Source organism: Pseudorasbora parva, chromosome 16, assembly GCF_024679245.1.
Source record: "Pseudorasbora parva isolate DD20220531a chromosome 16, ASM2467924v1, whole genome shotgun sequence".
Classification (NCBI taxonomy): Eukaryota; Metazoa; Chordata; class Actinopteri; order Cypriniformes; family Gobionidae; genus Pseudorasbora; species Pseudorasbora parva.
Window position 1 is genome coordinate 2716959 of NC_090187.1, and position 72089 is coordinate 2789047.

Consider the following 72089-nt stretch of genomic DNA (forward strand, 5'->3'; position numbering starts at 1 on the left):
ATCATGTTAACAAGCATGAATTAGCATATTCTGCTAAGAATGAAGTAGCGTTTTACTAGCATGTTTTTTGCATTTTAACACACTGTTAATATGAATTACCATTAGTATGTTATCTAGTAACATAAGGTAGGTAGTAAATACCTAGTATGCGATTTGCTAGGCTTTGTTAGTAATGTGATAATTCATGCTAGCAACATGCTAATTTATGTTAACAACATGCCCGATGGATGCTAGCAAACATGTTAAAACATGCTAGCAGTGTGCTATAAAATACTAGCAACTTGTTATCAACATCTTAATTAATGCTAAACAGTGTTAGCAAACATGTTAAATAATTGTAACCCCCCCCCTTCCCCCCTTCGAAGCACAAAGAGAAGCTACGGTGGCCATCACAGGACAAAGGTGTTGTCATCTGAGACAGCAGAGCGACTCGCGCTCTGTCGAGCAGTTTGTCCCTTTAGAGCCACTGTAGAAACATAACTTCAATGTAAGGAGACCTGCGGTGCGTGTAGATAGAAACGGCTCATTCTAAGCTAATAAAAACATTCATTAACGGTAAAAACGGTTCCTTTTGTAAGGTCTGTATACACATCTGAAGTTACGTATATTATAATGTGTTTCTGTCAATAGATCCTCAAATATACTACACACTGCACCTTTAATAATACTTCACGATATTACAGTATTTACAGCATTTTTGATCAAATAAATGCAGCTTAAGCAGAAGATACTTTTTCAAAATAATCATAATTATTCCAAACTTTAGACGGAGAAACACTTTTCTTATATCTTTGATTTCAGTTTGGCTGTGGAATATGCAAACATCACCCATACGTTCCTCCGGTCATGAACCATCTTCTTATCTAGTGTTCAACATGTCTCAGAGATTAGTGTGTGTTTTGGGCGTTTTCTATAATGCACTGTGAGTGTTTGCATGGTATGCTCAACAAAATCATGAAAATATGTCTGTGTATTATTTGTTATTGTCACCAAGTTAAAGTTGTAGATCTGATGACTTTGCAATCCACGCTAAAACGCAGCACTCTACAACATGTACTCTCTGAATGTCTTATGTGTTGGTTATCGGCAATCAAGTATGACTCCCATCTTAACCCAGACAAGTTTAGACACATCTGCGGTATCTGGTCTGTGACTGTGAAACATCTGTCGTTATTCACTGTGAACTCAGTAACCTTTGCATTTTAATAGACTAGATTATAAAATAGATTATTTCACACACACACACACACACACACACACTCACACACACACACACTGTTATTTCTGCACTGTGCCTAATCAATATTTCTGTAATCGGATTCTGTTATGTTTGTGATGTTCTTTTAAGAAGCAACTATGCACTGTGCCCAAGCAGAATTTCCCCTCGGGGACAATAAAGTAACCAAACCAAACCAAACCAAACCACACGCGCACACATAACTAAGGCCACATGGTGAGGTCGGTGTATTTTTGTACATGGCTCTTACAGAGATAAACTACAGGACGTTCCATGACAATGATTCTGCAAAACCGACATAACCATCTGTTTAGAAGAGATGAAACACAGCCACCCAACACACGAGCGTTACGAGAGCAGCGGTTAGGCTTTTGTGGTGTAATATTTACTGTGTGTAACCTTGATAACTTTTTATCCATTATTGAGCAATAAAATAATCCTCTGGGGCTCCAGAATGCTAAAAGAAAAACATGCACATGAACTGGTGTATAATTTAATTGCTTATTAAGAAACAACTTATGCAATTTGTGAAAATCCACTCTTAAGTTTTGAGTGTTAAAGCAGAAAAACAGCACAATTATCACAAACATTGTGATATTGCTTTTATACAGTTCAATAAACAAGAAGTTTATATTAAGTACTTACATTTTAGACACAATATTCAGGGATGCCAGGTTGTCACAACACAAAACCTGGCCAACTGATACTCAAAACTAGCCCAAAATCATGTTAAATCAGTATTTTTAGGAGGGGTTCCCCTTCTAAAATGTATTGTAATCTCGAATCGGAAGAATTCTCGGTTGGTTTCTTTGCCCGCTCATAAATTGGGCCGGCAGACTCACCCTTTTTCTTCATTTTTTTTTCTGTATGTCTAATATGTCTTAAGTTACAGGCTAATATAACACAGCTAAATACAATAGATTTAAATTTAAATCAGGGCTGGGCTGAAAATGGGTCCCTCTCTGGATCTGGTTAGCAGCAAGTTATTTCATTAGTTTTATTACTACAATTGCTTTATTAGTGGTGCTTCGGTGGACAGCATGGGCAACAAACTGAGCTGCTCTGTGTATTCTGACACCTTTCTATCAGAACCAGCATTAACTTCTGGAGCAGTTTGAGCTCCAGTAGCTCGTCTGTTTGATCGGACCCCACGGGCCAGCCTTCGCTCCCCACGTGCATCAATGAGCCTTGGCCGCCCATGACCCTGTGGCCGGTTCTCCACTGTTCCTTCCTTGGAACACTTTTGATAGATACTGACCACTGCAGACCGGGAACAGCCCACAAGAGCTGCAGCATATACATTGACAAAAGCAGCGGCCCAAGGACAGACCCTGCACGTCAGAGGAGCCGAAGAGGACACAGCATTACAAACCTGTAGTGAAAAACTTTGGCCTTCCAAATAGGACATAATCCAGGCTAAGGCCACCCCCTAAGGGACAATAGGACTTGGTGAACAACTGCATCAGGCGCAGCGACCAGTAGTTAGGATCATATATAATATGTAGATGCCTCATTTGGCCTATCTGTGCAGGCACTAATGAGGGTTCTATGTATCTATGATCACGCCAGTTTGACCTTACCAGACGGAAGTAATAGCGGATGGAAACACTAGATGAGATTTGTCTGGATATGAGGTTAAAAAAAAGAAGAAGAAAAAAAGAAAATACTGTTGTGTTTCTCACAGAAACCGATCGGTTGTGACATCACCGTGTCTCCTCGAGCAGCAGGTTTTTCTGCATGTCTAAGCATGCGTTGTTGTTTTTTTGCTCTCATAGAGTTATTTCCCATTCACATGATTATATGACTAGCAGACTGCAACGGATAAAGTATAAAATCTTCATTTGTGTTCTACTGAAGAAACAAACACACCTGCTGGTCAGCAGACTAACATCAGTCTCATGTTTGGGTGAACTATCCCTTTAAACCCAGACTGGAAAATTTCAGTTATACAATTATCAGTTAAAAATGTGCTCAGCTGCAGATAAACAACTTTCTCTACAATTTTGGAAAGCAGAGGGCGCTCTATTATTTTGAACAAGTATTAACTAAAACATGCTGGGTTAAAAACAATCAAGTTGGGTTGAAAATGGACACACCAGAAATTGGGTTGTTTGAATTCACTGGGTTCAAACCTAATTTCTGGGTTTGTCCATTTTCAACCCAACTTGGAAATATTTTAAAACCAGCATTTTTTAGAGTTTAGACATTATTAAAGCATATTATATTAGCTAAACTATTAGTGTCTTTTGCCCCGTGTGTCTGTGGGGTATATGTGCCAGCTCATGCATTTATTTTTAGATTAAATTAGAAAATTATTAGAACACTTGACATCTGTGAGTCGTCTTATTGGGCCTGGGTTTATTTTCCAAGAGGACAATGACCCGAGACATTCTTCTGAATATTGAAGGAATCTGCTGGAATACTGAAGATGGCCCCCTCAGAGACCGGACCTCAACCCCATCGAGCACGTTTGGGCCCAGTTGGTAAATAAACTGGGCATGAAAGCCTTCGGTTGCAGAAGGCATGAGATAACATCAGTGATGAAGTTCTCAGAGGAAATATATTGACACTATGATGAGCAGCTGAGATCGCTGCAGAAGGTGGACCTTCCAAATATTACAAAAGTGGATAAAGCATCTGCATGTTTCATGAACATTATGACATTAAATCATGTTTTGGAGGGGGAAAGGGCAATATTGTCTGGTGTTATTATAATCTTGACAATATTTGTTATGGGAATAGGTAAAAGCACTTTTTTTTTTTAATTTTTTAAGGTGTGTCTTTATACCATTCTTTGATTACATTTTACTGCAACCCCAAATATGAAAACACTGGATAACGATCACTTTGATCTGAAAATTATATTGCATATCCTATAGGCTTTTAGAGAGAGAGAGAGAGAGAGAGAGAGAGAGAGAGAGAGAGAGAGAGAGAGAGAGAGAGAGAGAGAGAGAGAGAGAGAGAGAGAAGACACCTAGGCTAAGCTTACGTGGTGAGGATATGAAGAACAGTCCTGACTTGCCCCCTTTTTTTTTTTTTTTTTTTTTTTTTGCATTTCTTTGACAAATGGCTGAGTCGTTGCTAAATTATGTTGCACAACCCACCACACAACAGTTCAGAGGAACATCACACACACTGGAGCAAATGACAGAAACTTCCATAAAGAAGACGAAAATGGGGAACTTATGGCCCATGAATATGTTTATAAACTCGGAGCGGATATTTGGGTGAAATGAATCTGTTTCGACCAGTCATATCTGAAGAGCTTAACGGATTATGAACTGCGCTTTTGATGTTCTGTCGCGATGTTTTCAAGAGGTAGGCTAAACTTTTATTTCTTGTATTTTGTCTGGCATTTCCCCTTTAGCCCAAATGTCTTGTGGGGCTATTCTAGCATATCATCAAGTATAGCCTCTATATTTACTTTCACTTTCAGTTGTTTTCAGGTCCGTCGTTTCTTGTTATAACCAATCCATGCATATATATCAGTGTCCATGGTTTACGGGACATTATGCCATTATTTTGGCAGCAGAAGTCTCATGTAACTGGACTGAAATGTGTCTAAATGTTTCTTTAAAACGAGAGATCGCCGAGATGGAGGGTGCGCTGGGAGGTGTACCGTTATAAGCGCGAGCGCACTCACATTAGCATACTATAGCCTGCCCTACTGTAGCTAATGTAGCCTAAGAATATTATACATATATATATACATTTATATATTTGTTTCATCATTTATACAGATTTACAAGGCTGAACTGGGTGAAAGTTCAAGGATATTTTCTTGTTGTGCAATGGTATTAAATTAAAACATGTGAGAGTAAAAAGAATTGGGCTTTACAAAATGTTTTTTATAATTTGACATTTTAAAAAGTTAATTAATGTAATAATACTACACTGTAAGAAGCATCTACTGTATCTGGGCCCTGTATAAACGTGTAGAGGAGAGCATGGCACAATCTAACACTTATGACTGTCTCAGTTTGTGTAAATCCACTTTACTTAAACATTTTTCCACACAATAATTTGACACAGGTCTATTGTATGCCTATGTGGTTGTTTCATTAATAGTGTGTACTTTTTTTGTCTTGATTCACTCCGAAGGAATGAAACTGAAATGTGACAGCATGTCCCATAGGTGGGGTTCATTGAAATTGACGTTTGCTATGATTAAATAAATGTTCAGTAATATCTTTTCAAAGTTTAAAAAAAAAAAAGTGCACCATTTTGTCTCTAGCATTCTATTGTGTAGTCTTTTCTATTCCCTATATGTGTTGGTATGGCAGCTAGTAGGCTAAATACACACAGTTTCGTAAGGTTAGCATGTGTGGAAAGTTTTAAGTGTTACAGCTAACCGCGTGTTAGATTGTGCCTCTCACCTCTATTCCAGATTCTTGTAAATACACTTTTGAGAGCAAGTTGATGGCTTGACCATTTCAGTGTATTTTTGGCACTCAGAGAGTGTTTTATGCAAAAAAAAATTTGGTCACTCTTAGAAGAAAAGGTTCTATCGGTGCTGCGTAGTTGGAAACCCTAAAAAGTTCACTGCAAAAAAAATGCTTTTCTTAGTATTTTTGTCTTGTTTCTAGTCTAAACATCTAAACACTCTTAAAAACAAGAAGTATTTACTAGACAAGCAAAAGTAATTGTCTTATTTTGGGAAAAAATTACTCAAAATTAAGAGAGTTTTTGCTAAGATAAGATTGTGTTCTCTATAGAACCCTTTTAAGTGCCAAAGGGGTTCTTTCTTTCATTATACACTAAGGTACAAAAGTGAAAAGGTACATCTTTGTACCTTACTATGGCATATTAGTTACTAACCCCTAACCCCCATATTAGTACCTTAAAAGGTACATATCAGTACTTTAAGAGTGCAAATTAGTACCTTAAAGGAACATAGTAGTACCTTTTTGGTTTTGTACCTAGGGTACCGCCCCAGTGACAGAAATGTAAATTTTTTTCTGACAGTGTAGAACCCTTTTAGCATAAAAGGCTCTTTGGAGTATACTCAACTATATTTCTATATAGAACCTTTTAAGGGTTCCAGACGCGTAGCGCCGATATAACCTTTCCTTCTAAGAGTGTAGAGGGAAACAAGATACATTTATAGTTATAACATTATTTATTCTTCAGACATTCCCCTTTAAACATAAGGGCCCTATCATACACCCAGACTCAACTCAAGTGTTTTCTGCTAGCTTCAGCCGATGCAGTTCTCATGTTCACGTCCAGCTCCTCTGTGTTTAAATATCAAATGCACTGGCGCATCAGAGTGTGTGTGTGAGTGTGTGTGTTCACCCATGGGTGTCTGGACTAAACCAGGTGTGTTCAGGAGCACTGTTGGAGCGTTGCTATTGTGAAGAACTGAAACATTTTACATATCCGCCATGGCGTTAGCACAACTGTCTTTTAAAGGGAACGGGAGATGAGACTCTGATTGGTTTATTGCACATTACACCCAAAACACACCCATGATGCTGACCCTTTTTTTTTTTTTTTTTTTCATTAAACTAGCTAAAGTGGATTCGGACACACCCTAAGGGCACCTGCACCATGAGCTTCATGAGCTCTGATCATTAAAATAGCACCTAATAAGTATCAGCTGTGTGCAATGTGAACCACATTTGGGGTTTTTGCCCTTAAAAATAGGTCATATTCAATAAATTGAACACATCTCTTGTACAGTAGAAAATACAGAACAGACTCCCCAGACAATTGTTCAGTCTTAAAGGGAGATTGAACCCAACTATAGTTATATATTATATAAATATATATTTATAGTTTACCCAAAAATGAAAATGTGATGTTGATCTGCTGACCCCCAGGGGATCCAAGATGTAGGTGTGTTTGTTTCTTCAGGAGAACAAAAATGAAGATTTTTAACTCCAACTGTTCATTCGGATTAGACCCCATTGACATGCATTATACGAGCAACGGTTGGAGTTAAAAATCTTCATTTGTGTTTTACTGAAGAAAAAAACACACCTACATGTTGGATGCACTGGAGGCAAGCAGATAAACATCACATTTTTAATTTTTGGGTGAACTATCCCTTTAAATTGAGCTAGGTCTGACGATAGCCAAACAAACACACAGGGCCAGCATATAAAACCATATAGAGATATCTTTAATCATTTTTGAGTGACCGGCATGCAAAGTTTGGAAGAATAATATTTATGGTACTTGAGTTGTTGTTTAGATATTCCACTTTTAAATATTAATAAAAAAAATTAAAAAGTATTAACTGTATGCAAAGTTACCCACATTTAGCTTTCGACCACTGTGACAAATTACTCATGGAGCCACATTAAGATCTCCATATCTCTGGGATTGGGCCTTTAAACTAAAATACCTCAATTAAAATGTAATTAAGAACCAAAATATATAAGGAAATATCTTTTATCACTTTTAAGATATAGCCCTTTGAAATTAAGATGTCAAAATCGAACGTTTTAGGAAAAAACCTCTGGCGCCTAAAGGGTTAATTCTGTTTTTCGTACATGTAAACTGGGGTAAAAAAAAAAGGGAGGGGGGGGGGGGATTTTTGCCATTTTTGAACAGTCTCCGTTGGCGTACAATGCAAGTCAACAGATTTTACTAATAGATCTACCAATCTCTGTGTAAAAATAAAATTATGCTGCCATTTTTTTTACTCCCCTGTAATTTGGCTCCAACCCTGAGGGGAAACATTGTCATTTGACCCCAACCTTTACAAATCAGTGGATTACTCAATAAATATAGCCTACACTGTAAAAAAAAAATTATATGTTCAATAAGTTATGACAACATATGTTTTTACATTCTTTTAAATCATCAAAATAAGTTAATAGATGTTAAACTTGTTTTTATCAGTTATACAAGATGTAACTCATTTTAAAGTCAGTTTAACATAATTTAAGTTGAAATAACTGAAACATCCAAGTCGACTGTACTGCAAAAGTTCAAAATTTGCCTTTTTTTACAGTGTACATAGCTTTCATCACTGTTAATGTTCTACTGAAGCAGAAAGACATGAAGATCAGGATAAAGTTCAAAGAGCTACAGGGGTTAATACTAAATCAAAAGGCAAATAACAGAAGGTAGTAGCAACACTTCATACTGCCTACATTTAAGGTCATTTTACAAATATTAGAAGTAAAAATGAAACATTCAGAAGTACTTTAAGAGTCTCTGATGTCCCGTTTCCACTGTAATGGGTTGTTTATGGACAAGTTGTGGAGTTAGATCTCCCGCTGAACATGACGAGCTCTGACACGAGATCTTCTAACTCCACCTGTCCAGTGGCGGAGCTAGACTTTAAAAACAGGGGTGGCAAAGGGGTGGCAAGGTGTTATTTTGGGGGGTCAATATACAAAGTGTTCAATTACACTAAAAATAAATTATTTCCCACAAAATGTAGCGAATCCGCCAGGGTGCAAGCGCAACTGGCTTTTAAAGGGAATGGGAGATGACTCACTTATATAATGCACTTGAAACTTAAATCTGAATTTAAGACACAATTTACTGCCTCTGCTCACTGCTCTGACCTGCTGGTGATACACTGGGTTCTTGTGTGTCATTATCTTTCTCTTCTTGACTTCCCTGTCCACCACCTACATATGGTTCACTACAACAGCTGACACTGGCACTGGGATCTGTTTGGCCCTGATCTGCACCTGACTTTTGCTTCTTTAGAAAGAAGTTGGTGATAGCGCTTTTTCTCTTCATTCTGCTGTCTCTACTCAAAGAAAAGCTTGGTTACACACCTCATGAAGAAACCATAATTTGGAACAATTTGCTTATTATTATTATTTACCATGTGTACACCGTTACTAATAATAATACAAATATTAAAGTAATACATTACGACAAAATCTGAGTATATTGAGGTCTAGCCTATTTGACAACACAAGGAAATTGCTTAAAGACATAGACATGTATGTTATGTTAAGTAAGGGATAATGTATAGCGAGGCAGTTGTTATAGCGAATACAACACCGACAGGTTGTTTAGGAGCCTGGCGTGAAGCAGAGGGATCTTAAATCAGCCTTAAATCTTAAATCTTGAAAGGGGTTGTATTCGCTATAACAACCGCCTCGCTATACATTATTGCGCTTATTACATGGCTACTACCTACCAAATAAATAAATAATTTGACACAACATATTGATTTAAAAGGGAGTTTATTGATTTAAAAACTATTGCTTCCGCTAAAGAAAATAATCTGTTCGGTCTCTAAGGTTAGAATCCTACGTCCATGGCAACGCTCTGTTTTTCATGACAACGGTCTGTTATCCTAAGATTAGTGCTGCATTACACATGCCAATTTGAACTAGATTAAAAAGTTTGAAGACAAACTTTAAGTTGGCTTGGAAGAGAGTTGATCAGAAAGTTTGAAAAGGTTTGAAATAAGTTTAGTTAGTTTAATAAGTTTAAAGCTGTAAATAGTTTGATAAGTTTAAAGTTTTAGATAGATAGATAGATAGATAGATAGATAGATAGATAGATAGATAGATAGATAGATAGATAGATAGATAGATAGATAGATAGATAGATAGATAGATAGACAGATAGACAGACAGACAGACAGACAGACAGACAGACAGACAGACAGACAGACAGACAGAAGAGATTCAAAATATCAAAATTTGAATTATGACAGACACACACGTTTGTTTTTGTGAAATGTGGGGACATTTCCCCCCAACACACACTCTCTCTCTCTCTCTCTCTCTCTCTCTCTCTCTCTCTCTCTCTCTCTCTCTCTCTCTCTCTCTCTCTCTCTCTCTCTCTCTCTCTCTCTCTCTCTCTCTCTCTCTCACTCTCTCACTCTCTCACTCACTATTTCTCTCACACACGTTTGTTTTTGTGAAAAGTGGGGACATGGGTAATGTCCTCACACACACACACACACACAGTAAATAAATAGTTTGATAAGTTTAAAGTTTTTAATAGTTTGATAAGTTTAAAGTTTTAAACAGTTTGATAAGTTTAAAGTTTTAAATAGTTTGATACGCTTAAAGTTTTAAATAGTTCGATAAGTTTCAAGTTTTAGATAGATAGATAGATAGATAGATAGATAGATAGATAGATAGATAGATAGATAGATAGATAGATAGATAGATAGATAGATAGATAGATAGATAGATAGATAGAGTTTTAAATCAGCATTTTTAGAAAAAACCCTAAGTCGGATCAGTCTGAAAAGATAAGGCAACCCGAGTCAGAACAGTTTGAAAGTCTGAGCCGAGTTTGTAGCTTGAACAGTCTAAGAGGAGTAGCAATTCGTTTTTTAGCCTTAAGCTTTATTAAGTTTTAAGCCACCCTAATGTTTTTGATTGTTGCTGAACATTTGAACATTAACGACATGTTTTAAGCATATTTACGCAGGCGCCACTGTATTAGTCAGTCAGTTTCACGACTAGTAATGCTCATTGAAGTATTAATGCTAAGCATTAAAGTGCAACGTCTCCCTTACTTCCCGTTAAAACAGTACTTCGTTTAATTCAATTCCAATAAAAGCCGTACATACCAGCAAAATGCTCTTCATCGATCCTGTGTGCTCAGGGTTGCCAGGTCCCAGAAATATTTCTAGCCCAATGACAACTCAAAACCCGCCCAAATGGAATGAAAACTAGCCCAATTTTTCAGTGTCCAATCAGATTAGACAACCACTGGATTCCCATAAAGGGCCCACAAATAAACTCATATATAAAATTGATATAAAATGTATTGTTTTTTAAAAAAAAAGTCTCTTCTGCTCACCAAGGCTGCATTTATTTGATCAAAAATACAGCTAAACAGTATTATTGTGAAATATTTGTACATAAAATAAATAACTATTAAAAATAACTTTTTTAATATAATCTAAAATGCAATTTATTTATGTGATTCAAAACTGAATTTTCAGCTGAATTATTCCAGTCTTCAGTGTCACATGATCCTTCAGAAATCATTGTAAGATGATGATTTGCCCCTCAATAATTATTTATTATTATCAATGTTGAAAACAGTTTTTTTTTTCAGGATTATTTAATGAATAGAAAGTTCAAAAGAACAGCATTTATCTGAAATATAAAGCTTTTTCAACTTTATAAATGTCTATACCATCACTTAATTAATTTTTAAGGCATCCTTGCTGAATAAATGTATTCCTTTCTTTGTTTACCCACCCCCTACCCCCGGTAGTACAATGTTACTAAAGTTTTCTATTTCAGATGAATACTGTTTTGTTTTTGTTTTTTACTTTCTATTAATTAAATAATCCTAAAAGTGTTTTAACATTGATAATAATCATATGTTTGTTGAGGAGGAAATAATTATATTATAATGATTTCTGAAGGATCATGTGACACTGAAGACTGGAGAAATGATGCTGAAAACACAGCTTTAAATCACAGAATAAATTACACTTTACTATATTCAAATAGAAAACAGTTTCTTTATATTTTAATAATATTTCACAATATTACAGTCAACATTACTTTTTTATTTTTAATAAAATAAATGCAGTTTTGTTGAAGATACTTATTTCAAAAACAATCAAAATAGTCGATTCCAAAATTGTGTGTGTGTGTGTGTGTGTGTGTGTGTGTGTGTGTGTGTGTGTGTGTGTGTGTGTGTGTGTGTGTGTGTGTGTGTGTGTGTGTGTGTGTGTGTGTGTGTGTGTACAGTTTACAATCTCAGGGCTGTCTTCATTTAGACATATGCTAGTCTCTTCCCCACCCTTCTCATGTGGTGCTGAATAGATTTCAGCAGTAAAGAGAGAAAGCATCTGTGGTGATGGTTTTCTCCATTTACCTGACATTTTATAGTGCTGCTTGTTTATCCACGGACAACCGAACCGATGCTTCAACCACCAAAGGCATAACTTATGTGACGTGATGATGCTTGATTTGTGAAATGCTCAAGTGACGTGTCTACTCACGTGCAGCGGTTGTTGCCAAGTGAATTCGTTCCCGGGGATCAATACCCACTAATAAACCGTTCCATTTAATTTTTTCTTTGGCTCTTTTATATTGTTTCGCGGCCGCGGTACTTTTTATTTGTAGCCCAAAAAACCACAACCCGCGGCTCCGTAATTTTTCCCGCAACTCCTTTTTTAAAATAGCCCAATTGTGCGGGAAAACCGCGACCCTGGAAACTATGTGTGTGCTGCTTCCCGCGTTGTTTTGGAGTCGTTTGGGGCACGTCACGAAGGAGCTGCTTGTCAGCTTAACCAATGAAAAGTGTAGCAGCAACAGCACGCTGCAGCTGCACGCTTATGAGCGCTGCCAGGATGTATTCACGTCCGCTGGGAGATTTGGGAAATGTTAGTAAAATTCACACAGTGTAATGTTTTCAGCGGGGTGGCAACAGGGGTGGCAAGGACTTCGTCTGGGGGGGGCAATTGCCACCCCAACTAGCCCTCTGGCTCCGCCACTGCACCTGTCCATAAACAATCCGTGTACACTTCTGATAACATATTAGCATCCGAGGTTCTGTATCTTCTTGAATAAAATCATACAATTGTCCGCAAGAACAAGCATCAGGCGATTCCATCACACACGTGATCTGGTGACTCGATCCCCGTATGTTGCGCAATGATGTGATTTTTAAAAATAAAATTTAGAACAAAAGATAATTACACTTAAGGGCAAATGACACACACTGGACATGACAGGTGTTTAAAACGGCTTACACACTAAAAGTGTAACCATTCACTCATAGGCTACCTATTGAAAATTCAGAACAAAACTGCAAGCACGCTGGCTACGCCTTTACACTCCTTTTGCAAATTTTCTTTCTACATTAGGCTATAGACACATCATTCAGAGATGACTGCTCTTAAAACCACGAGGGAGTTCCCCTGTTGGTCAAGTCACCTTCATTTATAGCGCTTTACACAATACCAAATGTTTCAAAGCAGCTTTAGTGATAATAGGGAAATTATGGAAGATAGATTATTCTGGCGCACATCAGGAAAAAGTGTGGTCTATTGTTCAGCAATAGTAAGCTACGTTTTGATTGATTCATTTCCCTTGTAAATAATAATCATAGGCTACTTTGGTGCCACTTACACAACACTTGAAACTAAAATAGAAATGCGTATCGTCCATTAATCTGCACGGCTAGAGAACGCAAACACCACAATACAGGAATTGAAATTGAAAGCCTACCGTTATCATCTTTGTGTAAACGTAAAAAACGTGAATCTGTGAGAACGCGGCGACGGCATGCACGTAAGCTACGTGTGTATAGGCGAGCGCGTTTGAATGTGCGCAGGCCCGTAGTTTTTCTTTACATAATGATCGCGTCTTGTACGCATAATAGCGTTTTAGTCGTTCTGGATCATTTCGACAATGTTTCCATCACAGAGGGAAGGTGAAGTGAAGGAGGCCTTCACAGGGGAGCGCCTTGACACGATTACACACTGGCTGTCCGTTTTTATCTCGGCCCCAATGTTAACAGGTAAGAGCACACTGCCCGCGTGACGCGCGCGGCTCGAGCCGCACCGAAAACGCGTGCATGCTAGAAATGCGAGACACGCAAGCACAAGCATTTCCTAGCAATATAGAAAACACTAGCAAACGAGTAAATTTTCACTCTGGGCGACTAAATAATATAGGCTATATAGTTAGCCATTGGTTAATAAATTCTTGATTTTACTCGCCTGTGTGTTTTCTCTCGCGCTGAACACTGACTGAGCGAGTGAGCGTGTGAGAGTTTCTCAGCTCATCTAACGACATGCCGTAAACTCTAGTGCTAAGGCGCACTTGCTGAGCGCGTTTCTCACAAACACACACAGCAGGCTCGCGAGATAATCTCCACGCATAATCTACGCGCTATAAATTAACAATATTCATTTATAATTATTCAGTTTTGAAGAACAAGCTGCGATATGCGTTTTCCGCCGTAAGTGGGCGGGGCTAATGCGCAAATGGCAATTTCAATGGCTACAGGTGTTATGAGATTTCGGTTTCTGGGCGGGGCTTACATGAATATTAATGAGTTTCCCGAATGAAACTGAGAATTTTACTCAGCATGTTTAATGGATTATCTCGATAAAGGTAAATAATTTCGGCGCGAGTTTATGGCTAAACTATTTATCGTTTCAGAACAGTTTATTATTATTATTATTTGCACGTTTTGTGCAATCGTCCTATGCTACAATTGTCCCTGATGAATGCAGTCGTTCACTTATAATGTTAGGAGAAGTAAACTTATAATAAGCGAATACATTAGCTATTTCATTTCATTGTTATTTTCCTTACTTTTGAGATGATGTCTTTTATCAGTTTATGAACTGCCCGTAAAAACTGAAATAAGCCTGTTTTATTGTATCTGGGGACATTATAATTTTTGTAGCATAGCCTACTGATGATGTGCTAACTTCCCCTTTAATGAGCCAAACAATTGAATATTCTCCATGTTCTCTGATTATGAACTGTTTGCTGTGTGGTTGTACAAGTCACAGCGCTGAAAAATGTCGCTGTTTTTTTTTCTCCCATGTTTCCCATAAAACAATGTATGAATTAAATAATTTAAAAGTATAAAATGAATTGTTTAACAAAGAAATATACATTTACAAATAAAAATGATGACACGGTTTAAGGTTCCACTTCCACTGTGAAACCAAATATTCCAGAACACATATTACACTGATTTCCAATAGAAGAACAGATAAATAATATTCTTATGAACAGATTATCATTTTATTTATTGTTATGCACTTCTGTTAGCTTCTCTTATAAAGCTTTAAAACTGTTATCCCTCTGCAAATGTCTGAAATAACACCCACAACAATGTCAGTGGCCTAATAAACATTTTGCAGCCTCTACTGATCTGTCTACTCTCTGTCATCTGCTCTTTCTTTGACCATGTGTTGCACTGCCTGGATGATACACATTGATGATCATTTATATCGGATCTATGTTGATGCACAACAAACACTCATTTATCAGTCATAAAGGCCTGGTTTCACAGACAGGGTTTAGATTAACTAGGCCTAGTTAAATTAGGACATTTAGCTTTAACATTACACATGCCTTAGAAAAAGACATTAATGGGTGCATCTTGAGACAAAACAATGGAAATGACATATTTTAAGATATGCTTTCAGTTATAACAGCTAAAGACTTTTCTGTGAAACCGGAAGTGGCTCATAAACATGTAGGTTCTTAATTGGGCTTCATAGAAGCACTTTTGACTTTAAATCTTGATAAATTAAACATCTTTAAACTATTGAATCAATGTTAAAACATTTGACATTCTGTCATCTTGACTTTTTTAATCACTCTTAAGATTTGCAAGACAAAAGTTTGGAATCGCTATGATTTAAATGTTAACTTTTATTCAGTAAGAATAGATTCTATTGGTAAACAAACAACAACAAAAAGACAGTAAAGACATAATTATTTATATTTAAAATAAATGCTGCTCTTCTAAACTACCTATTCATAAAGAATCCGGAAAACCAACCCAATCACACATAAATGCGTATAAATAGTACGAGTGTGCAATGTCGTGGAATGTATACACCAAAACTCACTTTATGGCGTATATATGACACGCTCTTGGGTAGGTTTAGGGTGGTGGGGTTTGGGGTTCGTATGTATAATACACCATAAAATGCGTCTCATATGCACGCGAAAAACAGCGTGCCATAGACACGCCAAAATGAGTTTTGGCATATACATTCCACGACATTGCACACTCGTACTATTTATACGCCACAACCATTTTCAACTGTGATGCATGTTTATAGAGCAGAAAATCCCCATATATTAGTGAATATATGAAATTTTTAATGAAATGAAATTCAGAAATAATGATTTCTGAAGGGTCATGAGTCATGGGACACTGCAGACTGGAGCTCAGCCATCACAAGATAAAAAAATAAAAAAATATAGAGAATACATTTGGTTAAAATATTTAACACATTTTTTTAAATCAGATAAATGCAGCCTTGGTGAACATAAAAAAGAAGGACCGTTGAACAGTATGATTAGCCTATAGAAAAACAGACAGGTTATATAGCCTATACATAAAAAAGAAGGACCTTTAAACAGTTTTATTAGCCTATAGAAAAACAGGCAGGCTTTTCTCATGACACTTGTAATTAAAATTGTACTTCTGTAGACCTATAAAAGTAACACGTTTAGGCTTGTGTGTGGTTTTAAGTTATTTGATCAATAAAAATGAACATGAATTTAAGAACAAATCACACCAGGATAGATTAACTTCTTAGTCCACATATACAAATACAGGTTTATGAACAAATTATGACAATTATTAAAATACCGTTTTAAAGCATCATGGTACAAAGAAAGGAAAAGCACAACGGAATGAAATCAGTACGACTAGTTGAAGTTTGCTTAATGCCTGCAATCTTTCAGTCAGGTAGGCTTACGACAAAACTTGCAAACTAATAAATATTTAATAAACGCAATAAACAATTGAAGTTTAAACAATTGATGCTCTGGGCATTAACTGTAATAACTCTGTGTTGCCAATCCGGTTAGTTTTTTTTCCCTATAGACTGTACTCACAAAGATATAACGATCAAGATAAACTTAAAAATTTGCCGGAGTTGTCCTTTAAAGGGGGGGTGAAACACTCAGTTTCAGTCAATCTCATGTCAATCTTGAGTACCTATAGAGTAGTATTGCATCCTTCATATCTCCGAAAAGTCTTTAGTTTTATTATATTTATAAAAGAAATATGGGCTGTACTGAGTCTTTCAGGAAAAAAACGAGCGCCTGGAGGCGTATCGTGTGGGCGGAGCTAAAGAATGACGAGTGCAAAGCGGTGATGTCCTCAAGCGTGGAGAAACCCATCTATCTCAGCTAATACAGATAATGATCCACAATCAAATCTGAGGGAGAAATAAATTGAACAGGAGAAACGGCAACATCAGGACGTCCGTCTCTGTGGTATGTAAGTTACTGTATTTAGTGGCCTCTCCACATTTCTGTGTGTTTACTCGCAGTGTATGAGGACATGATTCGGTTTATGGACTATTGTATGTGACTAAACCTTAGAAGTAGCAAGCAAACCGGTTTTGCACGTCAGAATACTGTAACGTTATACAGAACAACAATGGAGTCCGTTAGCGCATTTGAATGACGAAGCACGCGATCGTGTCGTTTACTGATGTTTACTCATGCGACGATAGCCGACAGCACAGACATTTGAAGCAGTTTTACTCACCGGCTGCTTCCAAAGCAGGACTGAACCTTTATCGCTGGGACTGCTCCGTCAAAAACACACTTCTTTGGTATGATTTGGTAAAGTCCTGACAGCAGTGGCGTGTAAATCCACTTTGAGACGCGACTGAAACGATGTTGTGAAGCTTCCCGTCATTTCTGCGTTCAAATCGGTTCAAATGCAGCGCTGCCTTCCCGGAATGCTGTGCTGAAGCGTTGAAGTCGCTCGACGTCACCCATAGGAATAAAGAGAAGCGCGGCGCCACATAAGTGTTCACGGACGACTGGATCTGCAGCTGAGCGAGTGTTTATGGCGTGCATTTCCTCTCTCTCACTCTAGTTACGCGCGCGCGCACCCTACCGGGAGAAGAGCCGTACGGCCCATACAAGGACCTTCCGCTCTATTAACGTCAAGCCAACCCATACTCGAAAAAAACTCGCCGAAACTTGTGAGAAACCGGAAGGAGTATTTTTAACACAGAAATACTCCATCAAACGTCCAACATTAGTTTTTGAAACTTTGTCTATGTTTAGGATGGGAATCCAAGTCTTTAACAGTGTAAAAAGCTCAGTATGCACGAAACAGCATTTCACCCCCCCTTTAATGCAGCAATTATTTAACTGATTTGAATAATATAAATAGATAATGATCTATGTGTATGCCATAGTTAAGAGATGTAGCCTGACAAGCCAGACCCACATCAAGATGTTTGGTCTGGAAACTCACCATTGACGGCTCATCTGAGGGGCGGATAAACGGTTGTCTTTCAAACTCCCTCTGCACGCGATAGGATAGCGCTACAACCAACCAGAGCAACGAAGGTGAAGCAGAGCTAACTGAAGCTACTAAACATGTAAAGATTAAACATTCGCCGTATCCGGTCGGCAAAAGTCAGAATGACTTCAGTGCCGTTCTTTGTTCTTTTCTCAGAGAAAAGCTTAACTCCAAGTCTTCCAGAGTCGCGGTCAAAGCTGATTCGAAAGACCGCCATTCGCCAGTTTCTGCATTTAATAGAAGCACACAAGCGCAACTCAGCCGTCATTATGTTAAGCCCCGCCCACCGACTCTATACACGATGTGATTGGCCAGACCAGAGTTCGGCATTTACAGCTCAGAAGGGTATTGAGAGTTGCTAGACGACACTCGCAGGCAGAGTGTAGGTGCTTAATAGGAAAAGGATAGGCCACGTGCAGTTGATTTTGATATTCACGTTATCATCTGGCCAGAGTTTATAGACCGCAATAGATGTGAATGACTATAATGTGTTAAGAGCTCGCTCAAGTACTGGGGAGCCAAACTATTTAGTGCTCTATAGGTTAAAAGTTAAAGTTTTCTGCTGTTTCATTATCAGCCAGCTTCAAGTCTCACAAGCACCGCTCACTCTCTACCGTCTCGTCATACCGTACATAACAATTGTCCTAACAGTTATACTATTTTCAAGGTCTATCCACGTCATTACTGCAAGGTGGATGATTCTAATTGGCTCAGAGAAAATGAACAGTCATGGTAAATTCCCACACATTGTCAGTTACTCAGGTTCAGATGTCCATAGAGCGCTTGTTGATGCTTTCACCCCGTAATTAGGCACGTAGTGACCTTCCAGGTCTGGAGCAGGTGCCAGCTTGCCCAGAACAACAAGTTCCCATCTCTTAGGATGCCCATAATCCACCTCCAATACTGATCTGTAACACAGAGTACTGCACACATCCACAGAGACACAGTCTCTCCAAGGTGTGAGTTGGTTGAGCTCTTGCCCGAACCAGAACGTTTCCCAAAACATACTGATAGCATGTGCTTTCTCTTAGTAAGAGGTACAGGCAATAGTCATTTTGATTCTTTAGTGTTTCAGTCAAAATAAATATAAAATAAATTAAATATACTAGAAATGAAAGACATCCATATTTCATATCTGGAAGCCAGACTAAGTGATCAAGCACGGTTACTGCACTCCTGGCATGTTAGAGATTGTGTGCTACATATATATATATATATATATATATATATATATATATATATATATATATATATATATATATATATAGGATAGATTATATATATATATATCTATAAAATATATTTTTTTTATTTATTTTATTTAATTTTTTTATTAATCTTAAATTAAAATTATTACACTGGGTTACACAACATAAATAGGGGAGACCGGGTATGGTTGTAAGACTTTTTTTCTTCAGCACCTAAAACTAACCTTTTTTTAGTTACACGTCTGAAACTTTTAGGCAAAGTACCCACATTTGTCTACTAGAAATGGCAACCATTTAATTTTCTTAAACTATATCACAGACTTTGTGAGATACAAATTGGTCCTTTGTTACAACCTACCCCAGACCAGGAACACATACTCTAAAAAAAAACTAAGGGTTCTCTAAGTGACACAGCAACAGATTTATGTGTGAAATATGTGATTATGGGGTGTGTATGTGCATATTGTGTGTGTGTGTTTGTGCATGCATGTGTGCATTTGTTTGTGCATATCTGTACGTGTGTGTGTGTGTGTGTGAGAGAGAGAGAGAGAGAGAGAGAGAGAGAGAGAGAGAGAGAGAGAGAGAGAGAGCAAATTAACATAAACATTGGCATTCTGTAGAAATATTAAAACCAAAAAAAAATGTTCTTAGTTTTATGTATGTGGATGGTTGTTTCAAAACACGTTACAACCTACCCCGCCACTGTCACCCATTGTTGAGCTAGCATGGTGCTTTGAGCAGGAAGTTGATACACCATTCTTGACCAGATATAACTAATACAACATTATCGGCAATGGTAGAAGTACTAAACGAAATATCATCTTGTTTTTGTTTTGTTTTTACCTCGAGAATGAATTAGATCTAATCAATCAGATTTTCTACTGTGTCTTCAGGAGAGATAGCAACAGAGACTGGAAAACCTCCATGTGGGATCGTAATGTAAGCCAGAGGAAACTGAAACTGTCATATTGGTAGTGTTACACGTGGTCTCCCTATGAATAAAATAACATACCAACAACATAAAACATTCACATATGTACATTCTTAAAGTGTCCCTATTATGGATTTTTTTTAAATCCTTTAAAATGCCCCTAAACCAACCAATCACACACACACTGCCCCTAAACCTACCCATCACACACACAGCCCCTAAACCTACCCATCACACACACTGCCCCTAAACCTACCCATCACACACACAGCCCCTAAACCAACCAATCACACACTGCCCCTAAACCTACCCATCACACACACTGCCCCTAAACCTACCCATCACACACACAGCCCCTAAACCAACCAATCACACACACACTGCCCCTAAACCTACCCATCACACACACAGCCCCTAAACCAACCAATCACACACACACTGCCCCTAAACCTACCCATCACACACACACTGCCCCTAAACCTACCCATCACACACACTGCCCCTAAACCGGAGATGATGGTTCGTTTAGGCGTAGACATACACGTGGAGATGATGGTTCGTTTCGGCGTAGACATACACGCGGAGATGATGGTTCGTTTCGGCGTAGACATACACGCGGAGATGATGGTTCGTTTCGGCGTAGACATACACGCGGAGATGATGGTTCATTTCGGCGTAGACATACACGCGGAGATGATGGTTCGTTTCGGCGTAGACATACACGCGGAGATGAAGGTTCCTTTAGGCGTAGACATACACGCGGAGATGATGGTTCGTTTAGGCGTAGACATACACGCGGAGATGATGGTTCGTTTAGGCGTAGACATACACGCGGAGATGATGGTTCGTTTAGGCGTAGACATACACGCGGAGATGATGGTTCGTTTCGGCGTAGACATACACGTGGAGATGATGGTTCGTTTCGGCGTAGACATACACGCGGAGATGATGGTTCGTTTAGGCGTAGACATACACGCGGAGATGATGGTTCGTTTCGGCGTAGACATACACGCGGAGATGATGGTTCGTTTAGGCGTAGACGTGGAGATGATGGTTCGTTTCGGCGTAGACATACACGCGGAGATGATGGTTCGTTTCGGCGTAGACATACACGCGGAGATGATGGTTCGTTTCGGCGTAGACATACACGCGGAGATGATGGTTCGTTTCGGCGTAGACATACACGCGGAGATGATGGTTCGTTTTGGTGTAGACATACACGCGGAGATGATGGTTCGTTTCGGCGTAGACATACACACGGAGATGATGCTTCGTTTAGGCGTAGACATACACGTGGAGATGATGGTTTGTTTAGGCGTAGACATACACGTGGAGATGATGGTTCGTTTCGGCGTAGACATACACGCGGAGATGATGGTTCGTTTCGGCGTAGACATACACGCGGAGATGATGGTTCGTTTCGGTGTAGACATACACGCGGAGATGATGGTTCGTTTAGGCGTAGACATACACGCGGAGATGATGGTTCGTTTAGGCGTAGACATACACGTGGAGATGATGGTTCGTTTAGGCGTAGACATACACGCGGAGATGATGGTTCGTTTAGGCGTAGACATACACGCGGAGATGATGGTTCGTTTAGGCGTAGACATACACGCGGAGATGATGGTTCGTGTCGGCGTAGACATACACGTGGAGATGATGGTTCGTGTCGGCGTAGACATACACGCGGAGATGATGGTTCGTTTCGCCGTAGACATAATCACGGCGAATCTGACCAATCAGAGCAGAGCAGCTTGTGGAAAGGAGGGATTTAGAGAGATTCGTCTGTGGAGTCGTTTGAGGATCATTGAACAATGTGGTGATGTGCAATGTATATTATGAGAAAATGAAAGTGTGTTTTGACCTTTGATGCATGTAAACATGTTGACCTCCAAAACAAAATTAGGAAACTTTAAAGTAGCATAATAACATGTCTCTACATGTTGAACTATTTAGGCTTCCTCAGAAACCATAATTTCATACAAGCTAACATGAAAAATGAAGTCATATTTTTGTGTAAAGAACATTTTTAATAGCCATATTTCTCTCTCAAAAAGTCTCTCAAAATATCTTCGTGCTTTGCTGTTTGTTTTTCTACAGGTGAAAAGTAGCTCCACGTGTGTGTGTGTGTGTGTGTGTGTGTGTGTGTGTGTGTGTGTGTGTTGTGCGGCTGTACGTGCTTCTCAGTCATGTGACCCAGGCCAGCTGAAAATGTCACAAGTGATTTGGAACAATCATTAACAAAAGTATTGAGAACATTTGAAAGTGATGTAGAAACTCATGGTTTCTATTAATATCAATATTTGTAAGGAAATGATAGAAAATAAGACAAGAAAGTCAAAACAAGATTTAGAAATGAGGGCTTAAATGTTTGACTTTAAAAAAGCACATTTATTGCAATCGGCAGAGAAAAAACATAATGTAGCTAAGTGTCACAAATGCATGTACACAGTCAGCATAAAGGGGAAGTTGCGATTGTTTTTTTTATTATTTTATTTTTATATCCGATAGAAACGGCATCTGTGGTTTGCTATTGGTGGATTTCATTCCCATGTGAGTGACAGGTTGCCCCGCCCTTATTATCAGAGAAGAGAAGTCACTGCAAGAGGGAGGAGGAAGATTATAGAAAACCATTCTTTAAAGGTCCCGTTCTTCGCGTGTTTTCGAAGCTTTGATTATGTTTACAGTGTGCGATATAACATGAGTTCATGTTTCGCGTGTAAAAAAACAGTATTTTTCACACAATTGTCTTATCTGTACAGCGCTGTTTCCTCTGTCCTAAAAACGGCCTGATGATTTCCTTGTTCTATGAAGTCCCTCCTTCAGAAACACGTAACGAGTTCTGATTGGGCCAGCGCTTCCCGTGTTGTGATTGGACAGCAGCTTAGCACACGTTGCCCGGAAAGGTCCCGCCTCTTATCATAACGGGTAGATACGCACGCTCAATGTTATTGCAAAAATGTCCATATTGCCTTATCAATTTGAGCCGGAATTAGACCCGGAGAATATCGAGGAGGATCGATTACAACCTGCTCAGGAAAGACTTTTGCTGGATGTTTCAGAATGGTAAGCTGTCTATTCAGGAGTTTAAACTGATCATTACAAACACCAACAATCAATGGTGTCTGAATAAATTACTACACTTTTATATGCTAAGTTTTTCGGATTAGTTTCAATTACCATCTAACGTTAGTTAACAAAGCTAAACAGCGTTGCACTTTGTGTCATGAGTTACATAAACTGTTAAACGGACCGACTTAAATAATAAAATACACTTACCGGTTGTGGTCCATAAACAACGCTTCCTATTCTCGACCTGCGAGAGCAAAAGGACAACGCCCCCGAATTTGCATGTTCTTTTGGGCGGAGCTTTAGTCAACAGACGGTTCTAGTGACGTCATTACAGCAGGAAGTGCAGCGGCTGTAGTCCAAACCGGCCGCTCGCTGTCGGCTTCGAAAGGGAACTTCTGTTAAATAAAATATCTCGCTTGGCATTGGATTTTGAGCTTTATCATTTTACAGGTATTATTTATGCTCTAACAGCAACATTACACACTAACTAAAGTATGAAAGATGGAATCGCGAAGAATGGGACCTTTAATAGAAGATCTGCACAGACAAATCATTTATAATAACATTCCACAAATACAAGACTTGTCCATTTTAGTTTCATGTGGACTTTCCACACAGCTACAAACAAACATAAAACTAACTATAATTATAAATTATAAATAATTATAAACAAACATAATCTTTTAAAAATCCCACAACCCAACCACAAACTCTAGATCTGAACAACAAACACTTGCAGGTCTTTCCCTTCACTCACAAACACATAAAATAACACAACATTTAACTTCCAGTTGAATCCTATGAAAAACATGCAAATGCACTGCTCGGTTTTAGGTAAAGGGGGCAATGCTAATTTCATTTTTACATTGTGTTTGAACATAAATGTGTGTAAAGGGAGTGTTCTTTGATCACCTACACCAGGGCTATTCAAATCTTATCCTGGAGGGCCAATGCACTGCAGAGTTTCGCTCCAACCCTGATCAAACACACTCACCTGTGATTTTCTAATGATCCTGAAGACATTGATTAGCATTTTCAGGTGTGTTTGATCAGGGTTGGAGCTAAACTCTGCACCGTATTGGCCCTCCAGGGTAAGATTTAAATAGCCCTGTCCTACAGGGGCGTTTCTAGGATTTTCATTTTGGGGGGGCTCAGCTCCCAGTGAGGGTAGGCCTGGAGAAAAAATAGTAACACTATTAAGTTTAGGGTCCAAATTGCGCTATTAACTAATAGCTTACAAAGATGCATACCCAGAAGATATTGGCTGTTTATTATTACTTATAAAGCAAATATTAACACCTTACTGTATGGCCATACTGTACATGCATTAATCATACCCAATAATGTAGGCAGGTTTATAGATCCCAAATGTTAGGGGGGTTCGGGGGCATGCTCCCCTGAGAAAATTTAGATTTCTATGATCTACATATGTGCATTTTAAGATGTTCTGGAGGCCAAAAAAATTAGATAACAATAGCTTGAAAACCATGTCACTGGGCAGTAGATTATTTGTCTTTCTTATGTCCACATCTCTCTTTTTCTCTGTTTTTATCTTCCCCTCCCTGTCTCTTCCCCTCATAACGCTGAGCTTTGACTGATATTTTGTTCCGATATTTATATGTTTCATAAATAATTTTCTTAGACACGTTAATTTACTGTTTATTAAAGTTTTAAGTTTATTAAATTCACAATATGAACACATTCATTACTAATGCCCAATACAGGCTGAAAAAGCTGAGTTTTTTATTTACTGAATGTTACGAATAGAATTATATTAATTTACAATATATACACATTCATTATTAATCTTATGCCTAATCTGATGAAAATGGCTTGGTTAATATTTCTTGTTTGTTAAGGCCTACATTATGAATCACAGAGGCATATTTTCAGTTAAAAATGGTGAAATTAGACAAAAGTTTATTTATTTGCCTAAAATTGTTTTTCTTTCGTTTAACAATTCTGACTTTGAGCAGCAGCTATTAAACATGAATGTTTAGTTTAGCAGCATATATCTTACTTGACGTCGAGTTGCGCTGCTAAAATTTGCGCTCAGCCTCAGCCGTTTCTGTGGGAACAAAGCCGCCTACTCTGATTTGATTGGTTTTATCAAATATTTTGACATTGACGAGCGGTGACAGACCAATGACGCTCAGATTTACACACACACACGCACACACACACACACACACACACACACACACACACACACACACACACACACACACACACACACACACACAAACACCTCTGCTTCTGACATGCACTGTGGATTGGAGAGACAGACTAGAAAACGGGATGAAGCCGAAGCCTCCCGCCATTTTCATGTTTTAAAGGTTAATCACATATTTTTTCGGGGGGGCTGAAGCCCATGATCACCTATATTTAATTTAATCACAGTTTAAATAACAGATTATTTTCATCTACTAAGAGAAACAATGTGAAGTTGAGCGTTTAGTCACTGGTTTGATTTACTGACACATGGACAAAGAGCATCTGACTGTACATGAATCATTACATATCAGAAATCACTGGCCTCAGATCAGGCATTAGAATGAACATGGTCATTACTGTCGAGTCCATATCGTAAAAGTCTGTTTGCAAAGACTACGGCGAAATTGCGTCTGATTTCCCAAAGAATCCACAGGGAAATGTAGCGAATACACATAAATAATGCTCATCTGAGACGTTCACATTGATGAGAATAAATAAGCACAGTCCTAGCATTAGGATCCTTTGGATGTTAATGATATTTTTAGTCCAGTGCTCCTGTATCTCTTCTCTCCTCGTCATCTCACTAACACTCCAGTGGGCGGAGCCTGAGCTGTGATGATGAAGTGGGCGTTGATCTTCTTCTGCAGAGGCGGGCCTTCACTGATATAATACATGCAATAAAATACAAAAAAACAGATACAAAAAAAAGCTGATACTAAATACTCACGGGATGCTCTGTCCGATATCCAGCTTTCTGTGCGTGTGTTTCGGGTGTATCCAAGGCACGAGCTGTACAGGCTCCGCCCTCTTCTGGAAAGTGGGCCGTGGAGCAGCAGCTCATTTGCATTTAAAGATACATGCACAAAAGCAGCATGTTTTTTCTTCCACTCAAAAATGGGGATTTGCAACATGGAATAGTAAATGATCTGAGGGGTACTTTGACCTGCCACACACACACACACACACACACACACACACACACACACACACACACACACACACACACACACACACACACACACACACACACACACACACACACACATACATTCTGGGGAAACCTGAGACTTCTATTACATCATTTTAAAAGGGGCATAGGTCTCTTTTAATGTTTTAGGTAAAGTCCCAACACAAGTGCTCTAAGTTACTTATGGAGGTGGATTGAATTCATTGAAATGTAAAAAAGCTGCAAAAATGTCTGATTCTTGTCTTGTGTTTCATATGTGCCGGAGACCAGAGTTTGCATCCCACTCACAAGTGCATGTGTCCATTAAAGACAAAAGCTTTATTAGATGCAACCATAAAATGTGTTTTCTCTTTCTTTTCTCTAGGGAAATGTGATGTGAAATATGACCCGCTGAAGAGTGAATCAGAAGTAAAGGCTTCAAACAAGAGGATTTGTGCACTGAAAATCATTTATTCTTCTGCCATTTTTGTTGTGGTTTTCTTTATCATCTTCATTTCTAAGCTGGATGACTCTAACACAGATAATGACAGACCAAAAATGGCAAATGTTATTATTCAACACATCAACCACACATCCACGAGTCCTCCTGCTCTGAAAGCTTGTGGCGTTCAGGTGAACAACAGTTCTGTGATTAAAGTTGGGACCCTTCACACATATGTGACCGGCTCCTATATGGATCATCGCTCCGAAGACAAACAAATAAAGACGATTGCCATCGTTCTCCGTAATGAGGATCCGACGTACAAGTGTGTGATGTGTTGCAATGGGAGAAACGTGACCACACTAGCGCAATACACAATTCATGGCGACCACTTTGGCTTTGACTACGGCACTGCTACCATCACGTGCCAAATCAGGAACTTGTGTAAGTCGCCGACGCATGTTGCATTAACAGCCAGCGAGATCTCGGACCGCATAACATCCTTCCTACCCATTAGAAACATAGACTTTCCAAAAGTCTTCCCATATACATTTACAATCTGCATCTCTGTCATGTATAACTACAAGAACGTGTTGAACTTAGTCGAGTCGATGGAGATGTTCAGACTTCTTGGTGCACAAAGGGTGGTGATATATAAAACTGACTGTGATTCGGACACGCAGAAGATTCTGGACTACTATGTGAAAAAAGGTTTTGTGGAGATCATCCCATGGACGATTAAAAAGCACATCAGCGTGTCTAATGGCTGGAGGAAAGACTTATCAGCAGGTCAGCTGCATTACTATGGCCAAATTCCTGCCCTTAATGACTGTGTTCATCGTTACATGTACCAAAGTCACTATGTGGCTCTACATGACTTGGATGAGCTCATTCTGCCTCTGAAGGTGAAGACATGGACGGAGCTTCTCCCTCAGCTTGAGGAGATTTACGGGACTTCTGTGGGCTTTGAGTTTGAGAATAACGCATTCCCTTTCATTGCAAAAGCTCATCTGGATTACGAGCAAGACACGTGGAAAGACGTACAGGGAACAAATATTTTAAATTATATCGAGCGAGTACCCAATAATCCCAATAGTTTCAACAATTATAAGATTATAGTAAATCCTCGACTAGTTTATCAGGCTACTGTACACGGCCTCCTGGATCCTAGTTCCGCCACAGTGAGGGTGGACAACTCCATCGCTCGCATGTACCACTCGAAAAACTTCTCATACCCAACAAACACAAACCTTATAAGAGATGATCATCTGTGGGTCTATGCCAACGATCTTATACCTGCTGTATCTAAAGTCCTACATGACTGTGGATTAGTAGGTAAAGCCTGACTTGTCATGGGGTACTATCTGTCTGTCACTGATTTCAAGTCAGTAAAAAAAAAACAATAAAAGCACGTTTGAAAAACTTTCCACAGATGAAGTGTGGAGAAACTGGAAGAATACTTCCCTCGTCCTTTTTTGAGGACCGTCTGCGTGAGGTAAAGTTTGTGTGTGCAAATCTTGTGGACCGTTATTTTTAAGCGCTCAAATCACTCACACCTGCACTGTTGTCATCCACACGGACATACAAATCTACTGATTTGAGCGCTTAAATATAACAGTCCACTAGATAGTGCACACATGGAAAATGTGATTGAAAGGCATGTGCGCTCAAAAGACGCAGCGGAAAAATGGCCTTTATACATTCCTACAATTCAAAAGAGAGATAAATGACTATTTCTCTCAGATAGCCAAATACATTCATCACACAAATAATTCATATCTAAATAGATGCCATTCATATTAGGCTATATCACCTGACAGATCAAGGGATTCTGTTGGGGAAAGTAGGAACGCAACATGACATCATGACTTTACGTAAACATACACGGCACTTTCTAAAGCCATGTGGCGTGTTATCTGTACGCATTTTGAGCTATCCGCGTGTATGTCTACGCCTAAACGAACCATCATCTCCACGTCTACGCCTAAACGAACCATCATCTCCACGTGTATGTCTACGCCGAAACGAACCATCATCTCCTATGTCATGTCCATGTCTACGGCATGCGATTCTGCCAACCTGATCTCACAGAATTAACATTTATAGCCTAAATTTATACTTTGGAGAAACTAGCTCCACTCCTACCCTAAACCTACCCACTCTCAACAATATAAAACACGTAACAGGCAAATAAATGTACAGTCACAGTTATTTTTTGCAAAAACGGACCAAAAAACTGTATAAAAGTAACTCATGTCGCATTCCAAGTCTTCTGAAGTCATACGATATCTTCATGTAGTTGCTCTTAATGTTTTAGTCGTTGAAATGATGATCGCGCCTCTTTGTGAACAGAACACACACACACACACTCGTTGATATTTCTGATTCAAATGATACACGAGACGACTCTTAAGAATGACGCGATCGGTCACGAGACACACGACAGCCAATGGCATTTTACAATCAAAGCGGACGTATTTGACACACGACCATAGACAGTAAAAGAAATGGACCGAGCGACCCCATTGATGTCAACGGCGAAATAATGAAGTCAACTTAGGGGCACTCACTTCCTGATGGCTGAGCGAACTGCGCCGGCTCAGACTGAGCTTGACGACGTAGATGTGACGTGAGCCTCCTGTCTGACAGCTGGAGGTCTTCTAGTAGATGTGGAAAGCGAAAGCTGAATCACGTTGTTTCCCCTTGACTTAATCAGACTTTATGTCTCCACGTCCCCCCGACTGTCTCATAGACAGTAAAAGATTGCCTGCCAGCGTCTCCTCAGGTCTATACGGTAATTTCTCAACTGTGCGACAGTCGCGTTGGTTATGACGCAATCGTTAGCCTATTTTTACAAAAACAGCTTCTGAGGGGCGATTGTGTAAGATACAAGGTAATGGAGCCTTTTATGCATTGTCGTGTTTCTTTAGAAATAAACAATGGACAAACGTCTCAGATGTAAAGTTATTCACTGTCAAAGTGACTCAAAAATGAATGGGAGTCAATGGGATGCTAACAGCAGGTGATGGCTTGGTTAGCAATGGCAGCCCCTATGGGTGGAACGCTTTCCGAGCGCTAGATTACCCGCTTGCACACAACAGCCAATGCTGTCAAAGCTGACGTGACGTTTCTTCCGGCGGCAATATTTGAAATGTATTATTAATCTTTGGCAGATGGGCTCAACCTTACTGATCGCTGTTGGGGATTTTCTTCACACAAATCAATCGTTTGGATATTTGTACTTTCGGAATCAATTGTGCCTGCAGTTGTATCTGGCTGTCATATCCTGTGTTTTATAATACACAAATGGGTAGGTTTAGGGAAGAGTTTGAGTTACGTGTTCAAAATGTGAAAATTTGAAAATGTAAAAATGCAGAATGTCTCTTATGATTGGTAGGTTTGGGGGCAGTGTGTGTGTTTGATAGGTAGGTTTAGGGGTAAGGGGATAGAATTAAACGGCGTTGATAAACACACTAAAAAGCGATTATGCGTCTTGATAGCACGCCAAAATGCCATTTCATGAGATAAGTCTGACAGTTGCAAGAAAAACTAAATGAACTGTTGCAGAATCTGTAACATGCCCCGGCCCTTAATGCGTCGTGTTTCCTAATGGAGCATCAGTGAATGTTTGAACATTTATTGATAGATGTGTTCGAGTCCCTTAGTTGTCCTCAATGTGAAAAGATGGATCTCAAATCATTGCTGGAGAGGGTTCAAATATGCAAAAGATGCTGGAAAACTGAAAAATGCACAGGAGCTGTAGGATTTTCCTGAACAACGTTAATCAGTTTAAAAGCTCAGGACAAACAAGGGACTCGTGAACAACCATCACAAAAAACAGCCGGGGATCGTCGCAGGACTAAGAATCAATGCTTCATAAACTTTTGAACAAAGTCATTTAAATAAATGTAGCTTTTTTTGTCTTGTGGACTACATGTAAAAAAAAACAATTTAAACAAATCATGTCAAATATCTTATTCAGGACAGTACTACATAAAAAAATAACATGCATTTTTTTAATGTTTTTTTATTTATTATTATTTAGTTAAGAATAATTTCTTAATCATTCACATTTTCAGATTCTGCAAGCGGTTCACATACTTTTATATATATATAGTATCTCACAAAAGTGAGTAAACCCCTCACATTCCAGCAACTATTTTATATTCTCAAGGGAAAACTATAGAAGTGAAAATTGGATATACTTTAGAGCTAATGTGCAGCTTGTATAGCGGTATAGAATCACAGTAATCTAAAAAAAAACCTCGACATCAACTCAACGAACAGCCATTACTGTCTAAATAATCGAAATAATAAGAACGTATACTAAAATGGTTGCTGAAATGTGATGGGTACTCACTTTTGTGTGATACTATATATGTTTATGAGATATGCGAGATACTGTATCATCCAGTGAGAAGCCAAACAAAGTCAAATAACAAATGAAGAACATTGTTGGAGATATAGCCTAATAATGACTGATCATTAGCATATTTTACAGGTGCTTTTATAAAATCATTTTGAGAAGAAATAGGCTACTTTAATTTATTGAAGATACAGGTTACGTTTTATACCTTGGACGTTTGCCCAATTAAACAGCCTAATAACTGTTGAATAGACTACTGAAGTTAAATGAGCTTAGAGTAAAAGAGAAACTACATCTCACGTAGTGCTGATATCTCACCGAGTGAGTTTATGTGTCATAATGGCAACTTTAAGTAAACGAGGTGTTCCTGATTGCATTCAATGTCCATTTTTGAATTTTATATATATATTTGAAGTACTTGCAAATAATATATTACAGAAATATACCAAGAAAATTAAAAAGAGATATTTCTTCTTTTTTTTTTATTTGTGAACTTTATATCTCACAATGAGACTTTAATTAAACGTTATTTTACCTTTGTAGCTCTGAGGGACAAACAGACTTGTTAATGTGTGACTTGATAAAAGGTTAATGACTTCAGGGCCAGGGGCTCAAATGTAAAAAAGGGGCCATATGTAAAAGAATAACATTATTTGCCCGGTCATCCCTCATTAGTTTAATCTAGTCCTGCTGTGTTGATCTGTATCACCTGTCCCCTCGTTATGGTCATCCTCAGTGTGTGTATCGAGTGCCTTGGTTTTCACTTTGTCGACGTCTCCATACACGTCCCTTTACACGGCTATGTTTACCAGTGTGTGTGGAGTCTGTTAAAGTGTTATATATTAAAGTCCTGTTCCAAGTTCTTCTTCGTCTTCGTGAGTTGTGTTCACCACTGGTGCGTGACGTGTGTGTATGAATCCATTCTTTATTTGTGGCGTCCCTCTTCTTAACAGTTTAAATTAACTTTAAATACCCCAAAATTATAAAATATGTTCATGGTTGTATTCTGTAGGATACACTCAAAAAAATAGCACATTGGTTGAACATGATTTAATGGTGGACAGTGGTTCCACGTGATTACACCACATTATCTTAACAACAGTGGATGATGTTCAACCAGCTTGAAATATTTGTGTTCATTTAACATGGACAGATAAGTTAAATCAGGTTAACATTCTTAATTTTGTCCAATAATTGTTATTTGCAGAGCCTCAGCCCAAGCACATGCACAATGGTAACGTCCAAAAACACTAACATAACACACACTTTTAAATACCAACAAAACATTAAACATTAAAAAGTCTCTCCATTTTCTCATCTCGTTAGAAATGCATAAAATAGCACTTTATTTAAACATTTATTCTCCAAATTCAGCCCATCTGCAAAGCATGATGGGAAGTGAAAGTCCTGTTTGTTCGGCTTACTTAATTGAATCATGTTATTTCAAAATAAACACATCAAGTTATGTCAACTTAAATTTTAATCGATATATCATACTAAGCTAATTTTAAATACATAGCAATTCATTTTATATATATATATAAAAAAAATCATTTTTACAATTTCTGCCTCTCATGAGAGAGAGAGAGAGAGAGAGAGAGAGAGAGAGAGAGAGAGAGAGAGAGAGAGAGAGAGAGAGAGAGAGAGAGAGAGAGAGAGAGAGAGAGAGAGAGAGAGAGAGAGAGAGAGAGAGAAAGAGAGAGAAAGAGAGAGAAAGAGAGAGAAAGAGAGAGAAAAACATATTGTCTATTGCAGGGGTTTTCAAACCATTCCTGGAGCCTCCCCAGCACTGCACATTTTGGATATCTCCCTTACTGGACACACCCAGCTCAGGTCATGGAGTACTAAACTAATCAGCTGATGAGTTAATACAGCTGTGTTAAATAAGACACCCATCCATCATATGCAGCGCCTTTTACTATACAGAAGCCTAACCCTTTAAGAATCTGAAATCGGATTGGAAAAGTAGTGCAAGTAAACATATCTATTGAGATGCACTTCTTAGGGGGCTGCATATGTTGGACGAGTGTCTTATTTAACACAGCTGTATTAACTCATCAGCTGATTAGTTTAGTACTCCATGACCTGAGCTGGGTGTGTCCAATAAGGGAGATATCCAAAATGTGCAATGCTGGGGAGGCTCCAGGAATGGTATAAATACAGAAAAAAGTAGTAGCCTAACATTGTGAAATATTATTACATGAAAAAAATGTATTCATGAAAAATGATCTCATAATTCTGAGATAATTAAGTCATTAATTCAGGAAAACAGGAGCATAAAAAAATGTTTTTCATGAAAATGTATCTCGTAATTCTGAGATAATTTAAGTCATTAATTCAGAAACACAGCAAAAACAAATATTCATGAAAAAATTGTCTCATAATTCTGAATAAATGATGGGGTATTGGTGTGGGAGTTGTTTCCGCTGTCATAAAGAGAGGAAAAAATACAACCATGCTGATATAGCAAACAATAATCATAGGCAGCTTGTCTAAGATTATTTGAGAGTAAAATAATCTCTGTTGTAAACCACAGCTCACTTCAGCGCAACCGTGCTCATGTTAAAGGGATCCCCTGGTGTTGAGACTTGTATGGCTTAATATAACATAAATGATGTCTCTTACTGAATTATGTAGTAGAAAACCCATGAAAGATCTACGTTATTTTAAAAATCGATTTTATATTTTTACCATGGGCGGCGCCATTTTGTTTGCGTTCTAGGTTGATGACGTAGAGTGGTTGAACTCCTCAATCAGCTGGCATTACCCGTAGCTATTTTTACCACAACGCAACTCGAAAATTGTTTCAGAGTTAAACAAAACCAATGAATTCCTTTGTAATTATACTTAAAACACACTCAAACATACATGTGCACACAAACTCACCTACACAAGTCACAAACAGATCGGCGGGCGCGCACACGACAGGCTCTGTCTCAATCGAGATGTTGGGCTGCTCAGTCTCCACGACAGGGGCTGAATCTGAAATCGACCCTATACCCTTAAATAGGGCATTATTTGAAGGGACGGACATGTGTAGTGTTGTCCGACACCATAGTGGACATGTTCGAGTGCAGTCATTCAGTCTCACGTTCCACCGCAATAACGATTGTAAAGCCGATTTACAAACAGCTGTCCGACTTCACGCACTCAAACATACATGTGCACACAAACTCTCTCTCTCACACAGACTCACACACACCCCAACAGATCGGCGCGAACACACACACCCCAACAGATCGGCGCGAACACACACACACACCCCAACAGATCGGCGCGAACACACACACACGCACGCACTGCGTGCGCGTATACATAACCCTCAATCTATTCCCGTGTTGATATCCTGTTCAACACATCCTGTTCCCCAGATAGACTGTTGATAGTAGATTAACTATAATGCCTAATGTGACCAGCAGAGGGAAATATCTAGGTAGGACGATGGGATAAAGTAACGTGAGGAAGAGAGGCAGGATGTTTTGGTGATGATGCATGCGATTGAGACAGAGCAGTCAGAGGTGTGTGTGTGCGCGCCCGCCGATCTGTTTGTGACTTGTGTAGGTGAGTTTGTGTGCACATGTATGTTTGAGTGTGTTTTAAGTACAATTACAAAGCAATTCATTTGTTTTGTTTAACTCTGAAACAATTTTCGAGTTGCGTTGTGGTAAAAATAGCTACGGGTAACGCCAGCTGATTGAGGAGTTCAACCACTCTACGTCATCAACCTAGAACGCAAACAAAATGGCGCCGCCCATGGTCCAAATATAAAATCGATTTTTAAAATAACGTAGATCTTTCATGGGTTTTCTACCACATAATTCAGTAAGAGACATCATTTATGTTATATTAAGCCATACAAGTCTCAACACCATGGGATCCCTTTAAGGTGCCACCAACCTCTGGGCTGAAGGCCTCTAAAACCTGCTACCAACACCAATAAACAACACTAACCATTCTCTCTCTCTCTCTCTCTCTCTCTCTCTCTCTCTCTCTCTCTCTCTCTCTCTCTCTCTCTCTCTCTCTCTCTCTCTCTCTCTCTCTCTCTCTCTTTCCTTCCGGTTTGTGGGAGAGGTGTCACGGTGAGAGGGAAGTTTCATGGACTTTTTCTTTTTTCGATTGTCTTCATACTTATTTGAATAAAATCGAAATTTAAATAGATTATTAAATTCCGAAGTTAGGGTCTGAGTTTGATCGAAAATTTGTATAGTTTGCTGATCGCGTGGCGACTACAGGGATGGCGTTGCACCTGGATGTGCGAACGCCGTCTCTGTCGCTCCGTCATGGAATCAGATGCATCACTCAAGCGGGAATAGCAGTCGAGGATGTGTTACTGGATGTAGCTGAGCGAGTGGGACATGAAAACATAGTTTCAGCGTCCCGCATGAACAGAGCAGTGGTGGTGTTTCTGAAGGAGGAAGTTTTGGTGAACCGGTTGGTAGAAAGCGGCATTGTGGTAAGTGGAGCTTTTGTCATTGTTCAGCCTTTAATATCCCCAACGGTAAGAGTAATAATTTCAAATGTGCCGCCGTTTATTCCGGATGAAGAAATACAACGCGAACTTTCTAGGTATGGAAAATTTGCAAGTGGAATAAAGATGGTACCGCTAGGGTGTAAACATGAATCTTTGAAGCATGTGTTGTCTTTTAGACGGCAGGTGTTTATGTTTCTGAATGCTCCGACTTTGAACGTTTCTTTTCGGTGTGTGTACGAGGGGAAATCATTCATGTTATATGCGAATGCCGGGGAAATGCGCTGCTTTGAATGCGGCTCTGTAGGACATGTTAGGTTATCATGCCCACATAAAGAAGAAGGAGTGATAAACGAGACAGGGCAGAGTAATGATACGAGTGATAGTATGGAGAAAACTGTGGAACAAGGGGTGGAAACTGAAGATCAAAATGTGCAGAATGAAAATGATTCAGGTAGTGTTAGCAGGCCTACTGAGGGCGAGACCAGTACGGAAACGGATAAGATGGTAGAAAATGCCAATGTTGAATTACAGGTGGTTGAAGAAATGGTGATAACAGAAGTTGAGAAAAATACAGAACAAGCGGAAAAGGTAGAAAGTGGTGAAAAAGTGAGGGATGTTGATGGAGATCAATTAGGAAAAGGAGGAATGGTGACTGTAGAGGATGAACAGTCAGGAGAAATGGTTGAAAAGGAAGGTGAGGAGGAAAGTGAGGATGGTGCTTTGTCAGACGTTTCAGAGGTGTCAAATTTATCTCAGATGGGATGCGAACAGGTTTACTCTTTGGAAGAAATAGATGAATTTTTGGATGAGACATTTGGGAGAATAGCAGAAGTGGAGGATTACTTTAGTGACACTAAGAAATTTGAACGTTCTGTCTTATATTGGATGAAGAGAGTTGGAGAAGACAAACTAAATAAGAGGAAAAGGTTTCGATTGAAAAAGTTTGTTACGAAAATAAGGAAGGGGAAAACCCTAAAGAAAAGGAAATTTAAATGATGTGTAATTCACTAATGGTGTTTCTTTTTCTATCTTTTCTGTCCCTCTTTTCCCTCTTTTGGAACTTTATGGAGGTTGTTAGAGTAGGATCATTAAACATCAATGGGGGAAGAGATAGGGTTAAAAGAGCAATGGTTTCTGAATTTATTAAATTAAATGATGTTAAAATAATATTTTTACAAGAGACACATTCTGATAGTAATAATGAGGTAGAGTGGTATAGATGGTGGGAAGGAGAATGTAAATTAAGTCATGGAACAAATTTTAGTATGGGGGTAGCAATTCTCTTTTCAAAATATCTTGATGTAAAAATTGTGAAAACAATAGAGATAGAAAAAGGTAGAGTTTTATTAGTTATAGCTGAAATTCAAAGTGTTAAATACCTTTTTGTTAATGTGTACGCTCCAAATATAGGTTTGAATCGTGGAAAAACATTTCAAAAGTTAAATGAGGCAATAAAGCAGAATGATGATGGAAATGCATGTGTTATAATAGGAGGCGATTGGAATTGCACAACAAATTTTGTATTGGACAGGAATGGGGAAGAGCCTCACTTAAAATCTAGTAAGTTATTACTTGACATTATAAATCATTTTAATTTAGTGGATGTGTGGAGAAGTAGGAATAAGAGGGTGAAGCAATATACCTGGATTAAGATGCAAGATTCTGTTGTGACAGGAGCAAGATTGGATAGATTGTATATAAGTAAATCTGAAGTAAATAGAGTTATCAATGCATGCATACTACCAAATGGTTTTTCAGATCATCATATGGTGATTTTAGATTACAATATGGTAAAAACTTCAAGACCTACATTTTATTGGCATTTTAATGTAAAATTATTACAGGACAAGGAATTTTTTGAGAAATTTTGTAGTTTTTGGGATATTTGGAGACAGGGGAAAGACAATTTTGAAAGTCTGACTCAGTGGTGGGAGGTTGGAAAGGCACAGATTCAAGTTTTTTGTCAACAATTTTCTTATAATGCTACTGCCACAGTGAAGAGAAATGTGAAAAGTTTGGAAGTTGAGATTAATGAAATGGAAAAAAGAATGATTGATGTTGCGGATTGTGGGACAATGAATATAATAAAAAATAAGAAAATGGAGTTGAAGTCATTGTTGGAACAAAGAGTGAAAGGTGCACTAGTTCGAGCTAGAATATCTTCAATCAAAGAAATGGATGCTCCAACTGCTTATTTTTTTGGCCTTGAACGGAAAGAGGCACAAAAGAAGTGTATGCTTCATCTTAAAAGAGACAATGGAACAATTACCTCAGATCCAATAGAGATGAGAAAGCTGGGTATTGCTTTTTATAAAGAACTGTTTGGCAATATGGACTGTGATGCTGCTTCTATGGACCAGTTCTTAAAGGACCTTCCTAAATTAAGGCCTGAGGAACAAAAGACATTGGACAGAATGATTTCTCTTGATGAACTTTCAAAGGCTGTGCAGCAGCTTTCTACAGGAAAAGCACCTGGAGTGGATGGGTTACCTGCAGAATTTTATCAAGCATTTTGGGGTGTTTTAGGAAATGATTTGTATGATGTAATTTGTGAATGTTTTAAAAGAGGTTGTCTACCAAAAAGCTGTCAGAGAGCTGTGTTGTCACTACTACCAAAAAATGGTGACCTGGGGTGGTTGAAGAATTGGCGCCCAGTGTCGTTAATGTGTTTAGACTATAAAATACTGTCTAAGTGTTTAGCCAACAGACTAAAACAAATCTTGCATACTGTGGTGGAAAGAGAACAGACTTATTGCATTCCTGGGCGTACAATAATGGACAATTTGTTTCTTATGAGGGATGTGATTGAAATGTCTATTAGAAATAATCTTGATGTGGGTTTTTTATCTATAGACCAAGAAAAAGCTTTTGACCGGGTAGGTCATGAGTACCTTTTTACTGTGTTGAAAACTTTTGGATTTGGGGAGAATATTATTTCATGGATAAAAATACTGTATGAAGATGCCACTATTATGCTCAAGATAGGAGGAGGCTTGAGTTGTCCGATCCCTGTTAAAAGAGGAATCCGGCAGGGATGTCCTCTATCAGGACAGCTTTATAGTTTAGCCATTGAACCCTTATTGTGCAAGCTAAGAAAAGAGTTAAGTGGTTTAATGATACCAGGTGATAATTCAGGGCTAAGGTATTCTGTATCTGCATATGCAGATGATGTTAATATTTTTATTACTGGTCAAAATGATGTTCAGATACTTAGTAAAAATTTAAACCTGTATGAAAAGTCATCCTCAGCCAAGGTTAACTGGGCAAAGTGTGAGGGGTTTGTTGTGGGTTCTTGGGTTGAAAAGGGGTCACCTCATCTTCCTGAAGGTCTGAAATGGGGGAAGGAAGGCATTAAAGTGTTGGGGGTGTTTCTGGGGACTGAGAATTATAAAGAAAAAAAATTGGGAGGGTCTGCTTGAGAAGGTTGTGGCCAAGTTGTCTAAGTGGAATTGGCTATTGCCCGAACTATCGTATAGAGGCAGAGTCTTAATCACAAACAATCTGACAGCATCTATGTTATGGCACAAATTGAATGTACTTGAGCCACCAGAAGACTGTATTAAGAATATTCAGAGGAAATTAGTGGATTTCTTCTGGTCTGGTCAGAAATGGATTCCAGGGCCGGCACTTTATCTACCAGTGAATGAAGGAGGGCAAAGTTTAATAGATGTACGAAGCCGTATAAATGCGTTTCGACTACAAGCGGCACAGAGACTGGTGTATGAAGAGGATGCTGGGTGGATAAATGTGGCTAGTGCGCTTCTACGGAAAACATCGGGCCTATTGTATGATAAACAGCTGTTTCTACTGGAAATTGATGAAGTGGATTTGAAGGACTTAACCCCTTTTTATAAGTCAATGATGACAGCTTGGAAAAAGACTTTTTTTATACAAAGAGACATTTTAAGACCAGAGGACTGGATAATGGGAGAACCGTTGTTCCATAATCCATTAATACGAACAAATATTCTGTCCTCTAAATATGTGGAAAGCTGTTTTGTAAAGGCTGGTTTGGTAAAGTTGGGGGATCTGAGAAGTGGAAATGGCTGGAAAACATCGGAGTCTCTGCAGAGTGCGACGGGGCTGAGATCTCTTCGCCTTCTGAGAAGAATAATGGAGGAAGTGTGGGCGGCTCTACCTGGTGCCTGTCGAGAGGCACTAACACAGGGTTGGAGCGAGGAATATGCATTTCCACCCATTAAAGTTTCTGCGGCTGTACAAGAGGAAAATGAGGAAGCTAGCAATTCGATTCTATCATTTGAGTACCCTGAGTTGGGCAGTTTTCAAGAAATAAAGAAGAAAGAGCTATATATCACATGTGTGAAAGTAACTCATCAGACTGTGTTGAGAGGAGTAAAGCCCTGGAAGTGGTCAGAAGTGTTTGGGACTGATTTTAAGGCATCCTGGAGGTCTCTTTATAAGCAGCCTGTGGAGAAGCGCACTGCAGACCTGCAGTGGAGGTTGTTGTTCAGGGCTATAGCAACGAACAGACACGTGGCACACCTGAATCCGGCAGTGGGGACAGAGTGTTTATTTTGTGGTTTAGAGGAAACGGTTAGTCACTTATTTATTGATTGTTTTAGGTTGAAGGGAGTTTTTAATTTCTTGACGCAATGTTTTATAAAGTGTGGAGAACTTTTTTCGCATCAGATTTTTATAAGTGGACCAGTATATAATTTCAAGGAAAAAAGGAAGAAATGTTTACTGAATTTTTTGTTAGGGTCGGCTAAATTGTCGATCTGGAAAACTAGGAAAAACAAAATGTTGGGTATTGGTTCAACAAATGCTGAGATGGTTTTAAAAGGAATGATAATGGCTAGAATAAAAATTGAGTATACATATTATAAACTGGTAAATAACATTGTAATGTTTTCTGAAATATGGTCAGTGGGGGAAGTTCTTTGTGAAATTGGAGAAAATGAAATGTTGATTTTAAATTTGTAGAATGTAAATTATTTTGTAACAATTGTATGATTTGAAGTAGAAAGACAAGTGGTCGAATAAAGAGATTGTTAAGCTCTCTCTCTCTCTCTCTCTCTCTCTCTCTCTCTCTCTCTCTCTCTCTCTCTCTCTCTCTCTCTCTCTCTCTCTCTCTCTCTCTCTCTTACACACTAATTAAATACATATTTATTTTATTTGTACGAATTTGTCATTTTTCATATCAGACCCCCGTACCCGGCAGAAATCTCACTCTGAACTCAGTTCAAAACTTGAGAGCCCTGTTTTAAGTCATTAATTCAGAAAAACAGCAAAAACAAATATTCATGAAAAAATTCTCTCATAATTCTGAGATAATTAACTCATTCATTCAGAAAAACAGAGTATTTTTTTCCCCAAGTGAATGCAATAAGCTTCCGTAAGAACCGTTTCCGAATAGACTGTGGAAAATCAGCCAGCCAGTAAAACCTTTCACAAGACTGTGTTCCTCAATCCTTCCTTCAGAGGCCAGGCGGCTCCTCTTTAGCATTCGGACAACACGTAGTGCACGTTATTACGTCAGTGAAAATGTATGAACGACAAGAAGGCAAAAAATGCTGCACTCTAAAAAATGCTGGGTTAAAAACAACCCAAGTTGGGTTGCAACTGCACCAACCCAACAATTGGGTTGTTTTAACCCAATGGTTGAGTAGTTCTTACCCAGCAATTGGGTTGTCTTAAGCAACATTTAACCCAACCACTGCGGTTAAAACAACTCAACCATTGGGTTAAAACAACCCAATTGTTGGGTTGGTGCATTTTCAACCCAACTTGGGTTGTTTTTAACCCAAAATTTTTTAGAGTGTGTGAATGGTATAATATTAACGTTACATTCATGTGTAGGCCTACAACATAACTAGTTATTTATAAAAGAAATGCTGGTGATGCTACCAGCTTAGCTAAATGACAGTCTGTTGGCCATCAATAACGTTATGTGTGTTATTTGTATATTTTAAAAAATATCAATACAGTAGTAATTTGTACATTTAAACGTTAAAATACTTATATTTACAATGGTTATAACAAAAGTTTGGTAACGTAAATATACTTAAATGTAAAAGCATTGTGGCTAGCAGCGAGGCGAGGGACCGTGAGAGCGGGCCGGTGGAGTGATGATGAGCGGCAGCTGATCACGCCACACCGGTCTCGGCTCACGGCAGTGACGCCTTATGGCGTTTAAATAAAGTCAAAAGTCGCGCGCACGAAAACCACGAGCACGCGAATAAACCCAAGCGCGCAAAACAGACCCACGAGAGGAAAATAGCAACGCGAGAGCGCATCTGTGCAGCCGCGAGCGCATCTGTGCAGCCGCGAGCGCGCATTTGTACACCGCGAGCGCGCGAAACAGTATTTAGGGGCGGAAATGAATACTAGCGCAAGGCCCTGCTGCCTAGCGCGCACAACTGCAAATGAGTGCAATATATTCAATATATGAAATTGTATTGTACAATTTCAAAGGTATTTTGTTTACAATCATCTTGAATAGTTTGTATAGGACCTTAACACCAAAAAAGATAAGCTAATTTAAGATAAAGCTGACTAACCCATAAATCTAGGATGTTAAAGGTTAGTTTTGACCTACATTGACAATATACAGTAAATAAATCATCGCTGAGTAGCATTTCTAACTACTTAACAAAACTAGTATGCTAATGTACTAAACAAAGCAGCGTAAATGCAATCTTTGTGATTTATTCCAACCACAGCACCGACCCCTATTGCCCTATTGCTATTATCGTAATGCCGTTTATAAAATGATTAGAACACATTACAAACGGCATTAGTGAAACTTAAGGGTTACATCACTGAAAGCGGTTTTCTGCTGATGGTCTATGTGACCCTGTAAAAAGTGTAAAACAAACAAAAGTGACGTTTTGATGTTTTCTGTCATCCTATATGCAAACAATTAAGAAAATAATTTTGATATATTTACTACTAAGACCATGTTTGAAATAGGGAAATTAGTAAGTAAAATCAAACTTTGATGCTCATTATCTATTTTTTTTAATACTTTCCTGGACTCAAAGGATGAGTAGAGATAATGTAACCCTTTCAACTTTTGAAGTGTGTTTATCACAACAGTGACATGGTATCTTAACATCTCATTAATTATTCTTTGTTCTGTCAATAGCTAAGACACCACTTTTTGGCAAATCTTTTACACAAGTTGCAACAGGCCTTCAGCACAACACCACTGGATTTAGATTATCTGGAGTTTCTGTGTCGTCAGGAGCTGTATATTCTGGAGGCCCTGTCCAGTCACATACAAGTACCCCCTGCTATCATTTACATTTACATTTAATCATTTAGCAGACGCTTTTATCCAAAGCGACTTACAAAAAAGGGGAGAGTAATAGAAGCAACGAAACAGACAAGGCCAACAACCTGTAAGAGCTGTAAGAAATCTCAATTAATTAGCACAGTACAAATATATATATATATATTTTTTAATAGACATGTACAACAAAAACTCACGTACGCAAAATACAAAACACTGGATTTTGATAGCTATGATAACAACCCATTAGGACTAAGGCTGTTGCCCCAGCTGTTGTCGTTAATGCAGATTCAGTGGCCCAATGGGTGGTATCACCCAGGCTTTGCAAGAGCTCTTTGACCTTATACGGGCACAAGCGGAACATCCAGCACCATGTGTCAGATAAATAAATCACAAAGATTGCATTTACGCTGCTTTGTTTATACATTAGCATACTAGCTTTGTTAAGTAGTTAGAAATGCTACTCAGCGATGATTTATTTACTGTATATTGTCAATGTAGGTCAAAACTAACCTTTAACATCCTACATTTATGGGTTAGTCAGCTTTATCTTAAATTAGCTTATCTTTTTTGGTGTTAAGGTCCTATACAAACTATTCAAGATGATTGTAAACAAAATACCTTTGAAATTGTACAATACAATTTCATATATTGAATATATTGCAATCGAAACACAAAGACTTAAAAATTAAATTACCTACTCAGGGTCCGACATAATGGTTCCTTAAAACGTGCCTTGTCCTAGTCCTGCTACATGTTTAAACAAGAGTGAAACTGATTAAACAAATGACCAATCACAGGTGGGAAGACAAAAGTCATTGCCCCGCCCTCAAAGTGTCAAAAGTCAACTCGAGGAGCGAGCGAGTGTTGAGTAGTCACGCGAGCGCTCATTTGCAGTTGTGCGCGCTAGGCAGCAGGGCCTTGCGCTAGTATTCATTTCCACCCCTAAATACTGTTTCGCGCGCTCGCGGTGTACAAATGCGCGCTCGCGGTGTACAAATGCGCTCGCGGCTGCACAGATGCGCTCTCGCGGGTGTACAGATGCGCTCTCGCGGGTGCACAAATGCGCTCTCGCGTTGCTATTTTCCTCTCGTGGGTCTGTTTTGCGCGCTTGGGTTTATTCGCGTGCTCGTGGTTTTCGTGCGCGCGACTTTTGACTTCATTTAAACGCCATAACGCCTGCCCTCCCACGCTCCCCCTTCCCGTGGGAGTATAAAAGGAGGAGCGTGGAAGACGACAGAGGGCCAGGCCTGGATTCTATGTCATGGGTTTTTTATGTTTTATTATATGTGTGCGTTCTATGAGTAAAACCATAAAACGCATGCAACCCATAGAGACGCGTCACGGCAACGCCTCGCCGACTGATAATGAAAAATAAACGGATATTTTCCGACTTTTGAGCCGTTCTTTACTATACACATGGTCATGTTATTATAAGTCAAATTTATTTAGTTTTATTGACCACAAATATCATTAATATTTGTCTGAAAGGGGCACTTTTGATTTATTTTGAAAAAGGGCAGTGGCTCGAGCACCCAAAGCTCTGCACGTGCCTGGTGTGCAGCATAAGAAAGTTGAGAAATAACGCTGAAATGAAAAATCACAGACATGTAGGGCCTACTCCTTTCACTTCCTGCCCGAAATGCTGTGATGTGTATAAATTCTGATTGAAATATAGTGCAATAAGCCTTTACTTATTTTACATATTGCACATGCATTTATCAGTAGAATGTGAATCTGAATTTAATCAGTATATGAAATCAATACAACTGCACATGATTAGATGGTAAATTCAGCAGTCACACAACTGTGCGGTTGACATAAAGCACTAAAGACCAGCAAAGCTAAAAGGCTGATTTAAGCTTCTTCTTTTGTTCTCGGAAGTGGGTAGGCTACATTTGAAACTGAGATTGCAGCTGCAATTAATAGAGCGAAACAATTTTATACGAACAGAAACTGAGAGGCCTTTTCTGAGCCGTGGGTTTAGCAGGTGAATAGGTTACTATTTTAACTATCCGCAGTATTTTCCCAGTTGATTGATCACCGTAAACCGTTAAGACATTTTGTGTTGTAAGTTTTTTGAAATGTTATCTTTAAACAGTGTGGTGATATCTGGTATTTATCTCAGGTCCTGATTAACTCTTAGAATACAATGGTAATGATTGCAGCTGAGTTAATCAATAATCAGTCAATATTTGAACAAATTCATGCTTACCCTTTGTATGGTTGGTTGACCTTGGCCTTGTAAGATAACTAAAATGCTCTTTCTATTATTATAGAACTGCTGTTACAAGCTGAAGTAAGATTCGAACAATACTTTTGTCTTTATAAAATAAAAATGTATTTATACAAAAGATAAAAGCACTAGTTAAACAACGATTAATATTTGTAGCAAAATGACAAAAAGTTACAGATTAAAATAGCCTACTCTAGCTTTTCCAATCTCAGTCCTGCATGAGTGGAATGATACAGGGGCTAATTACCTTGTATGCAGTTCGAAGCAATAGATGTAAAAAATAACTCATTCTCAAATGAGTATTTCAAGTAAAAGAATGCAGCAGAGCAGTTCGAGGAGAATTTTGTAAAGAACCAGTCTTCACAAGGTTACACCTATCAATCAAATCAAAAGATGCACATCAAAGAGACAAATAACAGAGGTAAATACAGAATCTAGTTCATTGGTCTCTATGCAGTTCCAGACGAACTAAACCTGCTGACCAGCTGACTTGTGTCAGTCGATGGCAGTTTCTTCAAATCTTGCCAGTTTTGGATGTTCTATCTTCCCTTTTTTCCTCGTGGCTCGGGGTTTTGTCTCATGTATGTGTGTGTGTGTATCTGGAAGTGTATTTGTAAGTTCACAATACCTTTTAATATTTATATTATGATTTTCTCTTACAACAGGTGAAGTAGCTTTTATAATTGGAATTTGTCTATTTAAACGTGCAGTATGCAACTTTTGGCCACTAGGGGTCACTCATTCAAAATAATAACAACTGACGTACTTTGATGACGTCGGGAAAGTGCGTGGGCTCATGGGAGTTGTTGTCATTATTGCCACTGTCAACCAGCGAATTTGGCATCTCCAGCAGAAAACATGTTCACTGACAAGGTAATTGATTGTTATATTACATCTCTATTATTGTTAAGTTTAGTTACGGCTTTTCACTTTATGTAATGTCAATCTAATGAAATAGCAGCAAGCTACCGTTACTTAACAAACTTATCAGTAACGTTAGATAATGTGCGAGACAGAATGTTGTGCGGGCGGTCGCTATGCCAACATACCTATAAGTTGGTTGACATATTAACCGCGCATCATAATTTGAGTTACTCAAATTATAGATATATTGACATGGCATCCGCGATTGTCGAACATTCTGTAAATCAACTGTTCAATAAGGAAATAAATTTCAATTTAGTTTATCATTACCAACATAAAACATAGTAAATGAGAGAACCAGCACCAGCAATACGTTGTTCATTGGAACACGCGCTGTCGCTTCCCACGTTCATCAATCATTCTAATAAACATTTATTTTGGAACTCAGAGATATATGAATACGTAGATCATTATTAAATCAATATTATATGTAGCTAGTATTAACATATGATAAAAGTGACGGTCACCTTATATTAATTGACCAAGATAGTGGCATATTACCTTATGAAGCTAACGTTACCTTCTCCAGCTACATATAAAACCAATAATAGCTAGTCCATCTGCGTTTTACACATGACATCATCGTGTCACCAAATATACGGATAGAAATATACTTTTGAATCAGTTTTAAAAAGTCTCCGTTTCAGTCTCCAAAAACACAGAATCCGCCTGTTTGAAAAGCCGATACAATACAAAATGTATACGTATTCAGCTAAACGCGTCTCAATGTGGTCAAGATCGCTATGCAATATGCAAACATACAGCATGTTATGATTATATGATTATTATGTTAGCTGAATGGTTACTTAAATGACCTGTTTATTAAAACGAAAGCGAGATCAGCTGCAGTCCGAGCTTGTCACGAAGATTTCGCCATCTTTCAAAGGCTTCTCCAAGGTTTACACGTCTCTTGCTTCTTCTACTGTCCCAAAATCTTCTCGGGTCATTTTTTTTCACCCCTTACGTTTGCGCTTTGTTGAGCTGGCAGAACGTACAGGCAAAGAGTAGTCATGATCCATTATCATACAGACTTTTTTATACGGGTGTTCCCCTTATACTGTCTGTCAGTGTTCCTCTTTGAGTTTGGCGGTTCCGCCGAGTTCCGCAGGAAGCAAGACGCAAACGTGGATATGACGTGAAAGACTGGCGACATAACGGAAATAAAGACACGGTCCGTGTCTTCGAATTAAAATATTAATTTCTCTGGATTTAGAAGTTAATTGGAACTGTCGGGATAATGTAAACACACAACTTTAAAAAATATATAACATAGATATAGTGATCTTTTATATTTTTAATGCTGAAACATTACATATTGTGCCTTTAAATATGCACTCATGAAGCCAGCTCAACATTCATGTTTCATTTTGACACATTAGAGATGGTTTTTACACTGGGAATTTTGGATGGCTCTTTTATGAGTTCAAAATACTGTCGACTGCCAGAAACAAAAATACCTTGGCCTGTTGAAGAAATTGCGTTACAGAAATGATGTGAATTCAGTAACACTTTAGAATAATGGTCCGTTATTAATAGATAACTATGCAGGACTGATGCGTAGCACTCCATTAACACTTTAGCTACTACTGTTAACTAATATAGAAACAAGCTGAACTAATCAGTAAGTAATATTGAATTCGGGACTAAGATAGTATTTTTAGAATAATGATCCGTTTTTAAGTGTCACCACTTTCTTTTGCTCATTTTAGGACTGTTTAGAGATCCTAACAAAACTGTTCACACATTAATATCCTAACTGCTTATGTTTCTGTGGCTAACATTAGTTTTATCACACTTTCACCATCAGCTTGTGATGTTGTGAAGACAGGGCAGTGATCAGGCAGATTTCTGCAGTTTCAGGAAGGACTGCACAGATGGTTAGTAGATTAACGTCAGACTCGTATACTTGAATCGATTCAAAAGTTACATAGCAAATCCATTTATTTACCATTGACGTCTATAATAGTAACTCACGGTAGCCTTGCATTCAAAACTCCTGAGAACATCTGTTTATTTCATGTACATTTTAAGAAAAACTGCAATTGACCCTGAAATGTTAAGCTAGTTTATCCTTCATCGTCGCAAGAAATTGCATGGCATTAAGACTCTTTACGCATCTGTTAGATCGGCAACAAAAGCGAGTGCTTTACTAGTTTAAAAGCAATCAACAGACGAACACAACAGACGTCGCAGAACCGCTTTCATTCGGTTTGTGGTCAGCAAACAGTTAAATACATGACAGGCACAGCCATAGCCTCAGGACATCCTTTCTTTGCAAACAAAGACATTCACTCTTTTTTAAAATACAATTACACGGTACATCATACAAAACAAAAGCCAACAAAACTCCTAGAAATGTACAAACCATAAACATACAAAAGACAGCTGGGCAATTACAGTTCAGATAATTCATATTGTGCTATGAGTTTGCACAACGTGTGTCCATTGGTTTATTACATGAGTGCAAATAGGCGTATGTCTCTACAGACGAGGAGCTTTCGTAAGTGACCGAACTGTGACCGTTCCTCATCTGCGGTTCTTATCTGACCAGATGAAAGGTCAGCCAGTACATGAACACCGGCTGTGCCGCAGCGATGGCCATGGTCAGGTACATTCGCAGCTGGTTTTTGGCTCCCCGCACTAACCGTCCCTCTGCAGCGGCCTCAGACAGGATCTTTAACCGCAGTGTCCGAATCTGTCAGCGAAACAGAAAGAAGATCAGGAGATGTCTAACAGAACTTCAGATCAGGGCGGTTGCATGAAGTACAGGTTAAAGACAAAGGTCTAATTTGATAGATTGATTACAAAATTTGAGCTCATTCGGACCACACAGGCCAGCCTTCGCTCCCCACGTGCATCAATGAGCCTTGGCCGCCCATGACCCTGTGGCCGGTTCTCCACTGTTCCTTCCTTGGAGCACTTTTGATAGATACTGACCACTGCAGACCGGGAACAGCCCACAAGAGCTGCAGTTTTGGAGATGCTCTGACCCAGTCGTCTAGCCGTCACAATTTGGCCAAACTCGCTCAAAACCTTACACTTGCCTATTTTTCCTGCTTCTAACACATCAACATTGAGGACAAAGTGTTCACCCACTAACAGGTGATGAAGAGATCAGTGTTATTCCGTTCACCGGTCATAATGTTATGCCTAATCGGTGTATATGCCATATTAGTGAATTCAGACAGCAATAGATGTTATAGAAATTTAGAAGCACTGTCTTTTTTATATGAACATGGGTTGCAAAAGATGGAAAGGAAAAGTGCTAAAAAATTGAGAAATATTATTGCTATGTAAAGCAGCAGTTCTCTATGTGAATATATAGTAAAGTGTAATGTATTCCTGTGATCAAAGCTGAATTTATCATCATTACTCCAGTCTTCAGTGTCACATGATCCTTCACTAATCACTCTCAGATGAGGATTTGATGATCAAGAAACATTTATGATTATTATCAGTGTTAAAAGCAGTTCATCTTTTTGTGGAAACAGTGAAAGCTTTCATTTTTCAGGATTTTGTGATTAATACACATTTGTGATATTATAAATGTCTTTACTGTCAGTTTTGATCAATGTAATTCATCACTGCTGAACAGGGTTTCTGCAGGTTTTTATGGAGATCAACTTAAGATCTTTTTAAGACCAATTCAAGAACGTACGGAATAAATTGGCGGGAACACAACACGTCACTATGTTCTCTAAATGTAAACGTCTAAGAGTTTTATTAGTGAGACTTTAAAGTTTGAGAATACAATTTCTAACAGATCTACATCACTTTTTAATTCATTTGACAAAAAAAGTTAAAGTTTGAGATATAACATTTTTGGAAATCGTGTCAAACTGATTATAAGATTAAAACAAAATATCTGCCAATGGGTTCATAAAAATAAACGTAATACCAATGCAAGTAATTGTCATACCCAATGAGATATTTGTTTTTGTTTTAATCACAAAAACAAAGTTCCTGAGGAAGAACAGCATTTTTGCAGTGCATGCGATTCATTTCAGGGCCCTATGAAATATGTTTAAGGCATTTTTTGTTTATAGCGTGTGTTTTAATTTTTGTGGACTTTAAATTTGACTGACTTTCATTCATCTTCAGAACACAAATGGAGATGTTTAAAAAAATGGGAAAGATTTCTGTCCCTCCACTGACGGTCTAAGCAGCTTCCACTGACGCTTTCAGAAAGTTCATAAAGAGATCGTAAAACTGATCCATTTGGATCAAGCGTTTATTCCAAATATTCTGAAGAGACTCGATGACTTTATATGATGAAGGAAAGTCATGATGGGTTTGGAATGATTTTTGGTGAACATTTTTTTCATCATTTTTTGGTGAACTCCTTTTGATTTATTCATCCAAAATGTGACAAATTCTGGTGACATTCAGTAAATCCAATTTTTATGAATGGATTCTGCCTTTCCATCCATGACTTCTGCGTCATAGCGCCCTATTTTCCACTTCCTGTTTTGTTTCTTCTGGAGAGTGTGTGGCGGCGCTTGATAGCTGCGGGCCGGAGCCTTGCTCCAAACAATATTTCACTGCAGTGTACTTGTACATTTGAAATGACAAATAAACTTCTATCTATCTAATTTAATGCCACGAATTTAAGACTTTCGACATTTTTAATGCCTCAAATTGTGGAAGGTCAAGTATTAATTTCTTGTAAAAATAAAATCAGGTTGCAGGCCACATATAAATGTCTTTTTGATCAGGCAAGTCAAAAATGTCATGCTTTTTTGTTTTACTTTCCAATTTGCTAGAAAAAGTCTGATATGCAAAATTATTATATATTTTTTTACTGCTTTTCTAAAGTAAAACTGCATCAGATCATGGGACACAACAGAAGCACGACCTCAGGGCGCTTGACCTTCAGTACAACGATGAATATACCACTTGTATAAAACACAAGCCATGTCTCGATACACACCGTAAAGACAAATATAGAGACGCAGCACCACAGCAGTGTGAGGTAATATCCTGTCCGGCCAAACAGAAGTCCTGCCACAACTCCCACAATCATCCTGAGGACACAAACAGGAATTACATACAATTAAATATTAAATGCAAACTAATCTCATTTCACCTCATGTTTCAGTTGCATTTGAATTTGTAGCAAAAAATGCAAATATACATTTACATACATATTCTATATATATTTATTTATTTATTTATTTTTAATATGCAAATATTACCCAATAGCACCACCTAGAGGCCAAAGCACCAGCAGCTACAGTACTGTGATATTGACAGATACAGAGATATTGTGGTGTAAAACAAAGACTAACCAATGGCCTCACCCAACATATTTGTATCCAGAAAAGGCCACCAGGTCGATGGTGGTGAGGTCAGTGTTAACGGTTACCAGATAAAGACTGAGGAGCACAGTCAAAACCTCGATAATGAGCCACACCATCGCCGAGCTGGCCTGAATGCCCAGAATCTCTGGAGAAAACCTGAAAACAAGAAAAGAGACGCAAAATCAGGAGGAGAAAAAACATTTATGAGGCCGAGAACAATGAGGAAAAGAGCAGTCCGGACAACAATTGCAGGAAGTTCCGTTTGCTGATCATCAGCTCAGCGTCTTCCCTCTGAAACTCCTGCCGCATTAAACCAGTTCCTCTCAAGCCAACACATCTGAAGCGTCAGGAGATGGTAAAAACACAAACTGAGACGTGATCGTTTGGACTGTGTAGTGGACAACACATTCCAGGGCCCAGTTTATGGCCAGGCTTGCTGTTTGATTGGATCTTATTGGACTAGCAGAAACTAAATGTCCAATGCCATCAGATAAAGATGCTCAGACAACAGCCAGACAACACTCTTTTGTTCTAAACCTACTCTACACACACACACACACATACACACACACACAGAACCTACCCAATACAGGAAACATTCTGCATTTTTATATATAAAAAAAACATAATTTAGTGGGGATCACTGGCTGGTGATCTCAGGTTTATATTACATTGTGGGGACACTTGGTGCTCACACACTCTCACACACACTTTTATTTGGATCTGAAAGGCATTACAAAGAAAACAAGATCTTATACTCTGGCAATACTCATTGACAAGATGACAGATCTACAAATCATGGCTCACATACTTCTACAAGTCCTTTCATTTATAATACTTAATAGATTTTATTTATAACACACTTTTTATTCTGAGGAATATCAAAGTGCAACAATGGAAAAGGGAAAAAGAATAAAAAGTTAAAAAATAAGAATACAAAATAATAAGTTTTATTTATATAGCTCCTTTCCCATACTCAAGGTCGCTATACACAAATAATAATAATAAGTTTTATTTATATAGTAGTTACTTAGCACATTAAGGAAAAACAAAAATAAAAGCTGAAACAGAGCAATATTTTGCAAGCCCTTTTGCCTCACACACATCACACACACACCTTTAATTTGAAGATTTAAATATAATATTGTGCTATAACAAAGAATAATAAGTTAGTGTATAAATTAGTTAAGTAAGAATCCCCTGTGTAATGTTGTGTAGCCAAAACACTGCATTTTTAAGGTGAAATGTAACTTATCAGCTAAAATGCTATCAGTAAGTAAAAAATTCCTCAGTTGTTGAAGATCTTTTTAAGGGCTCAACCTGGAAAATCTTAGCTTGCGCAATATTTACATATTTAGCTTGGTATAATCATTACATTCCCACACTTGAACCCTGCCAGTAACTGCAGTAGATAAGCGGAGCGCGGCTCTTACCGGTTCTGTGTGCCCAGAGCCAATCCTGCAACCAGCACATATGTGATGAAACCCATCACTGAGAAACAAACACACAGACAGACCACATCATTTCCATGACTGTACACGTTCCCATGGAAATACAATAGGATTATGACTTTTTTAATTGCACATCACTCAAAGATGAATTAAAAAGATGTTATTATAAAATATGGTTGGAGTCATACTGGGAATGTACAGGTCAGGGGCGTTGATATCAAACCGCGGCGCCACTGGTGTATCCTGCTGATAACTCACCTCCCAGTTCTACAGAGAGACAACAACACAGAAACATTCATTCAGAAAGGAAAACAAAAAATAAGTCACCAGAGACTCCAAAGATGACAGAACGCACCTTTAAAGTCCATGTGATCTCATGGTCATGCGTATAAATAGTACGAGTTTGCAATCTCGTGGAATGTATACGCCAAAATGAGTTTTGGCGTGCGTATGGTACGCACTTTATGGCGTGCATATGACACGCTCTTGGGTAGGTTTAGGGTGGTGGGGTGGGCGGTTCGTATGTATAATACGCCATTAAGTGCGTATAATATGCACGCGAAAAACCGCGTACCATAAGCACGCCAAAACTCATTTTGGCGTATACATTCCACGAGATTGCAAACTCGTACTATTTATATGCATTTTCGTGAGATCCGTCTCACACATACATAATATACGCGTATGTGTGGTGTGTGTGTGTGTGTGTGTGCGCGCACCCGGCCACAAAACCGTGAATAAAATCATTGTTGAATGAAATCATTGTTAAATAAAATTGTGCGTCTCACGGGTATATCTGAGGTAAATCATCCATTTTTCTTTTTTCCCAAGAATCTTCAGGATATTAAGATTGTGTTCCATGAAGTTATTTTGTTCCCATACCATAAATATATCAATACATGTATTATATACGTAGTAATATGCATTACTAAGGACTTCACACACTCTCCTCACACACACACACACTCTCTCTCAATCTCTCTCACACACACACACTCTCTCTCAATCTCTCTCTCACACACACACTCTCTCTCACAGACTCTCTCTCTCTCTCTCTCTCTCACACACATACTCTCTCTCTCAATCTCTCTCTCACACACACACACATCTCTCTCTCTCACACACACAGACACTCTCTCTCTCTCTCTCTCTCTCTCTCTCTCTCTCTCTCACACACACACACACTCTCTCTCACACACACACATACTCCCTCTCTCAATCTCTCTCACACACACACACTCTCTCTCACACACACACACACACACATCTCTCTCTCTCACACACACACACACACACACATCTCTCTCTCTCACACACACAGACACACACTCTCTCTCTCTCTCTCTCACACACACACACACTCTCTCTCACACACACACATACTCCCTCTCTCAATCTCTCTCACACACACACACTCTCTCTCACACACACACACACATCTCTCTCTCTCACACACACAGACACACTCTCTCTCTCTCTCACACACACTCTCACTCTCTCACACACACACACACACACTCACTCTCTCTCTCTCACACACTCACTCTCTCTCACACTCTCTCACACACTCACACACTCACACACTCACACTCACACACTCTCTCACAATCTCACACACTCTCTCACACTCTCTCACACTCTCTCACACTCTCTCACACTCTCACGCTCTCTCACACTCTCACACGCTCTCACACTCTCTCACACTCTCTCACACTCTCTCACACTCTCACACACTCTCTCACACTCTCTCACACTCTCTCACACTCTCTCACACACGCACTCACACGCACTCACACGCACTCACACGCACTCACACGCACTCACACGCACTCGCACTCGCACTCGCACTCGCACTCGCACTCGCACTCGCACTCGCACTCGCACTCGCACTCGCACTCGCACTCGCACTCGCACTCGCACTCGCACTCGCACTCGCACACGCACACGCTCACGCTCACGCTCACGCTCACGCTCACGCTCACGCTCACGCTCACGCTCACGCTCACGGACCTTGACAGACTGTGCACAGTATATGTCTCTAAAACTTCTCCATTTTAAGTTTCATGGAAGAAAATGAATCAAGGCTTTGGACAAACAGGAATAACTGATAACAGAATTTTTATTTTTAAATGCATTAATTGAATCCAGTAAAAAACACTGACTTGAACAGCCCTTGTGAAAAAGAAGTGTGCTTAATTGTACTAAATATATGAAGTATATTAAAAATATAATGTTATGTTAATGAAAAAAGGCCATTGAAGTTCACTTGAAGAGAGTACACTTTCATGACTATGTATTTAAAGGAATAGTTAACCTAAAAGGGAAAATTATGTAATTAATTATTCACCCTCATGTTGTTTCAAAACCTGTGAGACCCTCATTCAACTTCTGAACACAAATTAAGATATTTTTGATATTTATCTCTGACCCCTCCACAGACAGCAACTCGTCAAATCGTCCATGTGACTCCAGTGGTTCAACCTCGCCGAGAACACTTTTTGTGTGCAAAAAAACGAACAAAAATAACGACTTTATTCAACAATCTCTTCTCTTTCGTGTCAGTCTCCTTCGTGATTCACATAAGCAGCACAACGCATGCATGTGATCATGTGATGGTGCTCGGCCAATCATGAGCCGGCGTTCTGCCTTAGCACCCGGAAGCGCTGCACTGTGTGAATAGCGTAAAAGAGTGACAGGGAAGAGAAGACATTGTTGAATAAAGTCATTATTTTTGTTCGTTTTTTGAGAACAAAAAGTATTCCTGTTGCTTCATAACATTAAGGCTGAACCTCTGGAGTCACATGGACGATTTTAGCGATGTCTTTATGACCTTTCTGGACCATAAAGGTTGCAATGATGTTGCTGTCGATGGAGGGGTCCGAGAGCTCTCAGATTTCATCCGAAATATCTTCATTTGTGTTCTGAAGATGAACGAAGGTCTTACGGGTTTGGAACGACATGAGGGTGAGGAATTAGCGACTTTTGGGTGAACTACCCCTTTAAGTACACTTTTTAAAAAAGCACTTTATAATAAAAACGTAAAAATCTGCCGTATATAAAAGTCTCAAGTATATGTTAAATCATTATGTTTAAATTATCTTTTGTCATGCTCTAAAGAAGTGCACTTGTTTTGATGTGTGGACTAACATACTAATGCAAATGAAGTACTTAAGTTAATATTAAAGTGAATTTGTAACTGTTAATATTAAATTGAATATATTTGACATCTTCTAAATGGATTACTTGCACTACTTTCCGGTAACAGCATTCACACAGATTATTACTACGTTTATGAATTATACTGAAACTGCTGAAATGTTCCTATAAGTATATTTATTTTCCAAATGTGCATATTGAAGAATAATAACCTGCAGCTTTCCAGTGTTTTTCACTTACTGATCATGTTTCATACCTGTTGAGTTTCCATTAATAAATGAATTTGACTGATAAACAGGATTTTCTTGTGTGCTTGTGCTCGTATTCCAGTCGTTTAAACTAGTTTGAATGAATTCTGCCTTGAGGAACTCAAACAGTGTTAAACATATTGAATTAGTCTTAAGCATTAACACACTGACATTAAATCACCAAGAATGTTGCCATAAACAAGTGTTTACATACAATGAAATGATTGTCAATTTAAAAAAATTAACTGACTGATTAAAAAAAATAAAAGTTCAATCTGATATTATTAATCAGAATAACTCTTCTCCTGTCCCTGAAAATGTGCAAGTAATCCACTATAACCTCATCATTACAAATGTGAAATATGTGTGACCTGTGCTGGCAAAATGAGTCAGAATGGACACAGGATAATTATGAGCTACAGTGAGCTCCATTTTGAGGTTTTCACAAAAATTCACTAAGCCCTTGTCTAGCGATCCCAATGCTCCAAATAGGAATTAAACATCTAAAAGTATCTTTATTTGTACATTTTCAGAGAGGAGTTCCTTTCCTTTATCCATGCAAACGATCTCACTCGCTCCGACTGACAGATCCAATGTGTGCGCACAAAGACGCCTCAGACAGTGCGTGATCCCGATACATACATAGACTACACACTATTACAGTATTTCAAAATATCTGTCTTGGCAAGTATTCACTTAAACATCCTCTGTTACGTCTTATGTGGACGTTTGGTTAACCTTTGGGGGAAAACAACGGATGTGTAACATTTCAAGCTGTGCGTGTGTGTGGTTGGTGTGGGTTTTTAGGTGGCCTCTGGAGGGGGGGTGGCCAATACACCTGACACTTGTTGGAAGAAGAATTAAATGTGGCTGAGACGGTTCCTGTGTGTGTGTGTGTGTGTGTGTGTGTGTGTGTGATATATTGGTTTTTCTGTTGAAATAAATGTTTTGTTAAGAATTGACACATCAGGGCCCTCATTTATCAACAGTGCGTAGAAAAGGTTCTATATTTCGTCGTATGACTGAAATTTAGAATGTGTCTAAGTACAAGAAAATCCGTATTTATAAAACGTGCGTACACAGTTCTTACGCACATGAGTAAGCAATCGTTGTTGATAAATCCCACATGTGCGTAAGTGCCATGCTCGTTCACGTTCACAGTCATTAGCATTCAGAAACGTTATATGGTGTTTTATTTTTGAATACTATGCTGTATTATCTACATGCTGTCTGTTTCATTAATATTAATCAAACAATTTTGGTATCATGGAATTTCTTTTTTTTAATATATTTTTCCTATAGATATTTGGTGTTGAATTGTGTATCAAATGCATCATTATTAACAGGGATGTTAAGGTGTGGTTGCTGGTGATTGTTTTGGAAACTTCAGAAAACTTGATTTCTCTCAAAATTGACTTTGCTGACTCTATCGACTGCACACAGGTGTAGCTCTGTCGTTTGTCAAAATAATAACTAATTTTTGACAATTTGCTCATTGCAACTAATTTTGCCAGCACGGTTCCCATTTAAATATATACGAGTTTACCATATAACCATATTTCAGACAATGGGTGCTTCCCAATTCTTATTTGTGCATCCTCGTTTCCTTTCCTAGCTTCCTTAGCTCCACCCCTTCAGGATGTGAGGGAAAGACGGGAGGAAAAGACGTGAGGATGGAGGAATTGAATCAAGTGAAATGATATCAATTCGTCAATTAATGACGACACCGGTGGATTTAGTCGGGATTCTTGAACATTAGAGAACTATTTATATTGTGAGCTTCAGCCTCCACAAAATACCACATTTGTCATTCATTATTACCAGTTATTATTAACAACAAATTCCAGTTATTAACTGCTCTTTATTCGTTGTATAGTATTAGTTTCTATTTGTTTCTTTCATTTTCTTGTGCTTTGATAGGCTATAATTCTGCAACTGTCAGGTGGTTATTTGACAAACATTTGTGTCTTGTACATGTAAACATAATAAAAATAATAATCATTAATAAACTGTGGCACGATGTGAAGGGGGAGGAGAATTAATGCGTGTGTCACGTTCAGTCGATAAAACACTTCCGCAAAGGATACACCTGTGTGTCCTCGATCAAGACTCCTCAGGAAGCTCCTCACTCCTCCATCCTCGCCTCCTCGCAGTGCAATTAGTGAATTGAGATGTCCCACAAGATGGCTGAGCTCCATCGGTTTCCGGGTCATAGGATGGAGGACGGAGGAGCGAGGAAATGAGGAGGGATATTGAGAAGCACCCATTGTTGCATATAAAGATTTACTAAAGTCCTACTTAAGTGTGTCAAAAGCACTCTTAAATTAATTTGACATCATTTTAAACTATGATAATCCTTAATAAAATGCTATAAAGTGTCTGAAAACATTACATTCAGTTATTCTTTTAAAGTATGTATTTCTCATAATAAGAAGGAAGCATTAAAGAGTACATATTTTTCACAAGGGCAATGCATTAAGGGAAGAAAAAAAAAATCAACTTACATCATGCATGTAGGGAAAAACCAGCAGTCCAAGCTTCTTTCCAACATAAACCGTGTCTACTGCAAAATAGTACTTTAACTTAGAGATGGGGAGGAATCGATCCAGCTGTGGACCAGAAAGAGATACACTTTAATCCCCTACAATAAAATAACAGTTCATCAAAATATGAATCAGAGCTGCAGGGTTGATTCTGATCCCTCAACACACAACAGCCTAACCCCTCTGTATGGAAAACAAGATGGGCTTTGTTTCAGCACAGCAAAGAACATCACATGCTCCTCTACAACCCAACAAACACACATCCAGCTCTTGATCATTCACACTCGTCTGACATCGATCACGTACGTTCTTGTCCATCATCTCTTTGCCATGGGAGGCGAGGCTGCTGCCGTAGGCCATGGCGAGGTTAGACATGGGGTCCGAAAGAAAGGCCTGTCCTGGATATTCATCTGGCCCTTTTCCCACGCCGCTGTGCTTGTGTGTGTTCACCCCTGCACTAGTGTCGTCAAATAATGGACTGGGGTCCCCGGGGTCCCCCGAGGGGCCTCGCATCCTAATCTTCGGCTCTGCAACACAAGAATCATATCAAAGTCAGCTATCAACATCCACATGACATAAAACAATGACTGTAGATGTCCATAGCACATAACGTTAGTCCCAACTAGTCAGACAGGCTTGTATGCAAAACATTTAATCTAAAGGGTGATTTCAAATCTGACATGGATAATTCTAATATTTGATTTATTTATTGTATGTAAACAAACAAATAGAGGCAAAAGTGCAAAGAGAAAACAGAGCAATAAAATAGACACTGTCAGGAAATGAAAATAAACATGCCTGAATTTGCTGTCAGGAGAGAGAATTCACATTTATCTGACAAGGTAATACGACTTATAATTAAATGTGGGAATTATTTAGCATTTCTCCGCACATCAAGACACTCAAAAGCCTCTAAATCACAAATTATCACGTACGTAACTTACGCTGTCTGGATCCACTCTGGTTTAAAAACTCCATCTTTGCGCCAAACAAGGTATGTTTACTTAAATAGTAAGGGTATGAAAGACATATATAAATAATTATCAACACATTTAGACGTCTAAGCGAGAAGCTGCCGGTAGTGAAACTAAAATTAGCACAGCACAAAAATAGCAGGAAAACTCGCAGCAGGCATCACTTCCGGGTCACGGATGAGGATTAGCTCAGAATTGGACCGTAATGTAATGACGTGTAAATTATAATAATTCATGAATAAAATTGTTATCAATATTATGTTATCAATAATTGGGAAGCTAGTGTTACATTCACAGAGTTAGTTCCTGTTGTCCTTAAATTGAATTATGTAATGCTCTGTGTGGAGGCTCAGAATGCCACACTAAAATCATGACGTTTTTATTTTAATGGCGATATATGTATACTAGAAAGTAATTTCAAGGACAGAAGGCTGACACATCGACACAAAAAAAAGAAATAAAAAAAATCCGCGGTGAAATGTAACAGACACCACGTGATTACGCCATATCACGCTATTTTGAGGCTATGGAGGAAGGGATCTGATCCATAGTGTGATTCGGTGTTTAGAATGTATTTTTTTTAAAAGTTTGTTTTAGATTAGTTAAGTTAGGAAACCATCACACATCCACATCCTCAACGACCAAACCTCATGCGACTGTTTCAATGAGCCGCAACGGTCCGCCATATTGGAACGGTCAAACCGGTTCGTGGACATTCAAGAGCAAGTTTACTGAGAGAAGATGGTTTTTGCTAAATCAATACAATACAAAAATATTAAGGCATCAGCTAACACGACATTAAAAGTTGTCATAGTAAAAGCAATAACATTAAAATGTACCATAAACGTTACGTTTAAAAACCAAACCAACACATTCTTACCTGTGAAATGTTATCCATTTTCTCTAGGAATTTAAATCATTTAATTATCAATTAACAATGTTTGCAATAATTGGGAAGCTAGTGTTAAATTCACAGAGTTAGTTTGTGTTGTCCTTAAATTGAAATATTTAATGCTCTGTGTGGATGCTCAGAATGCCACACTAAAATCACAGGACGTTTTTATTTTAATAAAGATTTATGTATACTAGAAATACATTTTAAAGGACAGAAGGCTGACATACAAAAGTACGCTTGCACCAACAATTATTAAACTTGGCAATTGACAAAAAAAACAAGAAACAAGCGCGTTGAAATGTACCAGACACCACGTGATCACGCCATCGATAGTATGCACTATTTGAGCGCGATTGGGGAAATATCACGCTATTTTTGCTATTTTAATTGATCCTTATTGTGAAAGAAGACACACGGACTGTTCCAAGATGGCGGGCGTGCTGACGTGTCTGGAGCGGTCGAATGTGGCAAATACATATCAATGATCATCAACAGAACGAGCAACAGGAGACGTGTCTAATTTACAAGATTTTATATGAATACGACTGTGCGATCTTCACCAAGATTATGCAAACAATTTTATTTACATTTTTTTATTATTATTACAATATATAACAAAGAATGTCCAGCATTTGTGATTAAAAACAATCATCTTTTGGAATTTCATTTGGAATGTGCAACAAAAATGCAATATTTACATAGCAATAACCTGAAAAAGACAATCTGGAAAATACTTGATCTTGTGATTGCTAGGTGGATATATTTTAATCAGCTTTAAAAAAGAATTAAGGGGAAAATATATATATTAAAAAAAACAGTTAATACATTTATCTATGTTGTGTGAGATGGTCAACAACTCACCGCAGTGTAAATAGTGCATGATTCAGTGTGGAAAAAAATATGATTAAATTGATTGATTGATTGATTGATTGATTGATTGATTGATTGATTGATTGATTGATTGATTGATTGATTGATTGATTGATTGATGAGTATTACTTATAAGTGCAGTTAACTCATTTATCCTGTTTTTTGTTATATAATAGTTTAATCTCACCAAGTCACCATTTATGTAGTCTAGTTTAATATTTAATTTTTGTATACTTTCACTCTAAATTCACTCTTGTTTCAACCCATGCTTGGGTCGAATATGGACAAACCCAACTATTGGTGTGTTTTTTAAATACATTTCATAAACCCAACAGTTCAGTGTGTCCATATTTGACCCAAACATGAGTTAAAACAACCCAAAATTCTGAGTATTCAAAAACAAAACATTGATTGTCTTGCAATTGCGATGAGGGCATTTCCAGTTTATCATAATTTTATAGTTAATATTTAAAGGAACTGTATGTAAGAAATTTTTTCAATTAATCATAAAATGGCCCTGATATGTCACTAGACATTAAGAAATCATGTTAATTTCAAATACTTCTATCACTGACAACAGTAGTCCGGCCAGGATATTGTCATTTAAAAGTGTATAAATTTAAAATGTATTGACTTGTAGTGTTTTGGCCTGAAGCTCCGCCCTTCACCTATCGACCAATCACGAAGTCAGTAGTGTTTGGGCATCCGGGTTGCCAGATCTGCCCTAGTTTCCACAGCTGCAGCTACAAATGTTCATGCAGATCCTGCAGCAAATCTGGCAACCTCGAGTCAGGTGGAGGGGAGGGGGATACACCGCTCTACAGTCATCTAAAAGTGATTGCAGTACCAGTTTTGGCCACAATCTTACATACACTTCCTTTGAAAAAATTTATATAATTTTAAATTACTTTTTTTTTCTTTCTGTGAACTGCAATTGACAGTTTTCTCTGTAAACAATTGTATCTTTGGCCTGCATGCATGTGGCATCTTTCACTCCACTGCATGTTCATAATGGCCACACACCACCCCTACATCCTCATCATGAGAACAGTTATTTTTGCCAAGTTTGGCGTGTTTGCAGTGTAACAGAGTCCGCTCCGTCCCTTCACACTCCACATCGTCCAACAGGATCCTGACGCCGCTGCCTCCCGCGCCGAGCTCTGCTCTCTTCGCCACCCGAACGGCTACGGGAAACCCCATCTGCCGGCAGACAACAGCCGCAGCCTGCATGTTAAACATATCATCGCACACCGTGCCCCATTCGCCACGCACAAAAATCTCCACTCGGCCGCGGTCCTTCTGTCCGTCAGCGCTGACCAGCCTGGCTGTACCGGCACGAGGCCGACCCCTTCGTTCCCCTTTCCTCCTGGGTTTGCCTCGACCTCGTTTACCCGGTCTGCCGGTTTGGGTCTTTGCGGTGGTTTTGGGTGCCGGGGTCCAGTACGAGGGCCTGGCGGTGGTTAGAGACGGAGACCTGGGCCGCGGAGTCGTGTGGAGAGCGTTCGGCCGTGGCGTAGATGGGCGGACCGTGGTTGATGGAGGCGCTCTGCGAGTCGTCATCTGTGATGCTTGTGGTCGTGGGGTTGTACTGGGTTTGGTTGGTTTTGGTTTTGGTTTCGGCATGGCAGTCGTTGAGGGTTTTTTGTTAATCACAAACTCTGTGGAACAAATCAAACAAGAGTAAACAACTAGCAGAATAAAAAACACCTTTTCTGATCAAAATTGGTATTGCAATTGCTGTGCTTTTGTAGATGTATAGAGATCGCTAATACATGAGACCAACTGGACGGCAACGTCATCAGAACGCAAACAATTATGGGTATGTTTGGCCCGTTTACATGGCCTGGCATAGCAGGCTAGTGTTCTGGCATGAAAAGAAATTAAAAATTAGAGAGAAAAACTGAATATAATCATGTAAAATGCAGCTACTAATACAAACAAAACATCTCTGGTTAACTAGAAGAGCATCTTTCATTCGTCTGTTAAATACGAGGCAATCTGGCGCTCGTGTCCGCTGTTATCAGTGGCAGGGATTTCTCTAGCATACTGTGAAGTCTTGTGTCCCTGCTCGATGTACAACATGATGATATTCGTTTTTAATGAGGAAAAAAAATATTATATTATATTATATTGTGTTTAGATGCAAGAATTAAACATGAGATCAATAAAATTTATCCAACCCCATTTAAAGTACAATGTACGTCAAAGCCATCTTTTGGACATTCATCATTTTGCATTGGTTTTCCTTTCTTTTCTTTTCTTTTCTTTTCTTTTCTTTTCTTTTCTTTTCTTTTCTTTTCTTTTCTTTTCTTTTCTTCAAACACTCTAATCTGTTTATTTTTAAGTTAAAAAAGAAAAAGAAAATCAATTGTTTTATTGGTTGTATTCTTTTATTACGAAGGAAATCTAGGGCCTCCTTACTGCTTCCATCCATGCCATTTGTCACCTTATTGTCACCTCTGAGATATGGCTTAGTTGTACTATTATTTTTCCACGCTGGAAAACAATAAAAGGATATCCCATTCTTCACCTTTATGCAAATTCTATCGTGAGAATGACTATTGCAGTTTATAACACAGCAGGTAGACGGCATCTTGAACACTGCGTTCTTCCCTCCATGAAAATAAGAAGTCTAACGCCCGTTTGTGCCGCGGATTCACAAAATGCTTTGCGTTCACCACTGAGAATACGTCATGATGACGACACATTAGCAATCTCTATAGTGGTTACTATTTGGGGACACAACAATTTCGATGTAAGTCATTCAACTAAACAACAGTAGTCCGGCCAGAATATTGTCATTTAAAAGTTGTTTTTGCAGCCCTCAACTGATGTTGACATGTTGTGTTTTGGCCTGAAGCGCCGCCCTCCACCTAATCGACCAATCACGAAGTCAGCAGTGTTTGGGCATCCGGGTTGCCAGATCTGCTCTAGTTAGCACAGCTGCAGATCTACAAACGTTCCTGGTGATCCTGCAGCCAATCTGGCAACTTCGAGTCAGGGGGAGGGGGAGATTTCACTCCAAAAAAACATTATAATTATTCATATATTAAGACGCTGAAAACATTGGCAGATCAAGAGCTGCTCGCGTGTAAATAAACACTGTGCTGATTCACTCTGAAACACGCAGCGCATTCATTTAATTCAGTCGCAGCCTTTGCGATTTGATAATCTATATGCACTAAGCCGTATGCCGATTTTGGTTTTATTTTTCTTAATTGAGCAGTCACACCTTCAATGGGAAAAAGAGTGCTTGTTTGCTCTCTTACCTTCTTTAGGGCTGAAGTGAATCAGTTTGCCCTTGATGTTGACTGGAGTGGGCTTAAAGCTGCATTTGCCTGGAGGAGCCCTCCTAAATAATGAAGAAAATATACAACTGTTTATTTCACAGCTTTTGAAATCAAAAGTACAAACATACCTTACACCCTACATAATAGAACAACAACATACAAAAACATATCCTACTGTAAATAAATGACAGGATTTTTATTTTGTGCAAGCTATTACATTTTATATTGCCCCTTAAAAGCACAATCAGTATATCTTTTTTTTTTTTTGGACTTCTAGTAAGGGCGTGTTCACACTTGTAGTTCGGTTAACTTGGTGCGTTTGGTCCCGACCAGAACAAGCGTAGCCAGAACATTGCCCAAAGCATCACACTGCCTCCGCCGGCTCGCTTTCTTCCCATAGTGCATCCTGGGGCCATGTGTTCCCCAGGTAAGCCACTTAAAATGTAAAAGAATGTAAAATGTAAAAGAAAACGTGACTCATCAGAACAGGGCCAGGCCACCTGACTTTTCTGGCCCCATACACAACAAACTGAGCTGCTCTGTGTATTCTGACTCCTTTCTATCAGAACCAGCATTAACTTCTGGAGCAGTTTGAGCTCCAGTAGCTCGTCTGTAGTGTTTGATCGGACCACACGGGCCAGCCTTCGCTCCCCACGTGCATCAATGAGCCTTGGCCGCCAATGACCCTGTGGCCGGTTCTCCACTGGTCCTTCCTTCTATTGACATCATGACCCATTGTCTGGTTCGTTTACATGTATTTGGTGCGTGTTGTGTTTACACATTTTGTTCTAACCACACCAGAATTAGTTTGGAAGCAGACCGAGACCTATCTTTTCAGCCTCACGGTCGCTTTTTCGGTCCGCACCAGGGACCCTAAATTTGGTATAAAAACCATATCTGTGAAGTTTTAATAAGTAGATGTTAACAGAGCTGAACTCGTGTGTCTAAAATTTGTTCAGTATGATGAGAGTGAAGATGCATGTGTACCTCGAGGGATCGACTATCTTATACACGACTCCTGCTCTGGCCGTGGCACTCGCCGCTCCCGTCGCAAGGAAGTACAGCTCACCTAAAACACAGGCATTGATCACTGGACACTCTTAGGGAAAAGAGTGGAGTTCTCTATAGATGCCTCAATTTCAATACCAAAAAGGTTCTATATCAGGAGAAATGTCTTTAAATCACTGCATAGTACTTGCATTATTAACGATGTATGTGATTTTTTTCTACTAATAAAGTGTTTACAAGCTGTCTAATACATTTAAATTTAAATTTAAATTAAAAAGGAATTATACCTAAATCTATAAAATGATCCCATAATAGGAACCCCTGAAAGGTCCTACAAGCACCTGAAATGATTTTTTATATTTCCCATAGGGATTTTATAAAAGTCTTTGTTAAAGAGTTATAAGCCATGAATTAAGTCAACTAGAGACAAGGTGAATCACAATACTACAAACATTTTTGACAATCTGAAGCCGACCGTTTAATTTTCTGTACAGCATCATGGGTAATGTAGTTCTCACCAGGAATCCTGGCTTCCTCAGACACAAATAACCAATTAACAACCTCGTAGCTCACAGCAGCTCTGTCTTAAAAGGTTTGTAAGTTATTGTTCAAAATCAGTTTCCTTATGGAGAAAATGAATGGAGGTTTTACTTCCAGAACCCGACAGTTGCGCTCAAACCTTTTCTTAATAGTTTTTATTGATGACTGTAGAACAAAATAGTCACACACAGAGCTGCTCTCAAGTTACCTGCCTCATCTTCGCCAAATGATATGATATACTTGTAGTAGCTGTTTATAAGTTTAGGGAAACTGCACGTTTTGTCCACGCCCATACAAATCTCCTTATAGCTCCATTTTCCCGTCTCAGTGTTTTCCTTTAGGGACATCAGGCGCCTAGGATGCATAGAATGAGAGAAGTCTGATTTATTCTGTGTACAGTAATTGTATTATATTGGACTATAATTCATGAACTAGAGAAATCATACATACCCACTCATAAAATCCCCAAAGATGTACAGACCGTTCAGATTGGGCATCTGGCAGCCTCTGTAGATGTAGCCGCCAGTTACAGACTTGCCGATTTTATGTGGGTAAGCAAATATCGGAAGGATATCATCTATGGAAAAGGACAAAAAAGATGTTCAATAAACTCATGGAGCCAAAAGCAGTTTTCATAACAATCTTCTTTAAAATAAATGAAGGTTTCAAATAATAGAACAAAATAACCTTTTCCAATGAGGTTCATTCTGGTGTTACGCAGCACGTTTGAGCTTCTCGAGAGCCAATGAGGTTCATTCTGGTGTTACGCAGCACGTTTGAGCTTCTCAAGAACCAATGAGGTTCATTCTGGTGTTACGCAGCACGTTTGAGCTTCTCAAGAGCCAATGAGGTTCATTCTGGTGTTACGCAGCACGTTTGAGCTTCTCAAGAACCAATGAGGTTCATTCTGGTGTTACGCAGCACGTTTGAGCTTCTCGAGAACCAATGAGGCTCATTCTGGTGTTACGCAGCACGTTTGAGCTTCTCGAGAACCAATAGAGTTGTATTTTTTATTGTATTCCTCGTATTTTGATGGTTTAATTGAACTTAGAGGTTGATTAAAACAAATGCTCCTCTCCTTCCATGACTTTTGGCCACTACTGTACATGCTGAAATTAAGTTTGAAAATCGAAAGGCTTGCTTACTGAGTGAGGAGTTGGAGCATAGTTTCTTGTCGTAACAGGAGAAGCCCTCTTTTGCCCTCCATCCGTAGTTCCCTCCTTTTTCAATGAGATCCACTTCCTCATATTTATTCTGCCCAACATCCCCGCAGAACATTCTGCCTTGCCCCTGGCCGTTGATTGGATCACCCCTGTCGATTGAACATCTCCACATGTTCCTCACACCATAGGCGTAGATCTCTGGCCTTGAGTCCTTCTCTCCCACAAAAGGATTGTCTGATGGGATACTGTAGGGGGCGCCATAATCATTGTTGTCTACATCGATACGCAGGGCTTTGCCAAGAAGAGTGGACCTGTAACATCACAGAAAAGCATGTGTGTTTTACTACAAGGGATTGTATAACATTAAAGTAATACAAATAATGAATCCCTAAGATTGCACTTGTATTAATGTAACCTGCCCTGTAAACATTCACACCGGCTGCTCATTTTCTCTCTCTCTCTCTCTCTCTCTCTCTCTCTCTCTCTCTCTCTCTCTCTCTCTCTCTCTCTCTCTCTCTCTCTCTCTCTCTCTCTCTCTCTCTCTCTCTCTCTCTCTCTCAACCGCTTCCTTTCTAACCTCATACTAGGCCTCTCATATCCCACAATGCCCTCTGTCAATATTTACACTGGCATTGGCTTGAACTGTCTGTGAAGAGGCTTCAGTTTTCCTCCTGTGAAATAAAGTCCTGTGAACTAAAGCTTTTCAGGCCTAAAAGATCTACCACACACACACACACACACACACACACACACACACACACACACACACACACACACACACACACATTATGTATGTGATTATGATAATACAAATCAACTTCAGCACTTGGTCAATATTTATAACTAAAACCAAAAGCATTATTGATAATTAAATACTAAAAAACTAAAAAAAACAACTAAAACTGAATGAAAATGATCAAAGCATGCAAAATTACTAAACTTTTACCTAAAATGAAAATTAAAACAGAACATTTATATAAAATACAAATAAATACAAAAAAAATGAATAAAAACAATAACAGTATATCAGCTAATAATATCGCTACAGGCGATATTAAAAAATAAAATAAAAAATCTATAAATAAATAGATTAACATAGTTCAGACCTGTAAACAATCAAACAATTAACATTATCAGGGTTGTCAAAGTTAAAGAGTTAATGCATATGTATATACTGATCACATGCATTGGGATTATATTCAATTCAGGATTTGCAAAGAGGATTTTATTAAATAATATAAATTAAATTAGCATGCTCTAGTTTACCTCTCATTATTAGAGCTAAATGCATCTTGCTTTATTTACGGCCATTCAAAAGTAACTCGAAATCAGACCCCATTTAAAGGGTAAGGAAATAACCGGGTATGTCATTAATGACTCTCCCTGTGTCGTTCCACACCCGTAAGACGACATAGGAGACCTCATCTTCAGACACAATTTAAGATATTTTATATTTAGTCCGAGAGTTCAATTTAGTTCAAGAGTCTCTTGAAGCATCGAAAATACATTTGGGTCCAAAAATAACAAAAACTACGACTTTATTCAGCATTGTCTTCTCTTCCGCGTTTGTGTTCAATCCTCAAATAAAGATTCAAACGGTAATGAATCAGCGTATTGATTCATGATTCGGATCGTGTGACATTGGCGATTCGAATCATGAATCAATACTTCGCTGATTCATTACCGTTTGAATCTTTATTTAAGGTTCGAAAACAAACGTGGAAGAGAATAATGCTGAATAAAGTCGTAGTTTTTGTTATTTTTGGACCCAAATGTATTTTGGATGCTTCAAGAGACTCTAATTAACCCACTGATGTCTCATATGGACTACTCTGATGATGTTTTTATTCCCTTTCTGGACATGGACAGTATAGTGTGCATACACTTGCATACGCTCTCGGACTAAATATAAAATATCTTAAACTGTGTGTGAAGATGAACGGAGGTCTTACGGGTGTGGGACGACATTAGGGTGAGGAGTTAATGACATTTCATTTTTGGGGGAAAACTAACCCTTTAAACTGTACTTACGTTATTGTGATTGCGGATCATGTTTTATTCTACAAATAAATTAAACATGCTTCTACCGGCTTGCAGCTTAGAGGAAAGAATCAAGATTTGAATAATAAAATCAATCATTTTAATAATGTGTGTGGTACAGAAGACCATTAGAAACTAAACAGCACTGCAATGAGTCATGCAGTGTCAATATACAACCCAGTATATCTCGACACCAGGACTCCAAGACTTCTGTGGCTATGGCAGGTTTCTCTATAGGGATGAAAGGCTTGTTGTGCGATTGTGAAACTGTGAGTTTCGTCGTGCCTTTCTCTACATTAGGCACGCACTGCCAGGTCTGCTTATGTCACATGGGGACAGGAGGGCATAACAGGCCAAGGCTAATATTTTGAGGCAGTGTGACGGTCTGGCTAAATGTGCATTACTCCACTGGGGCAAATGTATGCCAAACTTCTAGAGTTAAACTGCTTAAATTAGGCTTCCGAGCTCCAAAAATGACAAAAACACCATGAAAGTTATCCATATGGCTTGTGAGCCACACAATATTCAGGGGTAGATTTTTTACTTTCATTGTGCAACAGCCCCAGAATGCAAAAGAGCTGTGATTTAGAATGACATGAGGATGAGTAAATTATGAAAGAGGGTGCATGTTATTCTGCTCCCAAGCTCCCTAAGTCGTGAATCAGTGTATTGTGTACATGCATGTGTGCACTAGTAAGGACCCTGACTCACTACTCACTGGGACACTGATGGCTCTATTTCCAGCAACATGACAGCGTCGCGACTGCAACATTTCAGCAAGGCCATAACCAAGATAGACATTAGGGGGACAGAGTATTTGTTTTTTTGCATGGGGAAGGGTGGGGTTATTGGTCTCAGTGATTTATTTAAAGGGTACATAACACACACAGTTTCTGCCAATTGTTGTGTATGAAAGTACCACTCTTACTTGTGCTAGCTTTAATTCTTTATTGTGTTCGCCAAAACAATCTCGCATTTTCGAACAGCCAGCGAGAGCAACCTTCAAAACGTTTTCGTCACTTCCCGTTTTCCAACCCTTAAAGTAACCGGCATTCATTCTCTTATTAATGTAACAAACATATTACTTTAACTAAACATCAGGTTATTAGACTAATTAAGCATGCAACATTAATCTCATGCTAATCTTGATTTTCTGTATTTCATATCCCCGAAGAGTCTCTAGTTTGATCATATTTATAAAAGACAGATACACTGATACAGCTCAAGGAGGTGTGCAGTCGGCGAAGCTAAAGAGTCATGAGATCACACGCACATACACATTCGCACACACACACACACACACACACACACACACACACACACACACACACACACACACACACACACACACATCACAGCGTTATTCCTGGATAACTCTCAATTCACTACATAATAACTTTCAATTCACAAGAGTGTGAAGATTACTCACTTGTTTTGAGAATTCCCAAACTTTCCGAAAGGGTCTCCGGCTTTGCCACCGTCTCCTATGAATATGTACAGATAGCCGTCCAAGCCAAACAGAAGCTGACCTCCATTGTGGTTTGATGCAGGCTCATCAACTTCTAGAAGTGTCCTGTGAACCAAAATAAGCATCAGTAGACCAACTATTTCACAGTGACTGACAAAAATGGGTGAAAATCACAGAAAGTTCTTCAACAGAGAGTCATGCTTTTCAGAATCTGTTTTTTATTTTTTATTTTTTTACTGCTAATTATTCAAAGTTTTAACCATATGAATCCTATTGATACACAAATGAAACCTGTTGCACACACTCATGCCTTCTGTCATCTAGATTAGACTTTATTAGCCAGGTCCTGGTTCATGTGTCTTTTTACTGTGAAATCTGATTAATAAATCAGATTTTTTAAATACAGTAAAATATATTGTATGCATTGCATTATATGTTTTAAAACTACATAGCTTTGATCATAAAACGAAGCATTTAAATATCCTCTTACTAAGATATATTATTGGCTGATGATGACTGATATTTATAAGCATTTTATGTAAGCTTCTGTTATAAATGTCTCACTGATTACATTACAAGCTATCAGAATTAATTTCATTATTGTTCAGTTTTGGTTTCTGAATAAAACTGGGCTGTTTTTTTCCAACTTGAGTTCGAGCTCCATAGTCTCACTATATAATATTATATGAGCCAAGTAGGATCCAAAATATAAAACACATAACTATTGTCCTGGGCTCTGTATGTCAGACATGACATTGGAAGTTACTTGTTGTGAAACCTGCTTTTTGTGAAACTTTGTGTCACCACATCTGATCAGTTCTGAATTATAACTGCACCACAATCACTACACGACACACAGTACTGCCTATTTGTAGTTTAAGCTGTATCTGTCTGCGCCCA

General features: G+C 38.7%; 3 protein-coding genes across 5 annotated transcripts in view; 1 reads left to right on the plus strand and 2 right to left on the minus strand.

The window, feature by feature from the left end:
• The first annotated feature begins 4318 nt into the window (after positions 1 to 4318).
• On the plus strand, positions 4319 to 32219 carry si:zfos-464b6.2 (uncharacterized). Of its 2 annotated transcripts, none has more exons than XM_067419462.1 (2): positions 4319 to 4555; positions 26935 to 32219. In XM_067419462.1, exons 1-2 carry the CDS (start codon positions 4543 to 4545, stop codon positions 28335 to 28337), a joined length of 1416 nt encoding a protein of 471 aa, XP_067275563.1. In that variant the 5' UTR covers positions 4319 to 4542; the 3' UTR covers positions 28338 to 32219. The 2 variants fall into 2 exon arrangements, with proteins under 2 accessions (XP_067275563.1, XP_067275561.1); XM_067419460.1 differs by lacking the exon at positions 4319 to 4555 and adding an exon at positions 13355 to 13663.
• Positions 32220 to 48154: 15935 nt separating this feature from the next.
• yif1b (Yip1 interacting factor homolog B (S. cerevisiae)) lies at positions 48155 to 60107 on the minus strand. Of its 2 annotated transcripts, none has more exons than XM_067419708.1 (8): positions 59877 to 60107; positions 59248 to 59468; positions 58903 to 59007; positions 53183 to 53261; positions 52977 to 53034; positions 51544 to 51699; positions 51174 to 51267; positions 48155 to 48938 (listed from the first exon to the last, which is right to left on the minus strand). In XM_067419708.1, exons 1-8 carry the CDS (start codon positions 59917 to 59919, stop codon positions 48783 to 48785), a joined length of 912 nt encoding a protein of 303 aa, XP_067275809.1. In that variant the 5' UTR covers positions 59920 to 60107; the 3' UTR covers positions 48155 to 48782. The 2 variants fall into 2 exon arrangements, with proteins under 2 accessions (XP_067275809.1, XP_067275810.1); XM_067419709.1 differs by having other exon boundaries at positions 59886 to 60106.
• Positions 60108 to 61503: 1396 nt separating this feature from the next.
• The window catches only part of si:ch211-136a13.1 (HHIP-like protein 1), a 21213-nt gene continuing 10627 nt past the window's right edge, over positions 61504 to 72089 (minus strand). Inside the window, exons 3-9 of the mRNA XM_067419341.1 lie at positions 71151 to 71294; positions 67664 to 67992; positions 66969 to 67095; positions 66727 to 66872; positions 65958 to 66039; positions 64950 to 65032; positions 61504 to 63338 (exon numbers count right to left, since the gene is read on the minus strand). Of these exons, the coding sequence (XP_067275442.1) occupies positions 62671 to 63338; positions 64950 to 65032; positions 65958 to 66039; positions 66727 to 66872; positions 66969 to 67095; positions 67664 to 67992; positions 71151 to 71294 (1579 nt within the window). The 3' untranslated portion in view covers positions 61504 to 62670. The remainder of the gene's footprint in view (positions 63339 to 64949; positions 65033 to 65957; positions 66040 to 66726; positions 66873 to 66968; positions 67096 to 67663; positions 67993 to 71150; positions 71295 to 72089) is intronic.

What these genes read in the sequence shown, in the direction of transcription:
- si:zfos-464b6.2 (XM_067419460.1), top strand. Translation starts at nt 13,555, where the DNA reads ATGTTTCCATCACAGAGGGAAGGTGAAGTGAAGGAGGCCTTCACAGGG. An exon ending in CTCGGCCCCAATGTTAACAG is followed by an intron (nt 13,664 to 26,934) that starts GTAAGAGCACAC and finishes TCTTTTCTCTAG; the next exon opens with GGAAATGTGATGTGAAATAT.
- yif1b (XM_067419708.1), bottom strand. Translation starts at nt 59,919, where the DNA reads ATGGAGTTTTTAAACCAGAGTGGATCCAGACAGCGTAAGTTAC. An exon ending in ATCCAGACAGCGTAAGTTAC is followed by an intron (nt 59,469 to 59,876) that starts GTACGTGATAAT and finishes CTTGTGTTGCAG; the next exon opens with AGCCGAAGATTAGGATGCGA. An exon ending in CCCTGACCTGTACATTCCCA is followed by an intron (nt 53,035 to 53,182) that starts GTATGACTCCAA and finishes TTTGTTTCTCAG; the next exon opens with TGATGGGTTTCATCACATAT.